This window comes from Heptranchias perlo, chromosome 30, assembly GCF_035084215.1.
Source record: "Heptranchias perlo isolate sHepPer1 chromosome 30, sHepPer1.hap1, whole genome shotgun sequence".
Lineage (NCBI taxonomy): Eukaryota > Metazoa > Chordata > Chondrichthyes > Hexanchiformes > Hexanchidae > Heptranchias > Heptranchias perlo.
Window position 1 is genome coordinate 8,191,405 of NC_090354.1, and position 65,219 is coordinate 8,256,623.

Genomic DNA, 65,219 nt, shown 5'->3' on the forward strand with positions numbered 1-65,219 from the left:
TCTAGTACGGTGCAAGCTGTTGTCCTGTCACCTGTTTTACCTGGCCACAGAGTAACATACAGCAGACAATAAACCTCAAACTGGTACAGTACCTGTATTATAATGGTGCACTGAAGGACCTTTCAAGATCTAACTTCTCTGGCCCACTATTACTGCTGCAATAAATTAATTGTTCTACAACATTGGCAGATGCAGTTTTACATGGTTAACCAATGACCAGAATCCACCTTTAGGTCATCTCTTTATAAATCCACATTTTAATTGCTATTGAATATAACAGCGCTGACCCATTAAAATGGAAATATTCAGCTTAGGAAAGACAGAACTGAATGCAGCAGCTGATGCTGTAGAGCGCTCAGTTAGGAAGACGTTCATGTCTCTACTTATTAATCAGATTAATCTATTATATTGGTAACAAGCAATAAAACAGCCTCAAAAGTAAATGTAGGAGATATTTTTATTTCACTAAGCAGCCCAACAGCTAGACAGGACAAAGCACCTCACCATTTGGTTGCAAAATTGTGATTTTTTAAAAAAAGTATCTACAAAAACTTTGCAGATTTCTCAACACATAGTATGCAATTATTACAATGGCCATGTCACCAACACACAACTCAATTTGGCAGCAGAGATGCCACAAAATTTGCCAGAAAGATATCTGATCTGTAGTTTTTGTTGTTTTTTTTTGTTGAAAAACGCAAGGGTACTGCATAGAAAACAAGGAGTATTCTGGCATTTCATATTTTCAGCCTCCAATTTTCTCCCTTTGTCCCTCCTGTCCAGAAGGTGGCAAGTCACACTGGGGTGTTCAATTCAGTCCTCAGCTGCTATTCTTACATGCCACTGGATAGAGTAGGAACAGTCACATTTTTCCCCCCCCTTTTCTTCATTTGGTGATACTGAAGCCAACTGCAATGTCAAAGACATAGAGGCAGAGCTGCCACCAAGGCCACATTACCTGGTCTGTGCTGACTTCGCTGATTTCAGTTAGAGAGAGGCCTGCACAATGGGGCTGTCTCATCTCAGATATTCTAAATATTAAAAATTTCAATTGAAAAATTCACGTGATAAAGGCAGGATATTCTTTAAATCTGGTTGAAAAAAATTACTGCAGCAGTACACAAAATGTTAAAAACTTTATATAAAATAGCGAGCGCAGGAAAATAAACCTTGAACATTCACAAAAATAAAAATAAACCTGGTATTCTTATGCCAGGGATAATAGCAAAATGTAGTTAACACACACTCAAGTGAAAAGCCCTGTGCCCGTGGTAATCTATTAGAGCTGTATCATTTCTAATAGGACAGCTGAAAAACTCTTCTTTGCGGTGTTCCTCCGATTGTACTGGCATTGAACTCTGTGCGTCAACCTTCAGCTTTTCGATGACATCTGCTTAGAGAACACTATTCAAGTTATGTTCCTATTCACCTAGCTTAAGTTGGGCTTCAAATTCCCGCTCAGGGTGGCCTTTCCTGGTTCTTGTATTGCAGCCGGTTCATACAGATTCTGCAGAAAAGCAGCAATCAACAGGATCGCTGGGATTCTCAATAACCAATTAAAACTCAACAAAAGTTCAACAAATTCAACATGTAAAGCGCTGAATCACTGCAAACCGAGGTTGATGAATATCTGCTGACAAACAGCATAGGTAATTTTTTCTTAACCTCTGGGTTAATCTCCACTGGGTAATCTGAATGCTCCTGACCAAACTGATGGCAACTACCACGCAGAGGCTTGCCACGACAAGAGAAACTCCAGCAGCTTTCAGATCTCTGGTTGCTTGTCTGAAGGTATGCAGACAACTCAAACAGAAGTGCAACCTACTTTGAAAGAAGGTGTGAATTTGTACTGTTTTCCCAAATGTTGCAAGTGCCAACTTATATATTAAACACATTGGCATGCTGAGTACGTGGGAGGAGAGGTGAATTTCTTGCCCCTTTAAGATATTTTTACCCTCTCTTTTATGTCCTATCACACCACACACTGACTAATGTCCAGGCCACTAACAACCCCACTTAAGTTGATCACTAGAAGACCTGCAAGATATCCTGTGAACACTGAGAAGTGACTGGGGAATCATGGGCATGGCTTAATATCCTATGCTTCACAAACAAAGGACATCATCAGATCTAAGAGACGGTCGATTTTCTAAGGACAAATGTAATGGCAAACTGCATTAACGATAAAATTCAATTAGCTTTTCACCCCAGATATAACATCCTTAAACTGAAATCAATTTGCTTTATTGTTGGTTCTGAAGTACAGCCGAACCAAATCCTTAGCAACAATGATCGCTGCATATAAATAACAGGTTACCCCAGCCATCCTAGGAAAAAATCAATCTCTTACTAGGATTTTAACGATTTGATGAACATGTTAAACATAAACATAAACCAACTAATGCAAACACAGTGTAAGTAAACATTTGAGAGACTCGACAGACATTGGTTAGCAAGACAGATTTGGATTCTGACTTTCTTCAGGATACCACTTGATTCACTTGACATTTTAACATTAGATGCAGATGAGAAGAAAAAAAAAGGGCCAGATTTTGCTGTAGCAGGGCATCTACCGGCATCTGCATCTTTCAGCTCAAAACATTTTTGCCCACAAAGTTGCTGAAAGTGCGAGCTGATAACGGCATAGCAAGGGAAACAGGGCATCTGGGACCTGAGTGAACAGGGCAAGCAACTGGGTATCTCCTTAACCAATGAGATTTAATGATTGGTAAATAAACAGCAGAAGGACTAAGGAGAGTGAATTAAAGGGGGTGAATGAAATGTGCAGAAAGAGAAATAAAGAGGGGGAAAGATTGGATTAAGAGAGAGAAAAAAAATAAAAATTTAACATTTTAAAAATCTCCCCAAAAAATTCAAAACCTGAAGGAATGAGACTCCACACTTGCAATAGTTAATTTTCGGTGCCAGAGAGGTTGATTGGCTGTCATTAACACTTATCACGTCATTAAAAAAATATTTACGCTTGTAATTACTAGCCCTAAATATCTGCAGCGGGTTTAGTTTGTATCCACCGCACAAATATACAAATTCATAACATTCAATATATGTCAACAGTGAGGCAGATGGCAAAATGCCGTTTTCGTGAAACTAACGGTGGAGCGGCGCAACTCGGACAGCAACTTTTGGATATTCACATTTAACTGTGCATCAGCTCCCTGCCTGAACTTGCTGTACCATTTATGCATAAATAACGGCAAGAACCACTAGCCTCACTGTTATACTGACAGCAAAATCTGGCCCAATCTGAAGAAACAAAATAAAATGAAGCATGCTACTCTAGCACACAAAGAATAGTATAGATAGGATAAATGGGACATGAAGGTAACTTGAAAAAACACATGGATAATGCATGTATACAGGAAAGGTACATCATTTGTACACCCAATGTTCCCATTGGAGATGTTAAAGAAGTGAGCCTGGCTGGTGGGCCTGTGTTAAAAGCAGAACATAAGAAAAGTGGATGACAAGAAAGGGCTATTCGACTCATCAAAGCTCATACCAGCTTTCCCATTACAGCATCCAACTGCATTCTGAACATTCCTAGTGTTTTTGTCTCCAGAACCCCACATAACATAACTCAGGTATGTACAACTCCAAGAAACTCAATGAATTAACGCGTATTGTCACAAATACCATGTAAACAAAAGGGGCAATCATGTGGGAAGCCGCACTTGGAGAGAGTGCAGGTTGGAGATCTGGCAGCGATACTGTAGTCACGATTCCATAATCTGCGTTCCCTGTCAGTGAAGCTCCCTGTTGGAAGTGTGGAATTATCCTCAAAACGTATAATGAATATCTGCAGCAATACACAGTCCAACAGAAAATTTAAGATTACATTTCTGGCACGGTTTATCCTGCTCCCAACCTACTTCTCTGATGTGGTGCTGTGCAAATTTCTTAGCCTACAGTAGGAGTACTGCACCATAAAGTACACAGACACATCTCAGGAACTGTCCCTCTAGATTGGAAAATTGCACATGTCACTCCGCTTTTTAAGAAAGGAGAGAGAGGGAAACCGGGGAATTATAGACCAGTTAGCCTAACATCTGTTGTGGGGAAATTGCTGGAGTCTATAATTAAGGATAGGGTGACTGAACACCTCGAGAATTTTCAGTTAATCAGGGAGAGCCAGCATGGATTTGTGAAAGTAGGTTGTGCCTGACAAACCTGATTGAATTTTTTGAAGAGGTGACTAAAGTAGTGGACAGGGGAATGTCAATGGATGTTATTTATATGGACTTCCAGAAGGCATTTGATAAGGTCCCACATAAGAGACCGTTAGCTAAGTTAGAAGCCCGTGCAATCGAGGGAAAAGTACGGACTTGGTTAGGAAATTGGCTGAGTGAAAGGCGGCAGAGAGTAGGGATAATGGGTAAGTATTCACATTGGCAGGATGTGACTTGTGGAGTCCCGCAGGGATCTGTCTTGGGGCCTCAATTATTCACAATATTTATTAACGACTTAGATGGAGGCATAGAAAGTCTCATATCTAAGTTTGCCAATGACACAAAGATTGGTGGCACTGTAAGCAGTGTAGATGAAAACATAAAATTACAAAAGGAATATTGATAGATTAGGTGAATGGGCAAAACTGTGGCAAATGGAATTCAATGTTGACAAATGTGAGGTCATCCACTTTGGATCAAAAAAGGATAGAACAGGGTACTTTCTAAATAATAAAAAGTTAAAAACTGTGGATGTCCAAAGGGACTTAGGGGTTCAGGTACATAGATCATTGAAGTGTCATGAACAGGTGCAGAAAATAATCAAGAATGCTAATGGAATGTTGGCCTTTATATCCAGAGGACTGGAGTACAAGGGGGCAGAAGTTATGCTGCAGCTATACAAAACCCTGGTTAGACCGCACCTGGAGTACTGTGAGCAGTTCTGGGCACCGCACCTTCGGAAGGACATATTGGCGTTGGAGGGAGTGCAGCGTAGGTTTACTAGAATGATACCCGGACTTCAAGGGTTAAGTTACGAGGCGAGATTACACAAATTGGGGTTGTATTCTCTAGAGTTTCGAAGGTTAAGGGGTGATCTGATCGAAGTTTATAAGATATTGAGGGGAACGGATAGGGTGGATAGAGAGAAACTATTTCCGCTGGTTGGGGATTCTAGGAGTAGGGGGCACAGTCTAAAAATTAGAGCCAGACCTTTCAGGAGTGAAATTAGAAAACATTTCTACACATAAAGGGTGGTAGAAGTTTGGAACTCTCTTCCGCAAACGGCTATTGATACTAGCTCAAGTACTAAATTTAAATCTGAGATAGATAGCTTTTTGGCAACCAAAGGTATTAAGGGATATGGGCCAAAGGCGGCTATATGGAGTTAGATCACAGATCAGCCATGATCTTATCAAATGGCGGAGCAGGCACGAGAGGCTGAATGGCCTACTCCTGTTCCTATGTTCAACTGTATCAGGTGTATGTGAACAGTTAGCGTTTATCAGTGTGTATTTATTTCTTTGTGCCTAGTTAGGCCTGAAGAGATGAACCGACCTTCTTCAAAGAGCAGCAATGGCCTTTGCTGCAACCCTGCGTCCCAGAGGGAGGCCCAGATCAGTTATCGCCAGCACTGTTTTTGGTTTAGACAGGGCAGGCAGTTTCACCAGTTCAGAAACCTGTTTCAGGGAAAAAAAAACATATACTGTTGTCAAATAGAAAACACATCCAAACTTCAAAAACAATACACTTGGTAGCAAGAGCTCATTCTGAAATCTGCAGATACATTTTACTCCGAAAAAACCTCAACTATACAAGGTTAATTTCTGGTCTTTGTATAGCATGTGCTTGCTTCAGTCTGAAAACAGAAGCTTCCAGTTTACCCACTGCAGCCCATCAGCTTTTGAAAATTTAAAGCTTAATCTGTAGCTGGAGGCTGTCTGGCACAGAATTGAAATATAAAGAATGGCATAAACTTTCATTACTTCATGCTGCATTATAATTAAAATACTGCATTGTACACAGCAAAAGAATGAAATTTTTAAAGTTCTCATTATAATAGATTGCCCAAGATTCCCACACAATAAATATTGGCTAACTTAAAGAAAGAAGAACAAACTTGCATGTATATAACACCTTTCATGAACTCAGGACATCCCAAAACGCTCTACAGCTAATTAAGTACTTTTGAAGTGTGGTCACTGTTGTACTGTAGGAAACGCAGCAGCCAATTTGTATAAAGCAAGCTCCCACAAAAAGCAATAAAATAAATAACCAGATCATCTGTTTTAGGTGTTGGTTGAGGAATAAATGTTGGACACCGAGAGAATTACCCTGCTCATCTTGTGCCGTGGGATCTTTTACGTCCACTTGAGAGGACAGGCGGGGCCTTGGTTTAACGTCTCATCCAAAAAATGGCACCTCCGACAGTACAGCACTCCCTCAATACTGCACTGAAATGTTAGCCCGGATAATGTGCTCAAGTCATTGGAGTGGGGCTTGATCCCACAACCCTCTGACTCGGAGGCTTGAGTGCTGCCACTGAGCCAAGGCTGAAACCTTACTAAAGATTATAATCAAAAAGACCGAAATATTCAGTTTGAAGCTCTAATTACAAAGTGATTAAACAGCACAATGCAGAAAATATACTATTTTAATATAAGAATGACGGCAAATTTTGGAAAACCGAACAGATATGAACAATTAAAAATCAACTGGTGTCAAATTGTATCATGGGTTAAATTTGAACGACCTTAACAACTTGTTAAAATTTGGCTGAATCAAATCAGTTTCCACTGACAATAATGGGCATTCCTGAATTTTGCAATACTGTCTACAGTTCAACACTCTCAGTGCATAGTTAGCAGACTATTTCCCATCCATTTAGTTGAGACACAGTCTATGATTTTGGAAGAGAGCCCAACAGGGCAATAGGTTAAAGACGGGAAATCCACTTAAAATGTACAGAGCTGAAACAAAACAAAATCCCCCAAACAGATCGGTATGAAGATTTGTGTCAGAGACTGTTGGGTTATGTTAAATTAACTCCATGACTTGGTCACATATCTACAGTGGAATGTCTGTTAATTGCCATTCCGGGAGGAAAGGTTGGGGGGTGCGGGGGGGTGGTGGAATAACACCTCCCCTGGTGGACAATAGGAATTGGCAGATAATCAGGAGCCCCCATATTTTAGTTACAGTGGGCACAGAAATGAAGATAAGTACAATCTATCGTGCAACCAAATGAATCTTCCAAATCTGAGTTTTCAAATGACTGAAAGGTCAGCCTTCAAAATCTGGTTTACAGCTAATAAAACCTCAGTTTTGCTAGGCTTGTATGTAACTCCAAAGTGGACGGTGGGAGCTAGTTTTCAGGTGGGTGTTCTATTCTGGTTGAAAGTCTTACTTGTATTTTTTAGAAGCTTTAATTTTTTTAATGACTTGTCAGCAGCCTCCTGTCACACTTGTAGTCTTTCGCTGCAAGTGATTGGTAACATATTAGGTCCCCTATATGTTCAGTTGTTTGTTGCAATTTTATGAATGGTATTTGAGCCAATTATGTGCAAGCATGACAAAGACTTTACACGTGTAGCACTTTTAAAAGTGACAAGCGCACTACAGGCAAAACATAGAATATGTACGTGTACCTGGATGGTGAGCTGGATCGCCAAAATGGAAACCAACATATTATGATCATTTCAGTTTCTCCTTTCAATCCCAATGATAAAGTTTGATTTGAGAGATGCTGGACATCAAGTTATGTCCAAGAAACTCCTGAAGGTTCATTAGGAAAACCAGTGTGTAACTGAGCCACGAAGGCATATTTTCTCCATTTGCTAATGACCGTATAAAGACATAAGTAAAATGCAGATCGCCTTACCTTATACTCAAGTCAATTTGTTTTGCTAAAATTGGCGAATGGAGAGTTGGCAAATGGAGGAAAATATTCTCTACACAGACTCAAGGAGGCCTCAGCTTTGATCCCCGTTCTGTACTCAGTTAGCTGATCTCAGCTGGGGCAGCACAATGCGTGCTAAAATTGTCCTCAGTACCCTGGACCTGTGTTCCCGGTTACTGATTTCTGTCCAGTGACCCCTGCTAGAAAGTGAGTGTGTGTGGATGTTGGACGAGGACAGGATCACGTCTGTGGTTCCATCCTTAGTCAAACTGCCTGGTGGCATTCAATATTTAGGCTCTTGCAGGAAGAATGGCCATGTGGTCTCTGGAACTGGAGATAGCCTGGCACCGATAGAACTGTACCCTATAGTGAGGCAGCATCGTCAGCAGAGGAGGGAAGAGGATAAAGTAACATTACAGGAAGCTCCTGCCACAAAATCACTCATCCTACCATGACACAAAGTCAAATGCCGGCAAGTTTAACTACTCACTGCTAGCCGAGGGCCAATGTGAAAAAAACATTCCCGATGATAAGAGAGGAAGCATTAAATGATCAAGAGAGGAAGCATTAAATGATCAAGAGAGGAAGCATTAAATGATCAAGAGAGGAAGCATTAAATGATCCCAACGAGTTGATTTTGCCCATTAGAGATCTAATGAAGCTCACAGCTCAAATTACACAGAAATACTTCACCAGCATCTTATTTTTTTGGAAATTTATCAGCAGGGTGAGCGGCATCTTGGTGTATATCTAGGCTATTTACTATGTGATGAACCCTTCATACAAAGTAAAAGGAAATGATCAAATACCATTATATTCCTAAAGATCTATATCCTTAACCTTTTCATGTGGCAGGGTAGAAAGAGAGGGATGGGGAGGGAATTACAGACTCAACTGCCTGGATCTGCTCTCCATTTTTGATTCTGGCCGTTATGAGCAATCTGTTTTAATTCATATATGTGCAGTGACCGTAGTTTATTACATTGAATCTTCTGGCCAATTCTGAAGGGGTACACTGACAATCCACTTGGACAGTCCAAGTGTACAATCCAGAATGAAGCTTTGCAAAATGGACTAGTTATGTACCCCTGCTTTATATTGTCAATGCTAAACATTGTACATAGATATTGACCTTTTAATTTGAAGAACATAATATTTTCATTTCCTATTTTGGTTATCAGCTGATCTCTAGTTTTGACTTACCATGGTAAAAGGCATGAACTGGAGAATGCTGCCACGACTCCCCTGGTCCAAACACTCAACACATTCTTCCATGAACCACTGAACAAATTGAGTGTGCGGACCAGCCACCTTTGAGCTCAGTATCGAAGAGATCAACAGAAACAAGTTTGCTGAAATGAAGATTGAGAAAATTCATGCGTTAAATGTCCTAACTCATCTTGACCAGGTTGTTCTGAAAATTCAGATGTACAACCCTTGCATTATTGGAAGAAAGCCTCTCACTTTTTCCCTTTCAAAAAAGATCGGTTAAAGCTGGGAGACCCTCCCCCAGACATTCACCAGATGAAATTTTAACAAGATATTGATTTCCATCCACTGAAACACAATAGGAGGGATCGTATGTCTGTCCCTCTGTCTTATGCTCCAGTTTTTAATAGGTGGATGATCACACAAACATAACTTTACAGCGCATTCCTGCAAAGAGTACAACTGATTAACCCTCGAGTTTTATACCCTTATTAGGGCAAGCATTATAAAAAGTCATCTAACAGTATCTAGTCCACCTTTTAAAAATAATAATGAGGAATAAATGCAATCAATATGTCTGATTTTAGTTTTTCAGAATTAAAATTACTGGAAAATAGGGTAAACACATTTCTTTCTGATCCTCCCTTTTATATTTTACTTTAACTGTAAAGGCAGTCATTTTTGTAAGTAAAGTTCTTGCCCTTATGTAGGTTACATAATAACTCAAATCATTTGAGACACACTACTTGAGTTTCGAAGAACATAGGATGTTAATCGCCAAGAAATCCCCGTCTGAAATGAATATTCAATTTGGCAACCTATCATGACATGAATTTGCTCAGCAATCAAACATCAGAATAGGATTAGTTATAGTTCCTCAGAAAATCTGGATGCAAAAACAGCTAAAATATCATAAAAATAAGGGTACAAGAAGCACTTTCCAAGGGAAAAAATAACTTTGCTTTTATAAAGTATCTTTTACATCTTCTGGACACCCTAAAGTACTTTACAACCAATGAAATATAACACTGTTGTTATGTGGCCAAATGCCTGTGTAACAACATGATCCCAAATAGATTTTAGTGGCTACCCATCACTTACCCAATACTCTGTTCAAGGGGTCTCTCATGTTTATGTTGTGAAGCTGAGAGGCAGACAGTGAGCTGCTCATTGAACGATCACCTAAAGATAATAAATTTAAATAATTACAAAGTAAACATAACAAAAATTTAGTTAAACTACAGCATTGCAGAAGTGGAAAAGGTATGACAAAATGTAAACGACTGCATTTCCAGTTAAAGTAGAATATAAAAGGGAGGATTAGAAAGAAAATTGAATTGCCACAACAGTACATAATGTTTGAACAAACTGGTACAAAACATGTTGCAAATGTTGTCCACAATTACGCCTGTGGGGAAATGCGATCTCTACTCATATCCATGTTAGACACTGTTAGCAATTCTGTACAAAAAGAGTGAAATTTGGTTTTGGGAATTTTTTACGGCTTTTAAAAGAGTGAAAAACAATTTTTGCTTCACTCTTGGATTGAACACAGTTGGCATGATTGGAGAAAATAAACAGTTTTCATCATTATCTGTTAACAGGCAACAGCAAAAGGTGAGAGAGAGAAACCAGAAAATTATAGACCTGTTGTCTGTTTTGGGGAAGTTATTGGAATCTAGAATTAAGGACAGAGTGACTGAGCACTTAGAGAAATTTGAGCTGATTAGAGAGAGCCAACATGGATTTGTAAAGGGTAGGTCATGTCTAACGACCCTAATTAAATTTTTTGAGTAAGTAACTAAAGTAGTAGAGAGGGGAATGTTTATGGATGTAGTTTCTATGGACTTCCAGAAGGCATTCAATAAGGTTCTACATAAGGGACTGTTAGCCAAAATTAAAGCTCATGGAATTGAAGGCAAATTATTGAGATTGGTTAGGTGGTGGAAGGCAGAGAGTAGCAATAATGGGTACATACCCGAATTGGAAGGAAGTGACTAGTGGTGTCCCACAAGGATCTGTGCTGGGGCCTTAACTATTCACTATATTTATTAATGACTTAGATAACACAATAGAGAGCCGTATATCCAAGTTTGCCGATGACACAAAGATTGGTGGCATAGTAAGGAGTGTAGACAGGAGCATAAAATTACAAAGAGACGTTAATAGATTAAGCGAGTGGGAAAAACTGTGGCAGATGGACTTCAAGGCAGGCAAGTCTGAGGTCATCCATTTTGTACCAAAAAAGGATAGATCCGAGTATTTTTTTAATGGTTGAAAGCTAGGAACAGTGGAGGTCCAAAGAAATTTAGGGGTCCATGTACACAGTTCACTAAAATGTAGTGGTCAGCTACAAAAAATAATCAAATAGGCAGATGGAATGTTAGCCTTTATATCTAGAGGGCTAGAACATAATGAGAAGCTTTGCTGCAGCTAAATAAAGCCCTGGTTAGACCTCATCTGGAGTACTGTGTACAGTTCAGTGCTGTATTCTTCCCAAGGATATATTGGCCTTGGGAAGAATACAGCACAGATTCACTAGAATGTTACCAGAGCTCCAAGGGTTAAATTATGAGGCGCAATTATATAAACTAGGCTTGTATTCCCTGGAATATAGAGGATTAAGGGGTGATTTGATTGAGGTTTTTAGGATTTTGAAAGGAATTGATAGGGTAGATAGAGAGTATCCTTTTCTGCTGGTGGGGAAATCTAGGACAAAGGGACATATTCTTAAAATCAGAGCCAGCCCATTCAGGAGAGAAGTTAGGAAACACTTCTTCACGCAAAGGGTGGCAGAAGTGTGGAACTTTCTCCCACAAAAAACAGTAGATGCTAGCTCAATTAATAATTTTAAATATGAGATTGATAGATTTTTGCTAGCCAAGGGTATTAAGGGATTTGGAGCCAAGGTGGGTGGATGGAGTTGGGATACAGATCAACCATGATTTCACTGAATGATGGAACAGGCTTGAGGGGCTGAATGGCCTACTCCTGTTCCTATGCATTATATATACAGGTGCACTATCTCTTCAGTTATAGCTTTGTGAAAGAAAACAACATGCCTACAAAATCACTGTTCCATCCTCAACTTGTGGAACTGCAGTCACCAGGCACGCATTATGCCTGGAGTTTCTTTTCGTGGTTACACTCTGATTTCTCATGGTATTACTGATAATATACACTGAGCTTTGAATTCTACACACATTAACATTTCTCTCTGGTTAGGCAGCAATACAATATGACAGCACACCCAGCCAATGTTTAATATAACCCATTGCTCTTTAGGCTGGGCAGTGATTTGAATCAGAGTACCTACCAGGACTGGACAGGATATTTGGATCCTCTTCATTTGAGCTCAACAGTCGTAACAATTTTGATGGCTGGCTGTCATCCAGTGGGAAAAGGTTGATGTAGTCCTGTTGAAACAGGAGCCCACCACATTTATTTGTGCCACCAGATTTAGATATCACATCTCATGTGTAAACTAGACACAATTAGTGCAAAGTACTACAGACAGAAATGCTATTTTATCACAAGCAAAGGCTGTCAACTGCTCATGTGTACATGAGAAAGATTTTGCCCTAGATCTTATGGTAGGCTGGTGAATTTTAAGACAGCCCTGAAGATATGCTAGTTCCTCCTCCTATCACATTTCGAAGATAGTTTCTAACCAACAAGCGCAGTGTAGTACCCCCACTGCATAAGTGACTCTTAAAGAGCAGATAATACAGTTTTTTTTTGTTTCACCAGTTTCCTTCCCGGACTCTTAAAGACATCGACCCATCCTGGGATACTGTTCGTTGAATGTCAGCTGCCCTCTAGTACGACACCTGACTAACGTGACCATTATACATCAAATGTGTAAGCTTAAATACAAGTGGGAGATTGGGTGGTACCTGCGGTTACAAATGCCATCCTTTCACTTCTGACCTACGTTTGAATGCAATGGAATGATTTGTCTGTTTCTTTCTCAGCCAAATTCTAGTGGAAGGGGCAACCTTACTCAGAGAGACCAAAAGGATGATGGACACAGGAAATGGAAACTTTACACCAGTTCAGTCTGGGACTGGCATTATCAGTAAAGCACATCTTTGGGGCAGAGTACAGTAATCACATGATGTAGTGGCAGGGTGCTCTTCAGAAGGTGGGGTGATGGAACAATGTTGGGGCACTGCGGATGAACTTTATTCCACATCCGCGCTTTGTTGCTTGAGTACAGAAATCCTTCATTTCAAATACAATAAAATTAATTCCTTCCCCTGTAATTAATTCACTGTAAAATAAAATTTTGAAAAATAAGATTTTTAAGAAGTTGGAGAGGGTGCAGAGGAGATTTACTCGAATGATACCATGGATAACGGACTTCAGTTCTGTGGAGAGACTAGAGAAACTGAGACTGTTCTCCTTAGAGCAGAGAAGGTTAAAGGGAGATTTAATAGAGGTGTTCAAAATTATAAAGGGTTTGGATAGAGTAAATAAGGAGAAACTGTTTCCACTGGCAGGAAGGTCAGTAACCAGAGGACACAGATTTAAGATAATTGACAAAAGAATTAGAGAGGAGATAAGGAGAGATCTTTTTGTGCAACGAGTTATGATGATCTGGAATGTACTGCCAGAAAGGGTGGTGGAAGCAGATTCAAAAGGGAATTGGATATATACTTGAACAGGAAAAATTTACAGGGCTATGGGGAAAGAGCGAAGGAGTGAGACTACCTTGATGGAGTCGGTGAGTGGCAGGAAAGAGCGAGACCAGAGCGGGGATAAAAACAGCGCGGAGAGAGCGGGAGTTCAGTCGGTGAGCGGCGGCAAAGAGTGAGACCAGAGCGGAGATATAAACAGCGCGGAGAGAGCGAGAGTTCAGTCAGTGAGCGGCGGCAAAGAGCGAGACCAGAGCGGGGATAAAAACAGCGCGGAGAGAGCGGGAGTTCAGTCGGTGAGCGGCGGCAAAGAGCGAGACCAGAGCGGGGATATAAACAGCGCGGAGAGAGCGAGAGTTCAGTCGGTGAGCGGCGGCAAAGAGCGAGACCAGAGCTTACTCTGAGAGCGAGACTCTGAGACCAGCGGCAGAGTTCGGGGTGACGTCACCAGTCAGAAAGTGACGCGGCACAGGGGAGGCAGCTGATTGAGTAGGTTCAGATGAGTATTTCTACCATTTTACTGTAAGTAAAGTAATAAGAAAGGGAAGGTCTGCAGGTTCTATAGCAGGTAGTGTTTTTTTTTAGTGAACCTAGGTCCCTAGTATAGTTAACATTTTCTAATTTCAACGTAATTTAAAAGGGGTAACTAAGCTAAGGCAAGTCATGGCAGCAGACCTCACACCCGTGATATGCCCCTCCTGCAAGATGTGGGAAGTCATGGACACTACCAGTGTCCCTGCCGACCATGTGTGCAGGAAGTGCGTCCACCTGCAGCTACTGACCGATCGTATCTCGGAGCTGGATCTGCGGGTGGATTCACTGTGGAGCATCCGCGATGCAGAGAAACTCGTGGATAGCACGTTTAGCGAGTTGGTCACACCGCAGGTAAAGGGTATACAGGCAGGAAGTGAATGGGTGACCACCAGGAAGAGTAAGAGGTGCAGGCAGGTAGTGCAGGGGTCCCCTGTGGCCATCCCCCTCTCAAACAGATATGCCACTTTGGATGCTGTTGGGGGGGATGACTTATCAGGGGAAGGCAGCAGCAGCCAACTTCTTGGCACCACGGGTGGCTCTGCTGCACAGGCTGGGAGGAAAAAGAGTGGAAGAGCTATAGTGATAGGGGACTCAGTTGTATGGGGAATAGACAGGTGTTTCTGCGGCCGCAATCGAGACTCCAGGATGGTGTGTTGCCTCCCTGGTGCAAGGATCAAGGACGTCTCGGAGCGGCTACAGAACATTTTGGAGGGTAGGGCGAACAGCCAGCTGTCGTGGTGCACATAGGCACCAACGATATAGGTAAAAAAGGGGATGAGGTCCTAAAAGCAGAATATAGGGAGTTAGGAGGTAAATTAAAAAATAGGACCTCAAAGGTAGTAATCTCAGGATTGCTGCCAGTGCCACGTGCTAGTCAGAGTAGAAATAGGAGGATATTTCAAATGAATACGTGGCTAGAGGAATGGTGCAAGGGGGAGGGATTCAAATTCCTGGGACACTGGAAACGGTTCTGGGGGAGGTGGGACCAGTACAAACCGGACGGTCTGCACCTGGGCAGGGCCGGGACCGCTGTCCTAGGAGGAGTGTTTGCTAGTGCTGTTGGGGAGGGTTTAAACTAAAGTGGCAGGGGGTTGGGAACCTGAGCAGGGAGAGAGAGGAAAGCGTAACAGGAAGGGACAGAAGGTATGGAGTTTTTTTTTTATTCGTTCACGGGATGTGGGCGTCGCTGGCAAGGCCGGCATTTATTGCCCATCCCTAATTGCCCTCGAGAAGGTGGTGGTGAGCCGCCTTCTTGAACCGCTGCAGTCCGTGTGGTGACGGTTCTCCCACAGTGCTGTTAGGAAGGGAGTTCCAGGATTTTGACCCAGCGACAATGAAGGAACGGCGATATATTTCCAAGTCGGGATGGTGTGTAACTTGGAGGGGAACGTGCAGGTGGTGTTGTTCCCATGCGCCTGCTGCCCTTGTCCTTCTAGGTGGTAGAGGTCGCGGGTTTGGGAGGTGCTGTCGAAGAAGCCTTGGCGAGTTGCTGCAGTGCATCCTGTGGATGGTGCACACTGCAGCCACAGTGCGCCGGTGGTGAAGGGAGTGAATGTTTAGGGTGGTGGATGGGGTGCCAATCAAGCGGGCTGCTTTATCTTGGATGGTGTCGAGATTCTTGAGTGTTGTTGGAGCTGCACTCATCCAGGCAAGTGGAGAGTATTCCATCACACTCCTGACTTGTGCCTTGTAGATGGTGGAAAGGCTTAGGGGAGTGAGGAGGTGAGTCACTTGCCGCAGAATACCCAGCCTCTGACCTGCTCTCGTAGCCACAGTATTTATATGGCTGGTCCAGTTAAGTTTCTGGTCAATGGTGACCCCCAGGATGTTGATGGTGGGGGATTCGGCGATGGTAATGCCGTTGAATGTCAAGGGGAGGTGGTTAGACTCTCTCTTGTTGGAGATGGTCATTGCCTGGCACTTATCTGGCGCGAATGTTACTTGCCACTTATCAGCCCAAGCCTGGATGTTGTCCAGGTCTTGCTGCATGCAGGCTCGGACTGCTTCATTATCTGAGGGGTTGCGAATGGAACTGAACACTGTGCAGTCATCAGCGAACATCCCCATTTCTGACCTTATGATGGAGGGAAGGTCATTGATGAAGCAGCTGAAGATGGTTGGGCCTAGGACACTGCCCTGAGGAACTCCTGCAGCAATGCCCTGGGGCTGAGATGCTTGGCCTCCAACAACCACTCCCATCTTCCTTTGTGCTAGGTATGACTCCAGCCACTGGAGAGTTTTCCCCCTGATTCCCATTGACTTCAATTTTACTAGGGCTCCTTGGTGCCACACTTGGTCAAATGCTGCCTTGATGTCAAGGGCAGTCACTCTCACCTCACCTCTGGAATTCAGCTCTTTTGTCCATGTTTGGACCAAGGCTGTAATGAGGTCTGGAGCCGAGTAATAGGTAAAGTGTTAAAAAAGGAAAAAGCAGGAACTAAGCGTCACAAAACAGATTTGAAAGTTCTTTATCTGAATGCACGTAGCATTCGTAACAAAATGGACGAGTTAACGGCACAAATAACTACGTATGGGTATGATCTTGTGGCCATTACAGAAACATGGCTGCAGGGTGACAACGACTGGGAATTAAATATGCCAGGGTATTTAACAATTAGGAAGGAAAGGCAGGAAGGAAGGGGAGGTGGGGTGGCTATGTTAATAAAGGAAGGAATCACTGTAATACAGATAAATGATATTGGGACAAAGCATCAAGATAATGAAACAGTTTGGGTGGAGATAAGGAATAATAAGGGGAAAAAAACACTAGTGGGCGTAGTATATAGGCCTCCTAATAGTTGCAACTCTGCTGGAAGAAGTATTAATCAGGAAATAGTCGGGGCATGTAATAAGGGAACAGCTATAATTATGGGGGATTTTAACTATCATATTAACTGGACAAATCAAATTGGGCAGAGCAGCCTTGAGGAAGAGTTCATTGAGTGCATCAGGGATGGATTTCTTGAGCAGTATGTAACTGATCCTACAAGGGGGAAGGCAACCTTGGACCTGGTCCTGTGTAATGAGTCAGGATTAATTAATAAAGTCCTAGTTAAGGATCCCCTTGGAACGAGCGACCACAACATGGTTGAATTCCATATCCAATTAGAGGGTGAGAAGGTTGATTCTCAAACAAGCATACTGAGCTTGAATAAAGGAGACTATGATGGTATGAGAGCGGAATTGATTAAAGTGGACTGGGAAAATAGATTAAAGGGTAAGACGGTACATGAGCAGTGGTGTTCATTTAGGGAGTTATTTTACAACTTTCAAAATAAATATATTCCACTGAGGAAAAAAGGGTGTAAAAGAAATGACAGCCATCCGTGGCTGAGTAAAGAAATCAAGGATAGTATCCGACTAAAAACAAGGACATATAAGGTAGCCAAACTTAGTGGGAGGATAGAAGATTGGGAAGTCTTCAAAAGACAGCAAAAAGTAACTAAAGGATTGATTAAGAAAGGGAAGTTAGATTATGAAAAGAAATTAGCAAAAAATATAAAAACAGATAGCAAGAGTTTCTATAGTTATATAAAAAGAAAAAGGGTGGCGAAGGCAAACGTAGGTCCCTTAGAGGATGAGACCGGGAAATTAATGGTGGGAAACATGGAGATGGCAAAAATGCTGAACAAATATTTTGTTTCAGTCTTTACGGTAGAGGACACTAAGAATATCCCAACACTGGACAAACAGGGGGCTCTAAGGGGGGAGGAGCGAAATACGATTAAAATCACTCAGGAGATGGTACTCAGTAAAATAATGGGACTCAAAGCGGATAAATCCCCTGGACCTGATGGCTTACATCCTAGGGTCTTGAGGGAAGTGGCAGCAGGGATTGTGGATGCTTTGGTGATAGTTTTCCAAAATTCCCTGGACTCAGGAGAGGTCCCGGCAGATTGGAAAACTGCTAATGTAACACCGTTATTTAAAAAGGGTAGTAGGCAGAAGGCTGGAAATTATAGACCAGTTAGCCTAACATCTGTGGTGGGTAAAATTTTGGAGTCTATTATTAAGGAGACATTAACGGAACATTTAGATAAGCATGATTTAATAGGACAAAGTCAGCATGGCTTTATGAAGGGGAAGTCATGTCTGACAAATTTGCTTGAGTTCTTTGAGGATATAACGTACAGGGTGGATAAAGGGGAACCAGTGGACGTAGTGTATTTAGACTTCCAGAAGGCATTCGACAAGGTGCCACATAAAAGATTATTACTTAAGATAAAAAATCACGGGATTGGGGGTAATATTCTGGCATGGGTGGAAGATTGGTTATCGAACAGGAGGCAGAGAGTTGGGATAAATGGTTCATTCTCAGACTGGCAACCAGTAACCAGTGGTGTTCCACAGGGGTCGGTGCTGGGTCCCCAACTCTTTACAATCTATATTAACGATTTGGAGGAGGGGACCGAGTGCAACATATCAAAATTTGCAGATGATACAAAGATGGGAGGGAAAGTAGAGAGTGAGGAGGACATAAAAAACCTGCAAGGGGATATAGACAGGCTGGGTGAGTGGGCGGAGATTTGGCAGATGCAATACAATATTGGAAAATGTGAGGTTATGCACTTTGGCAGGAAAAATCAGAGAGCAAGTTATTATCTTAATGGCGAGAAACTGGAAAGTACTGCAGTACAAAGGGATCTGGGGGTCCTAGTGCAAGAAAATCAAAAAGTTGGTATGCAGGTGCAGCAGGTGATCAAGAAAGCCAACGGAATGTTGGCTTTTATTGCTAGGGGGATAGAATATAAAAACAGGGAGGTATTGCTGCAGTTATATAAGGTATTGGTGAGACCGCACCTGGAATACTGCATATAGTTTTGGTGTCCACACTTAAGAAAAGACATACTTGCTCTCGAGGCAGTACAAAGAAGGTTCACTCGGCCAATCCCGGGGATGAGGGGGTGGACATATGAGGAGAGGTTGAGTAGATTGGGACTCTTCTCATTGGAGTTCAGAAGAATGAGAGGCGATCTTATTGAAACATATAAGATTGTGAAGGGGCTTGATCGGGTGGAGGCAGTCAGGATGTTCCCAAAGATGGGTGAAACTAGAACTAGGGGGCATAATCTTAGAATAAGGGGCTGCTCTTTCAAAACTGAGATAAGGAGAAACTTCTTCACTCAGAGGGTGGTAGGTCTGTGGAATTTGCTGCCCCAGGAAGCTGTGGAAGCTACATCACTAGATAAATTTAAAACAGAAATAGACAGTTTCCTAGAAGTAAAGGGAATTAGGGGTTATGGGGAGCGGGCAGGAAATTGGACATGAAGCTGAGTTTGGATCGGTCAATGCCCTGTGGGTGGCAGAGAGGGCCCAGGGGCTGAGTGGCCGGGTCCTGCTCCTACTTCTTGTGTTCTTTAGATTTGTGGTTGGGATCAGATCAGCCATGATCTTATTGAATGGCGGAGCAGGCTCGAGGGGCCGATTGGCCTACTCCTGCTCCTATTTCTTATAACTCTTTCAAAGATCCGGCTGAATGGTGGGCTGAATGGCCTCCTTCTGTGCTGTATGATTAACAGTTCAAGATCCATTGTAAAAATGTTCCTTGTTTATTGGTAAAGCCAAAGCCTGGACACAGATGCTCTTCCTGCCATAATTTTTCCTCCAACTGTTTTCCCCATGCCGCTCAATGACTCATGCTTAGCTACAGGTTCGTGGGCAGCAGCAATCTAGGTGGACATTTCTCACATGCCAGACTGGGCAATGAGTGTCCACTATTAAATTGTGAAGACCATCATAGCTCAAACCAAACCTGCTCTTATGTCCAAATATGTGCACTGTCAGGGATTACTAGATAGCTATCAGCGGTAGGAACTTTTCCAGAGTACACTGAGGACAACAGTAACATCCACACTGTCAATATGGCTAAGATTGATTAACTCAGCATATGCCAGTGATTAGGATATGAATGTCTGTGTGGCTCAATACCGTACCATATAGTGGAAAACTGTAGGTATGCTAAATGAATGCTGGATAACAAACTGGTGAGCAATGTCAGGCACTACATAACCCACAAGTTTGTTAGGCAAGTGATATCAGGGCTCTGTAATCCACAAGCCCTATAACAGGGTGAACTTGTCTTCTAGTAGTGCACTGTTCCCAAATGCTCCATCCATGCATTTTAATGGAATTGAGAAGTGCATGCTTGGACAATTGGAGCTTTCAAGACTGAGATAGTTAGAATTTTGTTAGGAAGGGTTATCTGGGGATATGGAGCAAAGGTGGGAAAATGGAGTTGAGGTACAGATCAGCTATGATCTAACTGAATGGTGGGGCAGGCCGGAGAGGTTGAATGACCTAATTCTGTCCCTAATGTTCCTAAGAAGTGGGCTCCAGTAGTGGTTTGACAGAAATACAAGGATTTACAAAGGAAAAATGATTTTTAACTGCAAATCTAAATGGAATTTGTTTCTGATATACAGGATTTCAAAAACTAATATTCGTAACTAATTTCACAGTTAGTGAAAAATATCACGACGAGCAGGCGGCATAATGAATTGTAACACTGCTCATTCACTCCCGATACCTGAACTGATGTCAGCTCGGATCAAAGAAGGACTATATACTTAATCAACTTTCTTCTCTCTGTTGCAAGTGTCTACATAAGTGGAGCTTGGACAATTTTAATCCAGTCCTTATTAGCAACAATCTAGTCAAAAATTGTCCTATAGTTTGGCACTAAAACTGACTCTCAGAGAGTTTATAAGGATGGCTGGTGTTGGAAATGGAGGAGTCAGGTTATATCGGTGTAGTAAGGGACCTGAAGTCAGGGATCAAGACACATTAATGGAGCAGGTTGGAGGGTACAGCGTACCCTACACTAACATTGGATCTGGGAGTAACTCAAACCGAGTGACATCTTTAATCGACTTGAACATAATAAAAAAAAAGCTGAAAGAAGTGCTGGAATGCTTGCTATTAACTTTCTTCGGAGGCTGAAACATGACGTTGTGGTACAGACTTTCCGTTTCTCTCCACTGTTTCTTTGGCAAATTTGAGGTATGTGGAAGTAGAAATCAATAAACAAACACTGGAGGCAGGACTCCCCTCTGTGTTCTAGTAAAATTGTAAATGGTTTCTTAATATAAATGTATTAACAATTTAGAACACTAAGCACTTTCTGCTAACTCTGAGAGCAGGATTGCAGCACTTAACAAAAAAGTTCATGAGTAAGAGAGAGGACCTTATTGAAGTATTCACAAGTAGAATCCCGAGAAACTGCTTACTGTGGCCATAAGAAAGATAATGCGTGGCATGGGATGAAGCTCAAAAGAGAGGTGAATGGACAGATCAGAAAGAATTAATTCAAAGAGGGTGAATGTTTAGAATGGACTGCCCAGGGAGGCGATCGAGACTGACATCGGTAATTGGCATTTGCTGAGAAAATCAACTGAGGGGTATAGGTATTGAACTGTGTCTTCTGCTTTTGAATCCTGGGGATAGCCAGATAGACTGATGGTCTTTTCTGCTCCTGTAAGTCGTTGTATGCCTCGTATCCCTGGTCTACATAATGTAGGCTGACATTCCAGTGTAGTACTGATCGTGTGCTGTGCTGTCAGAGGTGTCGTCTTTCAGATGAGATGTCAAACTGAGGTTCCACCTGCCCTCTGAAGTGGACATATAAGGTCTCATGGCACTACATAAAGATGAGGAGGTGTGTTCTGTGTCCAGGCCAACATTTATCCCTCAACCAACATAATTTAAAAAAAACATGTTTGGACTATTTATCTCACTGCTGTTTGAGAGACCTTGTTGTGTGCTAATTGGCTGGTGCGTTTACCTACATCACAACAGCAACAACTTGAATTTATATAGCACCTTTAACGTACTAAAACGGCCCAAGGCACTTCACAGGGCGTTATCAAACAAAATCAAAACGGTGATTGCACTTCAAATGTACTTACTTGGCTGTGAAGCGCTTTGGAACATCCCAGAGATGTGAAAGGTGCTACATAAATGCAAGTTCTTGTTCTCTTTCTCTCTCTATCCTTTGGCACAAATTCCATATCTATGAATCCTTTTTATAAATTACATCAAACTCATGTGGCCAGAGATCAACAAGTATTCTTACTAACGTATCCTTCTAACAGCATCAATAGAAAGATAATTTATACAATAGGAAATTAGTAACTTACTGTTGAAATGGCACTTTTCTTACCTCAATATCCTCTCGGTGTCTTTTCCTCTGTTTGGCTGTGGCCTGACTCTTGTTATGTGAGGAATGAGAGCTCAGGGCACACCAGACTGATAGCCTGCATTAAACACAGGAAATAGGTAAATCAATGGAACTCCTCTCCTGTCCAAACAACAATATAGCACCTTCAATGAAACCATTACCAAAAAAAAATGCGTGGCCTATACTCACTTGAAGGTAGAGACAAACTAACAGAAAAGAGAGTTAATGTCACAGCTCAACCACTAAAGTTTAAGGCTCTACTTACACTGCAGTTACAGGTCTAGGACAATTTGGGTTCCAGCCAGTCAGAACCTTGTTTACGTTGCTTGGCTCTTACGTGGGAGGAACTTTAACTGTCCTGCTGGAGAGAGTTTTGCTCATGCCTGGATACCTGCCTCTCAAAAGTTAGAAACTTAAATGTTTAAGAGAATGGGGAAGGTAGAATCTCTATTATTTAAACATTTAAATAAAGATCAGGCAGGTTTACAAATTGTCCAAGGGGAGTCCAATATAGCGAGACAAACCATCCAGGGACTCTCACCTCACTTCGCTCTGGAGCCAGGTCAGACCCTGATTCCAGATTTACACTGGCAGTTTAGCATCGGTGTGAAGGTAAAATTCCCGCTGACTGATGCTGCACTTGCAGTGAATACCAGTGCCTGCATACCCTTGTACTGACCATCTATATGCTTTTACAGAATAACTCTGTGTGGCAACAATCATTTATTTTTAAGTTGTTAATTTTCCCCTCTTAATTGAGGCTTATTTTCTTATTTTAATAAGCATTGCAGTTGCTGAGGTTTGGGAATTAACTCATCTGTTCTCAGATGGACAGCTCACTAGCCTCATCAGGTAACTTAATTGGATTTTTGGATAGGGTGCTGCATGTATAGAAACTTCTTATTCAGAACCAATCTTATAATTTGTTGTTGTGTGGTCTATGCACAGATATACAGCTTAAATAGGGGCTTACTCTTTGTTTGTTATCATAATATGCAATACAGAACAAACACATTCATACTGCAATTTGAAGTTAAATAAAACAATAGTAGCTCTCTTGATGGCTCGGTGGATAAATGGTGTGGTACAAAAGTACATGGAGGAGAAAAGTCTCTGGACAAGGGAGTGCAAGGGAAAAAAAAACATCTGGGCAGGATTGTCACTCTTGACTTCTATCCAGTAACTCCTGTTGGAAAGTACGCAAGTGTGGATGCCAGATGAAGACAGAATCAGGTTTGACTGTGATGCTCTTGACCACCGAATACATCATCAATATAGAATGTCTTGCCACATACATAAAGAATGGCTACCATGGTGAGGTACTGGAGGGTTACCAAATCCAATGGAACTGTACCTTAGACAAGAACCTGCACCTTCAAGAGGCGAGGAGAGAAAGGGAGATAAATGTGAAAAACAGGTGAATTTTTTTTTCTCTCTGGAAGAGCTGTTTTTGATTACTTTTCAACTAAGTTTCTTAAAACACATTTTCTCAATTATGATAAAACTGAGCTAGACAAAGATACATAAATTTTCCTTTTGTTAGCTCCTGGGAATGCTGCCATATATGTTTAAGGTTTTGTACTATGAGCCCGTGAGTTTTCTCATCAACCAGAACAAACTGCACTTACTGGCAGTGGTGTTCCACATGGATCGGTGCTGTGACCACTGTTGTTCACAATTTATATTAACGATTTGGACTCCGGAATCAGAAGTATAATTTCTCAATTTGTGGACGACACCAAATTGAGGGGTATAGTTAATACAAAGGAAGAATGCATAAAAATCCAAGATGACATTTAATAAGCTTGCAGAATGGGTGTGTAATTGGCAAATGAATGTCAATATAGATAAGTGTGAGGTGCTGCATTTTGGTAGGAAGAATAAGGAGGCCATATACTGCTTGTATACTAAGAGTCTAAATGGGAAAGAGGAGCATAGGGTACCAGATACACAAATCACTAAAAGTAGCGATGCAGGTTAATAAGGCCATAAAAATGGCAAACCAAGCACTGGAATTCATTTCTAGAGGGATAGAATTGAAAAGCAGACAAGTTATGTTAAACTTGTATAGAACATTGGTTGGACCACACTCGGAGTACTGTGCACAGTTCTGGTCTCCATATTATAAAAAGGATATAGAGGCACTGGAGAAGGTTCAAAGAAGACTCACAGGGATGAGTCCAGAACTGAAAGGATATACTTATCAGGGAAGGCTGAACAGGCTGGGGATCTTTTCTCTAGAAAGGAGAGGGCTGAGGGGCGACTTGATGGGAGTCTTTAGGATAATGAAAGGGTTTTATAGGGTAGACGTAGAGAAAATGTTTCCACTTATGGGGAAGTCCAAAACTAGTGGTCATAAATGTAAGATAGTCACTAATAAATCCCATAGGGAAGTTCAGGAGAAACTTCTTTACCCAAAGAGTGGTAGGAATGTGGAACACACTACCATAAGTAGTTGAGGCAAACAGCATTGATGCATTTAAGGAGAAGCTAGATAAGCACACAACGGAGAAAGGAATAGAAGGGTATGCTGATACGGTTAGATGAAGAGGGGTGGGAGGAGGCTCGTGTGGAGCATAAACATCAGCATAGACCAGTTGGGTCAAACGGCCTGTTTCTGTGCTGCAGACTCGACATACAGCATAAAATAGTTTCATTCCAGTAACATGAACGGTTAAGAAAAACAAATTAGATTTACTTGGCAAGAGCTCTTCCAGGTGGGTCCATGAGCATCTGCCACTTCAAGGAGTTGGTCAGGAGTCCCGGCAGGATATGGCCTAGCAGGCCTAAGGTGATCTGTTGCATATCCAAGCAAAATACACTATGGAGCAGCTCGACAGCTTTGTAACAGTGTTCCTTCCTAGTCTCCTTCAATAGTTCCTAAAGGACAACAAAATGCATAAATCAAGCAATCTGTTGGTGATGCGGACATAATTGCATCCAAAGGGAACAGAAGAGGCAGGTTAAGTGATAAAATTATGCGATACAGATGTTTGGGCCAGAAACTGTGATTAATGCTGGAGACTACCAGATGTAACTGAATAAATTGAAATTTATCCCATTAATCAGTTACGAGTTAATGCATGCACAGCTGCAGAGGCTGTAGGTGTTACAAAACACTATGTCATGGAGTGGTACAGTATGAACCTGCAATCCCCATCACAGCAAAATTCTGATTTCAGTCATGCTACTGGAGAAAACTTTAAAAGAAATCACAATTGGGGGAGAGCAGTTGATACATTTACAGTTTCAGCGAGAACATTGTGGGCCAGGTAAATTTGCTGTTCGGACTACTGAACATATGAAAAGGAAGGGCATGAAAAGACCGTTAGGTCCATCAAGCCTGCCCCATCCAGTGGGGAACTTCACATATCATCCACCTACCATCTAGTAACTGTGTCCCCTGGGAGAGGCAAAAAACAGAAAGACAAAAGGCAGCCATTTCAGGGTATATCTTCAGAATCAGTTGCTCACTTTTAATCAACATCATGTTCACAGTAAATCATAACTCTTACTTTTCAAATCATTAAAAAATGACTTTATTGCTAAAGGAAATGCATTTGATTGAGGTAGATTCCTAAACTTTTTTTGCTGAGCCCCTGTTCGGAGATTCACGTCCCATTCACGCCTCCCCCAACTTTTCTAAGAAACAGTATTTTGTAGTCCCCAAGAAGAAGGCAGAGTTCAATCTTATTGGTTTCAAAAATGGGGAGAAAAATTTAAAGAAATTCAAAATGCTCACCCTACCTTCAGTTATGTAGCGATTGTCTGCCAACTGCTTCAAGCAGCTCTACTTTCGTGCAGCGACCAGGAGATGCCACAAAAATGTCTTTCACTTTAACTGATGCAGCCTCGCACAGTACCATAATGTACCTCCTCAAACTATGTTCTTGGCCACCCAGCCCTCTTCGCGTCCCACGATAATCTTGGTGCATCCCCCATTTGGGAACCTCTGCCCTAAGGCAATCAAGCAATCTCCAGGAGGCTGCAACTGTCCATGATGCATCACAATTTCAACTACCAATTTACCCATGTAACTGGAAAAGCGCTGCTATAAAACTCACAACATGGAGGATCTCCACATGAATCTTGAAAATTACACTTCAGTCAGCACTATAAATTGCAATGAAAATGATTTCCGGCACAGGCACGATGAGCCGAATGGCCTCCTCCTGTGCTATACCTACTATGATATCAAACAAAATTTCAAAAGTACTGCAGCACTTTATTCTTTTTTTGCCCTGCACTACCCCTGGCTTCTACTACTTCAACTCGAATTCACCACTAAAGGACCTGCAGAATGTTTGTTGTGACTCTTCCCCTCTTAGCTTCTGCTTACTACTTCCCCCAAGACAGCTCAGCTGAAGTCTGAATAAATAATGTAAGATTGCACACCTATGCTCTGCCACTCTATGGCACAGCCACATGTGAAACTGTGCCATGCTGATCAGTTGTCTCTGACCATTGGGTTGTAAGTACCATTGGTTAACAGACTCCCTGCTAAGGGAAGGATTTAAGCAGAAGGCTCCGTCAGCTCTGACCGCCCATTACAAAATTAAAATAGAATCAAAATGGGGATAAAAAAGGATGTTGAAGTCAAATATATATTTAAAACAAAAACTGTTTCAACAGTGGAAAATTGGAAAACTGCTTGGAAAAGTTATGAGGGGTTATCAATTTGAAACTGTCACCGAGAGTGAGAGGAGAGAGATTAGCAGGAATTTCTCCACACAAAGGGACGAGTTATTGTGAGGGGTAGTGTGAGGTAAGTGAAGCAACATGCTCTGTTAAAATGACAATCACCTTAGGCAAATTACTTAGCTATGCACAATTCAGGTTACTCACACTACTACAACGACAGCAACTTGCATTTATATAGCACCTTTAATGGAGCAAAACGTCCCTAGCCTCAGTAACTCTTCCAAGCCAGTTGTTCAATCGTTTGTTTTAATCAACAGGATGTTACATTGAATTATGACTCTTTTCAATCATAACTTTTTAAAGGCCAACAGCATTTTGGATTTTATAAATAGAGGCATAGAGTACAAGCGCAAAGTAATGATAAATTGGTACAAAACATTGGTTAGGTCACAGTTAGAATACTGGGTGGAGTTTTGGGCACCCCATTATAGAAAGGACATTAAAGCCATAGGGAATATACAGCCTAGATTTACCAGGATGATACTAGGAATGAAAAATTATAGTTATAAGGAAAGACTTGAGATACTGCGACTATTTCCACTGAAGCAGAGAATGCTATAAGCAGACTTAACAGAGGTTTTAAAATTATTATTAGAGTGAATGTGGAAATACTAATCGCTCTAGTTGGGGAGTCAGTGATGGGGGGTTATCAATTTAAAACTGTCACTGAGAACGTGAAAGGAGAGATTAGGAGATATTTCTTTACGTAAAGGGCTGTTGGAGCATGGAATACTTTGCCACAGGCAGAAACCATTGCGACTTTTAAGGGAAAATTGGATAAATATTTGAAGCATATGATGATACTTGGCTGTGGGAAGAGAGCAGTGCAGTGGGATTAAATTTTGATTGCTCTAGCAAACAGCCAGTACAGAAAGTGCTGTAAACTTCTATGGTTCTTTTAAAAAATAAACTGTGTGAATTGAAAAGTATTTGATTAAAAAAAGTTATACTCGGTTCTAAAGGAAAAAAATGTTGCTTTAAAAGGAATAGTGGGTAGGTTTTGCAGACAGGATCTTCAGTCAATGAAGCATTAAGCACGAGTTAATGGAAGTGTTTTAAATTGCTAGAATATCTATTATTGCTAAACATTTTCAGACCAGTTCTATTAATGTAAAAGATTTTGTCTTGCTCTTTTTGTATATAAATATTATGTAGCTTTGTCTGGCTAAAGTTGTGGCAGGAGTGAGGGGTTGCAATAGCGAAAGTTCCAGGACTTGGGGTTACAACACAAACTGTAGAACTATTGAAGGAGGGTCCACCCAATAGCAAGGCCTCAATCCAATCACTTCACTTTATGGTATGTCAGTAGTAATCAAAAATAAAGGCAGCCTGTTGAAATAATTTTAGTAATACCAATGATAGGGATGTCTACTGTGGTATATTTGTACATTAGGTCATCAAATGTAAGGAGCTTTTCTTTTCTTTTTCTAAAAGAGCAACCAGCAAGCTACCATAGGCATCAAAATCATGTTCCTGCTTCATCTAATTGTAGCCAGGCACAGGTGAGAGGAAGCTGCTACATTACTTCAGAATAGATTCATCTCAAAAGAATGCCTTGCTAACATTATTGCCCAAGAATTGGATTCACAGCAATGCCTTGAACACAAAGGCAAGAGATAAATTACAATTATATTAGCACAATTTCCAGTCACAAAAACAATCTGAACTTGGCACACCTACCTTGACCAGGTTGTTGCAGAACCAGTACACTCCTCCCATATGTAGCAGTGCCTCAAACACATGGATGGAGCGGCTGTCCACCCAGCCTTTATTCAGTATATCATTGAAGTTGGAAATGAGCACCTCTTTAATTGGCTTCTTCACTGGCAGCAGGTTCCGGTATGGGATGGGGTCCAGGTTTGCTGAAGGAAACTTGATGGAGGTTGCAGTCTGCTGCAGGACATCAGCACACATCTGCTGTAAGATCAGGCTCATGATAACCACTCTGGAAAAGAACAAAGAAAGATAGTATCACTAATAATGGGCTCTCCTGATGGATTAGTGGCTTTGTACTAAGCCTCACAAACCCTGAAACCTCAGGTTCAATCATCGGGCTATGCTGACCTGACCTCAGATAGATGGCAGTTACAAGAGGCCACAGCACGTCTGGACCAGGGAAGCAAAAAAAAATCAGCCAGCTCCCAATTTATTTTCCAATGACTTCTGCTGGAATAGTACACATGGATGAAGATTGGCCTCGGCTATGATATTGAGTAGCCTGTCTGGACTCTCACATGAAGAATGGCCATTTGGTCTGCTTGCACCCATGGAACAACACCCCAGCATGAACAGAGGGGAGAAAACCAGGGAAAAATGACTGATGTAAATCAGCCTAAGATCAAGGCACAGCTTCATTATCTTCAGCCACTACTGCCAAAGTGGCATTCAAAGGGCCCGATTTAACCACAGCAGTACCAGCCAGTCACAAAACTAATGTCAAGGATTGAGACAAATGATGGCCACTTGGGGATAAAAAAAATATAAAACAGGACATTTATATAACCAGAAGTTGCAAATCATCCTTTATTATGGAGAAACACAGTGAGTTGAATTAAGTACATTACTACTAAGTTGAGTGCTGATGCTAAAATATAATTTATTGACTTGTATCAATACAGGATTTGGGATTAGGACCTGTTGAAAATGCATTGTTACAATATTCATACTAATATTTAGAAGAGCTGTAAAAAGGTAACAGATTCATTCTCTATGTGCAAAGGATTTCTGGGAACTGCAACTTGCAACTGTAATTTGTAGGTGGAATAAACAGGCATTTGATTATTTGTGAGCCAGTTCAAAGGGTTATATTGAGGAGGGGACGAGAGGAGGATGGGGGAAAATGAGAAGCAATCATCTTCATGTCCACCAATTCATTCAACATTAAGGTCATTCTAACTTGCGTGGAAAGGTAAAGGATGGTGTGGAGCTGAACGGTGATGTAATATGTTGAACCACAACACCATGAATCATGGAGACAAGATCAGTTCCCAATCTCAACCACACTGAGCACAAAGCAGACTCCAAAAGTTTTCCCGCCAGGAAATGAACAAAATAAATGGATCACCCCCTCCCTGGTTAGCTTGTGCACACCTACTTGGGGCCTGCTTCAGACCAGAATTGGTAGAGACCTTGAAGCAAATCAAAACCCGGGAAGGCTTAAGAAAGGGGAAATAAAATGAGAAAATTAATTTGCAGCAGTCTTCAGAATCAAACAGTGCAGATTTGCTGGGTGTACCTCTCAAAATACAATGAAATTACCTTTCATTGTAGAACTGAAGGGTGTTCTCCGCATACAGCGGTGTTACAAGCTGGCAGATCATCTGCAACGGTTTCTCACGCTCTTCCAGGCCCAACATCCTGACATGTGCCACTAACCATGCGACCGCACAGATTGCCATGCTGCAAATCTTCCCCTTGATGTTATCGGTGATTTTCTGGCTCAGATTAAAAATAGAAGAAAATAAGCAATGATTCTTGTAAATTTGTTTTTACTAGTAACAGATCGCACACTAATTGGAGGGAATTGACTTTTTATACCTTGTTTAATATAGACACGCGCACCTGATCCATTATAATAGGATCATGAACTGGCCCCATTAACCCTAATGCCCCTGCCCTGCTATGCCAGTGTTTTGCCCACTGAATGACAGCTATTACAACTAATAATTTATAGGAGAGTTGGAGCTGTCATGGAAATTGTTTTGTAATTCTGTTGATCAACCTTCACGTCCATTTCCTCAATTCCAATTCATGGTGGTCTTATGCCACATAGAATGCCAGGTTTGGAGATTGTGCCTTTTATTTTAGTTTATACAATATTGGAACTGTCTGAGTTTGAATATATTTACACCCGACTTCCATCTTAAACTAAGATACAAGGACAGTGTAACAATTCTTGACACAAAAACCTCTAAACTCTTCAAAGGTGAATGGCACTTGAAATGGGACAGAGGGCATCAGGAGCTCAACAACATCGGCTCAAAATAAACAATTTACAGAATCATAGCATGATGCAGCTCAGGAGGCCATTCAGTCCATTGTGCCTATGCTGACTCTTTGGAAGAGCTATCCAATTAGTCCCACACTCCTGTTCTTTCCCCATAGCCCTACAAATTTTTCCCTTCAAGTATTTATCCAATTACCTTTTGAAAGTTGCTACTGAACCTGCTTCCACCACCCTTTCAGGCAGTGCATTCCAGATCATAACAACTCGCTATGTAAATTTTTTTCTTCCTCATTTCACCTCTGGTTCTTTTGCCAATTACCTTAAATCCATGACCTCTGGTTACCGGCTCTTCTGCCACTGGAAACTGTTTCTTCTTATTTATTCTATCAAAACCTTCATTATTTTAACCACCTCTATCAAATCTTCCCTTCTCTGCTCTAAGGAGAACAATCCCAGCTTCCCCAGTTTCTCCATGTAACTGAAGTCTCCCATCTCTGGTACCATTCTAGTTAATCTCTTCTGGACCCTCTCTAAGACCTTGCCATCCTTCCTAAAGTGTGGTGCCCAGAATTGGACACAATATTCCAGCTGGGGCCTAACCAGTGTTTTATAAAGGTTCAGCATAACTTCCTTGCTTTTGTACTCTTCGCTTCTATTCATAAAGCCAAGGCTCCCGTATGCTTTTTTTAACAGCCTTCTCAACTTGTCCTGCCACCTTCAAAGATTTGTGTATATACACCCCCAGGTCCTTCTGTTCCTGCACCCCCTTTAAAATTGTACCATTTAGTTTATGTTGCTTCTCCTCATTCTGCCTACCAAAATGTATTGCTTCACACTTCTTTGCGATAAATTTCATCTGTCACATGTCTATTCACCAATCCGTCTATGTCTTCCTGAAGTCTGTTACTATCCTCCTCATTATTACTACATTTCAGAGTTTTGTGTCATCTGCAAACTTTGAAATTATGTACTGTATACCCAAGTCCAGGTCATTAATATATATCAAAAAGAGCAGTGGTCCTAATACCACCCGCTGAAGAACACCACTGTATACTTCCCTCCAGTCTGAAAAAGAACCATTCACCACTACTCTCTGCTTTCTGTCCCTTAGCCAATTTCTTATCCATGCTGCCACTGTCCCTTTAATCCCATGGGCTTCAATTTTTGCTGACAAGTCTATTATGTGGTACTTTATCAAACGCCTTTGGAAAGTCCATATACACATCAACTGCACTACCCTCCACAACCCTCTTTGTTACTTCATCAAAGAAGTCAATCAAGTTAGTCAAACAGGATTTGCCTTTAACAATTGAGAAAAGAAAGTCAATGGAATTTAGATCTTCAAAGTAATGGTTTCAGAGCCTTTGAATCAGGAACAGAGATTGTGAGTTCAACATCAGAAAAATATAAGATCAGTTGTGGTTCAGAAGGAACTTCTTGCTGACACAGTCGTGGGTACTGCCGCCCAGTGCAGATAATTCTGCATTAGTGGTTTCCTTAAAAGAGTGCAGGTACTTTCTGATACATTTAAAAAAAAGGTGTTCTACTCTCACACTTTTCCAGAACACTTATTTTACTTATTTTGCAATTATCTTTCTTTTTCTCATAATGTTGACTCCTGCGGGGGTAAAGTTCCACTGGCACCCGCCACCCTCTGATACCTCACTCAATTCACTATTCTTCATGTTGGCAAACTATTCTGCAATCTGGGGATCACATGTCCGATCTTTTCCTTGCCTGAAACCGACATACATGTACTTCCAGCAGGAATTACTGAATAGCGATCAGGAGTGGGAACCCTGGCTAATCTTCCTTTCCCTGGTCCAGGGACGGGGAGGTCAAATTAGCAACCCTACTGCCATCCTAGTGAGATCAGCTAACTTAGCACAGGCTAGGAATGGAACCTCCTGGTTTGTATGGCTTAATTGAGCAGTGCTACTGCCAATTAGACATTGGGCCCAGCATACTTTCTGGTCATAATGCAGTCCAAAGGTAGTAATCTGGAGCCTAGGTCCGTACTGAAGATATGCACAGCAACGTTATATCTGGTGAGTACACACCACTCACATCAAAGACCTGCACAGCATAGCAAAACCACTGCAGTACCTGCACAGCTTCAAACGTCAACAGTCCGTGCTCCCAGGCATTGAGGACCTCCAGGATAGCCGCTGGTGTACAGGAACATACTTCGTGCCATTTCACCTGGCTTGAAAAGAGTGTGGTTACACCTTGGATATGGTACACTTTTTGTTATTCCAAATGGTAATATGGTAAGAGATTGAAAAAATAATAAATGCAGATAGGGGGAAAAACAATGGTATTGTAGAAAGCACTAGAAGATAGACACACTGACGGAATTGAAAGCAGAGAGACATAAAATACAAAACACGAATAATTTCACAACTTCGCCACTCATAAACTAGCCAATCTATAAATTTAAAGCAGTGCTTTGTGATACTGTGTGAAGTTGAATAATGTGGATCTGAAGTACTGGTTCCTGAAACAGTAAATCCTACCCGTTCTTTTTTTAGATACTGACCGACTTGCTATTTATTTCAAGAATTTTCTATTTTTATATTTGGAATTGGTGGTCAGAGCATCTGTAATAGGATACCATTCAATAAGCACAATATTTGCATATGACCAGACTGTGCAACCTACAATTAGCAAAACCTGTGAATGTGTTTGTCACGTCACAAATTCAACAGTTTGAACAATGCAACTGCTCAACACATAACCTGATCCACATCTTGAAATACAGGTAAAAAGAAAAAAAAATCAGCAAATATTGGAAATCAAAAATAAAAACAGAAAAAAAAGCTAGAAATACACAGCATCTGAAAAAAGACAGGTTAATCTGTTATGCTAAGTCTTGTATACTTCATGCTCCAACCTATGCATGAGATATGAGAGATGAGAGATGATTTGAGAACAGACAAACTATCCTAGCCTCTGCACAGGTGCATGGGGGTCTCACTGCACTATATCGATGTAAATGCATAGCAGCTCCTGCAACATCTGGAAAGAGAAAAGGCAGGTTAATCTTCCAGGTTTTAGATCAAATCAGAACTGAAGTAGACTCTTCATCAGAATTGAATTCTGATGGAATATTTATACCTGAAACATTAACTTGTCTTTTATTTTTTCAGTTGTTGAAGGACTCACTATGTATTTCCAGCATTTTCTGTTTTTATGTCATACTAGAAATGCTGGATAATACCGGGAGTTTCAATGCCTTCCTCCTGCCTTTTAAAAAAAATTAAAATTTCATACTTGACTTCACACGTGTAACTTATGTTGATACTCACTTCCACGATGGTTAGACCTGACCATGTTAAGTATTAATTACCTTTGTCAATAAACTAACATGCCCCATGAACACAGAATAGTGTAGTGCCAAGTCCTGCACTATGCTCCAACCTATGCATGAGATTTCTAACAATCCGAAAGGACGACTGAAGTCAGACAGACCATCCCAGCCAATAGGTGTACGGGACGCTCACTGCGCTACATTTCGAAAATAAACATCAAACAGAATTACAGAAAATGAGAATGAGGCAGCAACATACACGAGCTTCATTTCAGTAGAGGAGTTGAGATGAGCCACCAGTGACTCCACTTTTGTGGGATCGGCTCGGAATCCCTGCTCTGGGTTTAAGATCTTCCCTTCTTCGGGCATGCAGGTCTGCATCCAGGTCTCGAAGAACACCACCTCCCCTGACGCACTGGGCTCTGACAGAATTACCTACAACAAAGGCATAGTCACAATCATCAGTTCTCCCTGCAAAATGAGATTTAAATGACTGCAGCAACAAAAAGAACAAACCTACATTTACATAGCATCTTTCAGGTCCTCAGGTTGCCCATAAGGTCATAAAAAAAGGTTGGAGGATATAATTTCACAACAGCTATTCACAAATCTTGTAAAGAAAGAAAGGTGCTATATCACGGTGTGAGGTAAAATCTATCATACAATTTTATAACACTATGATTGGACCCATACTGTCTCAGACTTTTGCTGCATTCAAACAGTAGTTTGGTACTAAACTTATAGTTAGTGTGAGGAGCTAAAATAAAAAAAGGAATGTTTCTTTCCAGCTAGCAATCAAGTAATTGGGCACATTAATGTTTTACCTATTCTGAGCCACAGAACCAAATACTCTCAGTAGTTCAATAAATCAAGTTGCTACAATAGTACTGTTTGGGCTCAGTGTCATTACAAACTTAACTGTCGTTTCTAATGGATGTTGGGAAAGTCTGGTTTAAAATTAGTATATGCAAGAGTTAACCTTAAAACCGTACTACTGCAAAACCCGCTATATAAGAATGAATAAATGGGGATTTAGGATTTATTCACCAATGCGCAATAGCACTAACAACAGCCCCTTTCTGAACCTCGAGACCAACAAAACTCAAAGAGGACAAACCAGCAAATAATATAAGTGCAAATAGGACTGAGTTGCTTGGGCTCCAAGGGCTGGGTTGCCAACGCTCAGGGGCTGCAGTTTGGACAGCCCTGATATATAAAGTGGAATTATGCTACCTAGTGACAGAAAACTACATTTTAAAGAGTCCCATCAGGATTACATTTGAGGTGAAAAAAAAGTCTTTAGTGCATTGCCTTTCATGTTAACACTTAACTGCTCTAAATACACATCTGGATACCTGTCAAAATCTCATAAGATGAGCTTTATGAAATTAATTTTCAATAAATTGCTAAGTCCATCACGAGCAACATTTGAGCGTATTCAAGGCTGAGGTCGATAGATTTTTGGACTCTAGGGGAATCAAGGCATATGGGGATCGGGCAGGAAAGTGAAGTTGAGATTGAAGATCAGCCATGATCTCATTGAATGGCAGAGCAGGATCAAAGGGCCGTATGGCCGACTCCTGCTCCCATTTCTTATATTCTTATGTAACATGGTCAATAGTATTTTTGCAAAAAATTATGGCACTTTAGCACCATCTGGTGAAAGTTCAGCAATCATAAAAAAAAAAGCATGTAGAACACAAAGGTAAGTACAGATGAGGGAGATGATTCAGCCCATCCAGTTCATGCTTCCAAAGAAACCCCATCAAAGCATCCAAGGTAAGAATGAGAGCTACTGTTTGCATTCAGTACAGACACATAGGTAAGTACAGACAGGAGCTACTCGGACCAAAAAAAATTCCCTCGGTGCAATTGTGATGATGCAAGTATAGCTATGGTTATCAGCAGCATCTGAAGCTCCATTTAGTGGTAGCAATTTGCAGCTACAGGAATGACTGTGTTACCACGATGGTGATGTCCAAAATAGTGTGCTTGCCATACATAGCAAATTTCATTTATAATAGATTTACAAGCCAAGGTTGCACTTACATCGGATCCATACGTCTGAGCAACATGGCACAGCATGAGGAAGGAAATGTCAAACAGCAGTGCTCGGACAGATGCTGCTTTTGCTGAAACACAAGGAAAGACAGAACATATCAGTCAATGGGTTTTATTCAGACAACCATTGATCTGGACTGTACAAATCTTCTGCTGGGTTGATGTAAAGCCTAACAAGAACTTTTTTAAAAGCAAGTCAGTGAGCTGGATTCAGAGATTTATTTTTCTCCAAATGCTCACTTTACCAGGAGTGCACAAAACTTTGGTGATTGACTGACTACTGAAACCATATTCCAATATAATACACTGTTTCCCATTTTCATACTCTATTATAATTTAGGGTTATTGCACAAGATTTATAGAATTATAGAAATTTACAACATGGAAACAGGCCCTTCGGCCCAACATGTCCATGTCGCCCAGTTTATACCACTAAGCTAGTCCCAATTGCCTGCACTTGGCCCACATCCCTCTATACCCATCTTACCCATGTAACTGTCCAAATGCTTTTTAAAAGACAAAATTGTATCCGCCTCTACTACTGCCTCTGGCAGCTCGTTCCAGACACTCACCACCCTTTGAGTGAAAAAATTGCCCCTCTGGACCCTTTTGTATCTCTCCCCTCTCACCTTAAATCTGTGCCCCCTCGTTATAGACTCCCCTACCTTTGGGAAAAGATTTTGACTATCTACCTTATCTATGCCCCTCATTATTTTATAGACTTCTATAAGATCACCCCTAAACCTCCTACTCTCCAGGGAAAAAAGTCTCAGTCTATCCAACCTCTCCCTGTAAGTCGAACCATCAAGTCCCGGTAGCATCCTAGTAAATCTTTTCTGCACTCTTTCTAGTTTAATAATATCCTTTCTATAATAGGGTGACCAGAACTGTACACAGTATTCCAAGTGTGGCCTTACTAATGTCTTGTACAACTTCAACAAGACATCCCAACTCCTGTATTCAATGTTCTGACCAATGAAACCAAGCATGCTGAATGCCTTCTTCACCACCCGATCCACCTGTGACTCCACTTTCAAGGAGCTATGAACCTGTACTCCTAGATCTCTTTGTTCTATAACTCTCCCCAACACCCTACCATTAACGGAGTAGGTCCTGGCCCGATTCGATCTACCAAAATGCATCACCTCACATTTATCTAAATTAAACTCCATCTGCCATTCATCGGCCCACTGGCCCAATTTATCAAGATCCCGTTGCATTCCTAGATAACCTTCTTCACTGTCCACAATGCCACCAATCTTGGTGTCATCTGCAAACTTACTAACCATGCCTCCTAAATTCTCATCCAAATCATTAATATAAATAACAAATCACAGCGGACCCAGCACCGATCCCTGAGGCACACCGCTGGTCACAGGCCTCCAGTTTGAAAAACAACCATCTACAACCTCCCTCTGTCTTCTGTCGTCAATCCAATTTTGTATCCAATTGGCTACCTCACCTTGGATCCCGTGAGATTTAACCTTATGTAACAACCTACCATGCGGTACCTTGTCAAAGGCTTTGCTAAAGTCCATGTAGACCACGTCTACTGCACAGCCCTCGTCTATCTTCTTGGTTACCCCTTCAAAAAACTCAATCAAATTCGTGAGACATGATTTTCCTCTCACAAAACCATGCTGACTGTTCCTAATCAGTCCCTGCCTCTCCAAATGCCTGTAGATCCTGTCTCTCAGAATACCCTCCAACAACTTACCCACTACAGATGTCAGGCTCACCGGTCTGTAGTTCCCAGGCTTTGCCCTGCCTCCCTTCTTAAACAAAGGCACAACATTTGCTACCCTCCAATCTTCAGGCACCTCACCTGTAGCTGTCGATGATTCAAATATCTCTGCTAGGGGACCCGCAATTTCCTCCCTAACCTCCCATAACGTCCTGGGAAACATTTCATCAGGTCCCGGAGATTTATCTACCTTGATGCGCGTTAAGACTTCCAGCGCCTCCCTCTCTGTAATATGTACACTCCTCAAGACATCACTATTTATTTCCCCAAGTTCCCTAACATCGATGCCTTTCTCAACCGTAAATACCGATGTGAAATATTCATTTAGGATCTCACCCATCTCTTGTGGTTCTGCACATAGATGACCTTGTTGATCCTTTATACTTAAAAAAGACCAGGGTTAGAGGAGCCATCTAGTGTTAGATCTGTAATGTCCAAGATGTGAAATGCTAGGATAAGTCCAGGAGGTATATGATGCATATTATCCAAGGCATCTGACAAGCTGTATGCACTGAGTAAAAAGACTCACTTCCAATGAATGCATATTTCTGCCTGTCCAGATCTGCATATTTATACCCAATTATCATGGGAAACCTAAGTAGGCTACAGTATACAGCCTCTTTGCCAATCAATGTGATGGAATGCAACCACATCACTCTCTGAGTATTAAAGGAAGGTCAGCGATAGATAAAGTCCAATCATAGCAAAGCAGATTTATTCAGAATCCTTTTCTTGGGATTTGTGTAACACATCATTCCTTCCTCCCACTACAGAAAGTATACTGGTCTATCCAGGCAGCTCACTGGGTAAGTGCACCATATTGTGAGATAGTTAGCCATACAAACGCACTCTTTGCTGTTAGCTGATCTCCACCAGTGAAGACAGTAACTGTTCCCAGGGACCCTGGGCTTAGGAGAGACAAATACAGCCAGGATTCCAACTCCCAATTGCCATCCAATCACCCCTGCTGGAAAGGGCAAATATGTGGACACCGTAGTGTCCAGTTATGATGACCCCCACGATAGAATGGCCAGCACTTACTGTCTAGGCTGACACAGGAAGAATGGGCAGCTGGGTGAGGTATCAGAACAAGGTCAAGAATCATTGAACCACATCTTAACCCAACATGATCCAATAATTTTTTTTTTAGGAAAAGGGAGGTGTAAGCAAGCTGTAAAAAAAGTTTCTTTCAGTAGGTTATTCTAGACCCTTAGCGCATATACTTTTAAGATCATTAGAATAAACCATGTTTATACTTACATCCCTCCCCACTGATGTGCTTGGCAAATTCATTTAATCTGGGAAAAAAGCACAATAAAATTGGAGAAGATGTGATTTGGAGGTTACAGGTTGCTACCCTGATAACCACAATTCAAACTGATCAATGACAGGAGAACTCCCGACAGTCACTTGCTCTCTGAAAGTATTTGGAGGTCATACGGTTCCCACAGACCAAACAGTTTTGCGAAGTCAGACAGTAGGCATTATATGCTTAGTAATATTAATAATATGCTGCTGCTGATAATAAAGCAGATAATACATTGTTTTATAATGTAATGTACACAGGAATATTATAACATGTAATGCACAATATATTATTATAATGCTACGAAGATGGCATGTCCCTTTAAGATCACAAAGTCTAATTACTATATGTAAAAACCTCAGCCCATCTGCTGCTGAAATTCTCATCCATGCCTTTGTCACCTCCTGACTCGAGGATTCCTATGCTCTCCTGGCCGGCTTCCCATCCACCACACTCTGTAAACTTCAGCTCATCCAAAACGTTGCTGCTTTATCCTATCTCAGAACAAGTCCTACACATCTATCACCCTTGTGTTTGCTGGCCTCCATTGGCTCTCAATTCCCCAATTTAAATTTCTCATCCAGTGTTGAAAGCCCTTCATGGCTTTGCCCCTCCCAATCTCTGTAGCCTCCTCCAGCTCTACAAACTCTGTCCACCTCCCCCCCAAACCCCTTACCTGAATTTTTCCTCGAGCTATACTTCAAATAATTTTGAAAAGTAACCAAGCAGATACTGCTGGAAGCTGAAGGGAACCATTCTGGCAGTTGGATTTAATAAATGTGACCTTTGCATCCTGCACATCCTTGCCCGCTGCACATGTTCAGGCTCAGGATGTGTCTTCAGCTAAGAGGAGTCACAACTCTGAACAAAGTATCAAGTCCAAGCCAAGACTTTTCAGAAAGGCTGAGGGCTTGAAGTAAAACTTTAATGAAGATATTAAAATACAAAAAAGATGATTCAATTGGTAAATGTATTTGTTACAGTACAGGCTAATAGGTACAGCTGCATTGTAAAATCACTACACTTCTGATCTAGATCTATCAATTCCACTTCTGAAAATGGTTTCCTGGAAGGCTGGACCTCATTCAGGAATCCCAGCCTCAGCTGGGAATCAAAATACATTTTTTCTTACACACAATAGAGATAAAGAAAAAAAAACTCGTACCATAGGAAATCTAAAATAAAAACAGAAAATGCTGGAAGTATACAACATGTCAATCAGCATGGGAACCGAAAGGTCAGTGTTTCAGATATATACCATTCATCAGATACTAACCAACCCTGCTGTTTATTCCCAGAATTTTCTGTCTCCCCTTATGATAGCCAATTACAACAGTACTCAGCTGAGAAATTAATCAATAGAAGCTTGCTTTCTTGGCCAAGACTAAATTGATCTGGTAGGTCAATTACATAAGATAAGCAATTATTACCATCGATAGCCATTGCTATATTTTCACTGGGAAACAGGTCCTCAGTGAATCCAGTGTTACTTTACACTTACTTGACAAATTTCCTAGCAAAGGATTTCAGTTTCCCAGTAGCAGCGGCAGCTGCCAATAGCAAATCCAAGCTCTTCCCAGAAAGCATATGACCTAGAACTCCCAGCAGCCCCTCAGGCGATTTGGAATGGTCTGCATCCATGGTCTGAAGGAGTATAGGGAAAGAAATTTAAGGAATTCATCATATCTCATCTACATAAGTGGTGTTTAACATGTGCCAGTAGTGGCTATAATGACTCTGTGCAGGCAGCAGCTATATGGGATTTAGTGTGTGTAGGTAGAGTATACCATGTCAAACAGTATAACGCACACTGACATTAATATATATGAGTGCATACACGCACAGAGGCATAACAGGAATGTAACGTTTCAATTCTTAACTATCAAGTATCATTTGAATAGAACATAGGAACAGAAGTAGGCCATTCAGCTCCTCAAAGCTATTCTGCCATTCAATTAAATCATGGCTGATCTATATCTTAATTCCATCTACCCGCCGTGGTTCTGTAACCCTTAATACCCTTGCCTAATATATGTCATTTAACATTTTGATAATTGAACAAAACAGTCACGACACAACTCTGAGTCAGAATACTGGATCATTTAATTTCAATTAATTATGCATCAACAGCGCGTGGGTAGACTCATGTCCAACAATAATTACATTGGGGAAGTTAAATAAGTTAAAACTTTATTTCCTGGAACCTTCAACAGATAGAGGAGACTTTCATCTCTTAAATTTAGACTGGATTTTAATTCAAGGACTGGAAGTAACACCACAGGTTTGTTCACACTTTGCTGTGCCACTTAGTGATGCAGCAAGGAAGAGAGATCAGACTACAGTCAGTCTGGAGCTCACATTTGATGCCTTTCTCTTTCTTCTGTTTCCCCCTCCCAACAACAAAAAAAAATTACATACTGAAAACAATTCTAAGAAGAACAAACTTGCATTTAAATAGCGTCTTTCATGACCACAGGATGTGCCAAAGTGCTTCACAGCCAAGAAGTACTTTTGAAATGTAGTCACTGCTATAATGTAGGTAAACGCAGCAGCCAATTTGCACACACGGAGGTCCCACAAACAGCAATGAGGTAAATGATCAGATAATCTGTTTTAGTGATGTTGGTAGTTGGCGAGGACACCGGAAGAACGCCCCTTCTCTTTGAATAATGTCACAGGAGTTTTTACGTTCACCCGAGAGGATAGACGGGGCCTTGGTGTAAAGGCTCATCCAAAAGACGACACCTCTGACTGTGCAATACTCTTTCAATACTGCACTGAAGTGCCACCCTAGATTATGTGCTCAAGCCTCTGTAGTGGGGCTTCAACCCATGACCCTCCGACACAAAGGCAGAAATGCTACCACTGAACCAAGGCTGACAAAATTCTGCTCAAAATTAAATGGCGTTAGGTTAATGAAAACAAAATGCAGAAAAACTCACCTTTAAAATATTGGTGACTGTGGGCTCTGCACGCAGAATAAGGCCTGGGTTGGGCTGAATACTGGCATTTTCAGCAGATTTTAGTCGTGGAGCCAACTCCCTATCTGCTGTTCTGCAACATGAAAAAGAAAATAGGCTTTAAGAAACAGTTCCAGATATCAGAAGTTAACTTAAATGTGTTGTATAACTTAAGTCCCATCTCTTCAAACTCAGTCACTATTTGAGACGACTGCAGAATTGCCAGTACTCGTGATTTGCTCAAGTCCGATGATTCGCATAAGTTTTTAAAAAAATGGTTGCACTCCAAATGGGAAACTTAAACACCTAGAAAAATGTGCTTACATTTTTGACATGAAGCCCAAGCATTTAAAGTTGCTGGACTCGTCAGTAAATTGCAAGTGTTAACAACACTATGATTTTGAGAATTTAAACAAACCAAATCTTCAAAAAAAAATCAAGGCTATTCACCAGCTCACCTATTTTACAGGTTCCATTTCATGAGGTATTTTTGTGAAGAGAAAGGGCGTATAAGACTATGTGCAAACATCACCTGGGTAAAATGCATTTTTCTTGCACTCCCATTAGCCAACAGTCTTATTCCCAATGTTCAGCCACAACCTGTAAGACTGTGTATTGCTGGTGTGACATCAAAATACTAATTTTTCAAATTAGAATTTAAAAAAAAAGAAATCCATTTAAACTCCCATCATGAATTTAACACAATGGGCTCCACCTACAATGAAAGTGGCCTGCCTGGACAATCAGGCAAACCAGACAATCCACATATGCCCTGATCAACTGCATAAAAAGGGTTTGGTCCTGATTCTTGGCTCCCCAAACTGTTTGCCTGGTGTCATCTAGTGGTACTGCCTAATTTTTGCCAATTAACAAATACACAAACACTACAAAATCAAATTCAACTTTTTGTTGGTGGGAAGCAGTTTTTCATTTCATATTAGGAATGAAATCACATTCAAAATACTAAACTGGAGCATTTTTTTACAATTTGAATATCCCGAGCAATTTGATCTGGTCAGTTGATCTTAAGTGGAGCCCGCTATACTGCAACATCTAGTGGCAAAAATAAGATCACATCTTTGAAACAGTTCTGAACATCAGCCTGAAACAATAGCAGGTGGCTCTGCTAATGTCATCGTTCATTCTCCTCCCTTCCCCAGATCAGCTTTTTTTTTTGCATGCTCTAAATTCTGTATCTTCTTACCAATTCAAGATCACAGTGTACCTGCAAAATTAGCCATTTAGTGTATCTTGGGATCATAATTCTCTTTCAGCTGCCCAGGAGATAAAGGTTTGAAAATCTAGGCTACTGCCCCTCCAAATGCCATTCAGGTTTACACAACTACATATTTAGTGATTGAAGTTTATGTATATTATTCAATGCAATCATGTTATACTTTTATCATCTTTGCTTACACTGTACCAGAATAGAATTTGCAAAAAATTGTAAAAGCTTTTCATTTGTAAAGTAAGCAGTGCTTTTTCAGGCACTGAACTCCACAAGCAATACACACTGTACAGTGACACTTGGAGGGACAAAAGGATGTCCTTCACCTTCCCTCAACTGCACTACAGGCAGCATCAGTCCTACCTTTTGTTGACCAGGTTTTTCATGTTACCCTCCGAAAGAAGCCCTAGTTTACCACATTCCTGAAGCAGGAGACTGACGCAGTCACAGCTATGGTGAGAAGGACAAGAATACATTAATCTAATGCAATGGAAGACAGTTTAAACAAATCGAAACTCTGTGCCACTGCAGTTCTCGTTTTCTCCCCCCCCCTCTCCAATCCCTATATTTATCACCCCAACCCCAGGTTCTTCATTGCATCATGCAACATTCTCTGGAACAGATGGGCAGATCTCCTACCCTTGCAGAGATACACCTGGCCTCTGTTTAGACGTTGTCCATCTGACGTCACAACATAGATCGGAAAATTGTGCATGCTAATGTCACCCTGTTCAAGGTAAAATTCACCACGCTCTGCGTAGTTTAATCTAAATTGTCTGTGCACTCTTCGAAGTATGAGCTCATGTCCCCGGTTCTCGAGTTTGTGGCCATCTCTACACATTACCTGGGTTCAACTTACCTATTCCCTTTAGAATCTTGAATATTTGAATAATATCTCCCATGAGCCTTCTTGACTCCAGAAAGAACCATCCCAGGCTAGTGTCTTTTGGATTTTATAAAACTTTTTATAAATTAACTTTTTTTTAAAATCGTTTATTTTCTGCACCTCCAAATGCTGCATTTTCAAAAATCCCACCTCCCTCCTGCACAGTAAGGTGCAGCAAATGAGTACAATTTGGGGGAACATCATGATCAAATCCATTAGAAAGATTTATGAGTTCGCTTTCCACATTTAGTCAGTCCTGAACGCACTAAATCAGCACTGGTTACTGGTATTGTGAAGCACCTTCAGCCAATAAATCCTCGCCTTCATTCCTACTTGTCAACCAATACCTGCAAAGCAGTAATATTCATATTTTTTTGCACTACGATTGCCATTTCAAATTTAATACACAATAAGGATACAATTCACAACTCGGTCTGCAATACTCACTATGCTGCACTTCGACCACTAGATGGCAATAAGTACTGGAGAATTAAGTAAATCACTGACAAGCACAAGTTCAGCCAGGATGCCTAACAGTGATGGCAGCTATTCCAACAGATGACCAGAGACGCCCATGAGGCCAAGTGGTTAAGCGGTTGCAATTACTTTGACAGCTTGTTCAAACTGCGTGAATGCAGGGTTGCATAAATTGCATATCTGGATCAAAATCAGACAACCAGGATTAGTTGGCCCCTCTCCTCCCAGCCTGTTGGTTTGTTACATACAAACCTTTTGATCAAATTAATTGCTTAATTCTGTTTACCATAAGTAGTCTCGTGTCAGAAATGTTCATGACATTCTCCAGATAATGTATTGCCATCCATCTACCCCTCCTACTCCCCAGTGCAAGAGATTAACTTCAGCAGTTCAAAATGCCACTTTTTTTGCATAAATCCTCCTCTAACTGAAAACTGTGCACTCTACCCATTGATCTAGCATCACAGGATACAGCATTGCTAAGAATAGGTTCAGGTCATAATATTAATTACCACAATAACCTGTTTTAGGGTGGAACAGTGGAGCGCCTTTCAATAGCTGAGAGTTTAACTTCAGATAGAGAGAAAATATTTAAAAGAGATACAACCACCATCCAATCTACAAACACACCCATCACACAATAAGGGACCAAAGGGAGCAGCAACAGCACAGATCATGGAGACGCCCGAGGTCCCACCTGCATCTCAGAGATCTGACACATCACTTACTTGCATCGCTGATCTGCCTTGTCCAGAAGTGGAGTAAGTTTGAGCAAAAACTCAAAAGCTGTGTTCACATCTTCAGTAAAGTCCTGCACCCAAAATTAGCACAAAAATCGTCAAGGCACCTAGAGGTTCAAATTAACACCAAGTAATGCACTTGTTTAGTTCAGATTGCAGTTTTTTGGGGTCTATGATTCTGCCACCTGGACAAGAGAACAGGTTTTAGTAAACACATGGAACCAGCTGCAGATGCCCGCTCTCCTGCAATCTGAACTATACAAGCACCAGCTTAAGAGTGACTTTTATCTGCCCGCAAGGAACCTGATGTGGATTTGATTCCCACCTATCAATAGTGCAAGAGCATAATCAGGCACATGAAAAATAATTCAGTTAAATTACACAAGAACTATATAAAACCATGGGTAGAGCAAGCGATTTGCTTTCACTCAGAAACCAGCATTTTCACTGCTTTTGTGCAAAAATGATACTTGGGCAGCAAATCATAAGTGTAGAAATTCATGGGCTTTGTCACAGCGTATCATGTTGCGCTAAAGCACTTGCCCTAAACATGGATACAGCAGAAGCAGATGTTGTGTGTCACGAGCCTGAATCAGTTTCTTGTATTGCACCTCATATTAAGCGATTATTGTCAGGCTTGCTAGTTATACGCTGGGCTTGGGTGTATTAGTACTTAAAAAAAAAAATTCTGGTATATTTGCATCCCAGTGACGCAAAACAACTAGCTCAGAGTAACAAAATAATTTCCATCGAACTGAGAGTGTGGTACAGCTTATAAGGAATTAAACTGCAAGCTTAATTTTCTTTGATATTTTCAGTTGGATCATATCCAAAGTTAAGAAATTTTTATGTAGAAGATGCATGAAGGCCTGCTAAAGTTCCTCTATTTTGTCTTCAGAATTTGAGGATTGCTTATTAGAAATTTGCAGGGCTATGGGGAAAAAGCTGGAGAGTGGGACTAAACCGGACAGCTCTTTCAAAGATCCGGCACAGGCACGAAGAGTCAAATGGCCTCCTTCTGTGCTGTAAAATTCTATGATACAGATGGGGTACATATACTCAGACTGATAGGTAATTTAGTTGTTTACAGGCCTCAATAAAGATACCAACTTTTACAATCAAATCTCAAAATTCAATGCAAATATTTACCGAATTACATTCAAAAGAGCCAGAGAGAAAGAGCAGCACAATGGTGCAACATGTTGGAGTACCGGGCAGATACACATGGGTCTACTTTCCAATTGCCGAACATGTTTGTACTGAATTCCTTTGTGTGCTATATTTAAGTAGGCATTAAGCTGTTTATTTTGAATGGGCCAACACCTACATACAAATATCATAAAAAGAAATGCAGTGTAGGTGCATTAAACATTCATAGGTGCACTTCAATGATCAGAAAATATACCCTACAGTGCCGTAACAGTACAGGGTGCAGGTTCAACCCATACAAGTGATCTTTCTCTCACCATCACCACCTTTCTTCTTTCTCCCCCCTCACTGCTCCTCTCAATTTTCCTCTAGTTAGTCCTAAATTCCAAATATACCACTGCACACACTTCCTCCTTTCACTGTTGAAATTAAGACTCATCATGTCTCCTACTAATTCTTTCCCAGAATATCAAAACAGTGGAATTCTTTACCTCCGTCAGTCTTTCTTCCTACAATCTATAGGTGTTTCTAACCCAAGTATGAGCTCACCCAACCATTGCTTCTTGACTTATCTCATATCTTTACTCTTTTCAAGCTTGGCAGCATCCTACACTATGGGCCTTGGCCCTTCCTCCAGGTTTTGCAATATAAAAAATAAACTCACCTGGCTACTGATATCAGCTAAATTACTGTGGAGGTGCAGGGGATTGGGAGAAAATGTTGACAAATATAAACCCCAAAACAAAAAGTAACTTACTTTATCTCCAAGAGGATATTTCTTAAGCTTCAGTAATGCCTGTGGAATCTGCAAAGATTAGGCACAAGGTAAGTATGTTGCCATTACACCTTTTAAATGAATCCATAAGGAAAATCCAGACAAATAATGTCTCCCAATCAAAAATATTATTTAAATAATCTTCATGGTCTCGAATGAAGCTTGACGAAATCACAAGTTGATTTGATTTCTCAACTATTTTTACCACAACATAACAGTTCGTCTGGCAGATGTCAGGAAGCATTTATTTCCATGTAAGGGAGGGGGGTGATCACTGGGTTGGCTGGAAGGGTGGGTGAAGGCAGACACTGGACGCATTTCTGAAAGAGCTAGGTGTTATCATGGCAAAAGAGTGGGGCTTGGTATTCTGGAAGGATGAGATGAAATAGGCCAAAAGGATCAACAGTGCTCTATTAGATCATAGGTTTTCCTAGCTGATTTATCGGACTTCCAAGTATGCTATTTAGGATCAACTTGGTTCCAGCCTCCTTTTGCCATACATGTCGAACCGAAGAGTCCCTGCCTACCTCCACTCTCCCACTGAGGTCAGTCACAGGTGCAGGTTTGAGGACTTGCTGGACAGATAGCAGGTAACTCATCCCCATCGAAAGAATAAGCAGTTCAACTCGACAAAAAATGACAATGCATTTCCTCTAACCTGCACACCCGCCAGTAGGGAAGTGCCCAGCTCTCAAACAAAAATGTATATGTTTACATTTAGAGTGCCAATGAGTGATAGAAGGTTAGACTAACGCTTTGATCAATTTAAATATTCTGCTGTTGGAGCATTAACCGAGGACAGAGAATAGGACGTTCAGCCCAATTTCTGCATTTGAATAAAAATAATTCAAATGTGAAACATAACGGATCTACTCAAATAACTCAACTCTACATATAGCTATTTATTACCGTGCACTAGTGTATGGTAAATCTGTGTATTCAAGGAAGTAATATTGGCTGAAGCTTGTAAAAGCACAAATGTATTTTCCAGGCATCAGACAGTGTATCCTAATCTTTTTTACTATAAGCAGACCGTAGCCTGTTCAGATTATTTTTTGACCAATAAAGACAACACAGCAGTTTTTGAGCAGGATATGAATAATCAGATACATTTACTGTACTTTAAAACGCCCAAATTGAGCTGTTTAACAAGATTCCACATACAGCATTTGTGAACTAACATGCTATAGCTTGTACACATTCTGTTCATTTGCAACACAAGCATCAGGATCAGGAATTGCAGCAGAAATCGCACCATGTAGCGTCTTTAAAATTTGTCACGGTCTTTTTAAAAAAAAAATCAATTAAAATTAACTGAATGGTGAATTGGAAAGTGATATCTTTACCTTGAGGAACGTGAATGCAGTCCACTTTAACTCCTCAGTTCCTTCTGGTGATTCAATAAGGCCAACAAAACAGGCCTTCCAGATCTCCAATAAAAAGAGAGGAGAGGGCATTCGCTAAGAAAGAGAAAAGGTACAAACAGTTAATGCCTCCTAAGTGCACATTGTATATTTAGGATAAAACTCCCTCTAACCAAAATCACTGTATTTGAACCAGAGTCTGATTCTCCAACATCTTGTAGCTCAACACAGATGATGTTGCAATGACATCAGCACCTGGCTCAAGCCTAATACACAAGTGCATCAATTCCACAGCAAGGGTAAGTACAGGCATAGATGAACAATCAATGTAACACTATGGTTCCAGTCCCGTTGGGAAAATGTTTTGCTTTTACAATGGCACTTGGTTAGTTCGGATTGTGGGAGAGTGTATCTGCACACCAACTTTTACGGTAGTGGCAGAATCATAGTTCACGGGATAAAGAAGTCAGCTTTACCAATGTAGTCGCAGCTTTACCAATTTAGTGGCAGCTTACACACTGTGCCACTCTCCTATAATGGAGTGACAGCTTCAGGAAATCAATCTAGCATAATAACGAGCTACTTGCTCAATGTTGACTGGTTGCATTCATACACGCTTTCATATTGCTTCTATTCTATTACCTTCAGACCCCAGAAGTCATTTCATAGTGTTACAACTTCTTGAATGTTTTGTCTTTTGTTGGTCAACTGGCTCAGGAGATTACGTTGGGAAGAACTCTTGACCATGAAATCTGTACACAGTCTGTTTGAAGGAATGGGCTCGTTGGCCAAATAGCCATCTCTTTTTCCATACATTATGTTCTTATATGGACATCAAAATTATCATCCAAACCATTTTTTCCAGGAATCCACATACATAGACTTATACACTTTTAAAAAAAAAATGTGCATTGGGATGAGAGGGAAAATATTGCAATGTCCTTAATTGCTCCAGTAATGCTGTTCCACCTATAATATGATTTTTAGCAGCAAGCAGTTAATGACATAAAAGTATTTGTAAATCATTATATGTTTGACCCCATTTTAACCTGTGACAATTTTGGAAACTTGTATCACACATGACAACAAGTCAGCAACGATATCCATTATTCAGATATTTGTGAGTAATTTTAAAGTTCCACTGGATCCCAGTTACCTGCATTCTTTTCACCATGATCAGCTGTTCCACGAGTGACTGAGTGTCAGATGTGAGGTTCAGCGTCCCCTCCAACATGATCAGAGCATGAACGGTGGGGAATTCCATCTTAGTGTTCTGCTCAGACTGAGTTGTTATGACTGGAATACTGGAAACAAATTATGCAGTTTAATATGGGGTCAAAAACAGTGGACTAGTGATGCATGGCATTTTATAAAACTTTTGTGACTGGGCCATCAAAGACACAGTCCAAGGTTTTAAAAATAAATCAATCATTCATATAGAATTATTGTTACTACTTATCAGTACTGTGTTCAATAAAGATTAAAATGGTCCTGTATGGGTCCTGAACAAATGCCCAAACAACTGGTCAAGTAACTTTTCCACATTCCTCTGTTCTTGAGTTTGCATTTATATATGACACCATTAAGATAGTGAAAGCATCCCAAATTGCATCACAGAGATGAACAATGCCAAGCAGTGGTGGGCGAAGAATTAGAGAAGGTAACTTAAAGCATAGTCGACGAGGTAGAGATGGAAACAGATGAGCTTGGTGATGGATAGGATGTAGACTAAGCACGACACAGGATCAAACAGACCAGAGGTTATGTACTGTTGGGTTCAACCTGCATAAGCAGCGAGGGTGGGGGGAATGGAATTAGAAACAATGGTGGGAGCTGAACAGGATGGCTTTGACGACCTCAGGGCATCCCAAAGTGGTTTATAGCCAATGAAGTACTTTTGAAGTGTAGTCACTGTTGTAACGTAGGAAACGTGGCAGCCAATTTGCACACAGCAAGGTCCTACAAACAACAATGAAATAAATAACAAGATAATCTGTTTGAGTGATGTTGGCTGAAGGATAAATATGGACCAGGACACCAGGGAGAACTCTGCTGCTCTTCGAAATAGTGATGTGGGATCTTTTACGTCCACCTGGGAGGGCAGACAGAGCCTCAGTTTAACGTCTCATCCGAAAGACGGCACCTCCGACAGTGAAGCACTCCCTCAGTACTGCACTGGAGTGTCAGCCTAGATTTTGTACTCAAGTCCTTGGAGTGGCTCTTGATCTTATAACCTTCTAACTCAAGAGAAGAGAGCTACTCACTGGGCCACAGCTGAAAAGTATTATAGCCTGCCACACTTAAAGGGGAAGTGTATTCTACCGAGCTGCCCCATAATCTTTTTGTGTCGCACTCCTGTAATGTTCGAGATCATGAAATTTCAGTGATTCATGACTTGGAGCAGTGTTCTCAGCCCACCTCTCCTCTTCAATCTCATTAGTTATAGGTTAACTTGTCATTCGGGATTCAAATCCGGTTGAAGACAGGATGACTTGGAAATGGTACTAGCAGGTTGTCATAGTCGTAGAAGGGGCCAGCCTTACCTCTTAACCAATCCAATGCACTCTTCCAGCCTCAGTCTGAGCTGCTGATTGCTTATCTTGCTATGGTTTTCTGTAAGCTTGATGAGTGCCTGTTCCACATTAGTCCACGTAACTGAAGTGCAGAATACACAGTGAACAGATTATAATTTCCTTGCACAGCTTTTGTCTGTGAGAGACATCTTAATGTTCACTGACTAGCTGTGTACCAATCACAACTTCCAGTCACTGAAGCTGATAACATTGTGATTGTACTAACATGTACATCTCCAAAGGTCATGTCACATATTGATTGTATGACAGAAGAGACACATTAACTTAAATTGCAAAACTGGCATTAAAATGTAGAAAAAGATGACTGCTCCCTCAAGTGACAATTCTTCAAAGTACAGAAATATAAAGAAGGGGATGGCAATGGAGGGACAAACACACTGATGCTATTTGCAAGCTGGAAAGATACTTTATCAGTTCAGTGAAAGGCAGGAAGTAAATCCGCCACTAGCTATTTGGCAAGCGAGTGGAATGTTCCAGCTTTATGCCCAAGTAGGTTTTTATACTGTAGCACAGAAATGAATGACAATTTTCCAAATGCCTTTCCTCTTATCCTAAGGCATAGTTCCATGGGTGGAAGCTACTCTGGTCATTTGTCTGCAGCCATTCTTTGTGCATGAGCCTGGATAGTGAATGCCTGCAGGCTCTTCAACTATAGATGCCATCACAGCCAAACCTGATCCTATTCACATCAACATACACACCGTTTCCAACAAGCATCAGTGGACAGCATTCAGGAGGGGGAACAAATGGATTTCTACCAGTCAAGCCCAGGGCCATTAAGGCTCACTGCAGGACCCCAACTGCTACCTCTGCTGAGATCAGCTAATTCAGCAGACTGGGGATTGAAACTTGCTGCCTTCTGGGCTGTATAGCTTAGTACCACACCACATGCTCCATTTATTCATTAAACCATCACGGGAGCAGACTTTTTTTTCCAAAGGCGTATGAAATGAAGTAAAGCAGTTAACTTATCTGTGCCAGCAATTTAGCCTGGCACATGTACCTTGCTCTTCCAGCCTTGCAATATGAAGAAGGGCCCTATTCTTCCTCCTGTTCACAGTCTTCTCAATCCGATTAATGCAGAGCTGGAGCAGTTCTTCCCCAGAAGCTACATCTGGCACCTCCTTCAGCCTTTCAGTAAAATAAGCAGCACACCTCAGCAACCAAGTCAGCGTGCTCAGCAATGCTCGACAGAGACTTATGCATTCTTCCGCCTTCCCATGGCAGCTGGGGGGGGGGGGGGTTAGAAAGCAACATTAGGCTCTGACATATCTATGCAGAAATCTCTTAAAAGAATTGAATTATATAGAAACTGGGAGAATTATAGGAATTTCCATGTCTGTTAAAATCATTGGATTAATACTTGGTCATTTGAAAAAATAAAAATGTAAAAACTGCAAATGTTGGAAATTTGAAACAAAAGCAGAAAATGCTGGAAATACACAGTGAGTTGGCCAGTATCTGTGAAGAGAAAAGATATGTTATGATGTTTTGTGTGTGTATCTTTCATCAGTGGCTGCTCGTGGGTACACACCTGAAACATCATAACTTGTCTTTTGTCTTCACAGATGCTGACTGACCTGCTGTGTATTTCCAGCATTTTCTGTTTTTAAATTTCTGGGTAAAATGATTTGTGTGGAGAATTATATTAACACTGGAACCAGGAATAAGACCATGTGAAACAGCATACATTGCAATGTTTACACAGACCCTAGACCACCATATTTAGGACTGCAAAACAGAGTCTTGCCTCACCAATAAAAGGGTTTGAACAACAGCTATTTGAGGTGAAAAATGATCAAGCCGCTGCAATCTCAAAGTTCAAAAAAATACCATAATGCTCTTTTACATCACTCAACCCAATCAAACTTTCCCAAGTTTGCAAACGACATGAATCTAGGATGTGTAGTGAGTTGTGAAAGAGAGAGTAGGAAATTGCAAAGGGCATAGAAAAATGGCAGATACTTTACTGTAATGAAGTGTGAGTAGTACAGGGTGGATGTAAGATAATACACTTTGGATGCAAGAGTGGCAGATGGCAAGACAGTACATAGGTCATTAAAAGCTAACTACCAGGTGCAAAAAGCGATCAAACAGGCAAATGTGATCTGGGCTTCATCATAAGAGGTATAAAATATAAAAGCAAGTACTACTAAAATTACACAGCACTGGACAAACCTCATTTGGAATATTATGTTCAGTTTTGTGTGTCCCCATTTTAGGAAATATATGTCAGATTTAGAGATGGTCTGGTGAATCGTTGTTGGACTATGAGATGAAGTGACTTAGCTGTGATAAGTGACTGGATAAATTTGAAATATATTCCCTAGAGATGAGGAGCTTAAAGAGTGATTTAAATGAGGCGTTTAAAATAATGAAGTAAACCGACAGGGTTAATGGGACAATTCCTCCCTTTAGTAGGGGAATCCAGAATAAGAGGGCAAAATCTTAGAAATAAGCTGGTTAAAAGTGAAACCAAAAACAAACTCTTTACACAAGGGCTGGTGAGAATGTGCAATGCACTGCCCCAGAAGGCCCTCAATGCAGAATCAATTGTGATATTTAAAAGTAAGACCGGTACCTACTTAGAAGTAAAGGTATTAAGTGATATGGAGAAGGAATTGGGATTAAAAAGACAGCTACCAAGGCTAATAAAATGGTGAAGGAGGGTCAATGGACCAAACTGCCTACTCCTACTTCTATATTATTGCTTCTTTTACTAAATTTTCCAGTACTACCTTGTGTGTGAAGTAGTTAAATCCATCTATCTGTTCACATTCCCTCTTCTGAGCTTGATCTGTGCCTCCTACTTACAGCATTTGCCATTATGTCAAGTATGTTATTCTCTACCCCTTAGAATCTTGAACACTCTGATCAGACATCCTCTGCGCCTCCTTTCCTCCAGCATAAACATTTACAGGTTCCCTGGTCTCGCCTCATAGCTCAGATACTTAATCCCATGTGTCAGTTTAGTTGCCCTCCTGTCTATCTTCTCCAAAGCAGTATTTTTCACAATGCACTCAAAAGGCAGACAGATTTTGGAGTTGAGGAGAACAAGTTAAAAGCATGAACCACTACTGACCTGAGTCGATCACAGAACATGTCCATTAGTTCCAGCAGAGCTTTAACACACAGTTCTCTGGAGTAATCTTCGAACTGAAATTAGTACAAAATTCTTAAAACGTGAAAGATTATTCCCTATAAATATAGTAATCTTCAACAACATATACTGCTCATGGCTCTTGGATTAAAAGATGTATATTTTGAAGGCCCTTCACCATTTTACTTGCAAACAGAAAAACAAACAAAACTATGAAATAAAGGCTGCACTGTTTGGTTTCAGCTTTTCAAATTAATTTACACTCATATGTTTGCCCACTGCAAGCACTGATAGAGGAAGAGAGAAGAAAAATAATTCTCTTTTCAGAAATTAAAGATAGAAAATGCTGGTTCATCAGTATCTGAAGAGACAGGTTAATTTTTCAGGTGTAAAGCCTTCATCAGAAATGGAAACTGGATGATAAAATAGTCCCATTAATAGAAGTAAATAAAACAAAATGTGGGGGGGGGGGGGGGGGGGGGAAGGAGAGAGGGAGAATAACACGTTCTAGTCAAGAGTCAGATATGGTGACTTGCACATAGAGTGGCAGTTAATAGGTTTACTAGCCTGCAAATAGGTTCCTTTTTTAAAAAAAAGGCTGGAAAGAGTTATATATAAACTTAGGCAGCGAAAAGGCAGAAGTGTGTGTGTATGCATACATGTACATGCCTGCTTCAAAGTAGGGAGCAATGATGTAGAAGAGTAAAACAGGCAAGAAAATGAGGAAATTTCCTACAGTCTAGAGAGGAGGAGGAGAGAAATATGAAGAAAGAACAGTACTGACTCTCATCTTCTACATCATTCTCTGCAATTGTGTACCAGATAATGCAGCAGATTTCAGCATTCTAAAATCGTTCCACAAATTCAACTACATACCTTTGCAATAGTAGACATTACGCTTGCGTAAGAAACCATCTGCAAAAGCAAGTGGAAGAAAATTAGAGACTAAAGTAATGAACACACTGAGGTTATGATACTTGCAGGAAGGTGGAGAAAGGTGGGACAATATGCGTTAGGATTATAATTCTGCAACCATTATTTAAATTTAAAATCAAATCAAATGCTTAAGAAAGACATAGCTTGGGCACCACTAATTTATGGAGTTTTGAATCACTTTACCTGTGAACTAATGGCATACTTCAAATAGGACATAATCAGAGGATTGGGGGATGGGCCAACCAGGGCCTGTTCCAGGAGATGATCTAGAACAAATTCAAACAAGATTAGAGCAATTTTATTTACAGTGAACAACAGCACTCTGGAAAACCATAAGCAAATTGTGTACCCTGTAATACCTTAACCTGGCAGTGGATTCCTTTTCTATTTCAAATAAGTGGATAAGAGAATTGTAATTCCACCCAAAAAAAAAACAAGAACACCGAAACATTAAATAGCAAACTGAAGACAGATTCCCTTACAGTTACTCCTGTAATGGTTCTGTTAAGTGCACTGTATGCTGTGTACCGACCTACACGTCAGAAAAGTCCCAGGTTTGATTTCATTGGACTGTGCTACGTTAGCCGTTCTTAGCTGAAATGGTTGAAAGGACACTATGAATTAGCCTAAGCATCCCTCCGCTGGGGGAGGAGGGAGGAAATCAGTCTGGGTTCCCGCTCCCGATTCCTAACTAATGACAACTGCATGAAAGTGAGTGCATGCGGACGTCAGTTGAGGTTAGGATCGGGCTGGGGCAACAGTGGGACTCAGTGAATTAGCCTGCTGAAACTCATGGTCTAGGCTCACCCATGAACAATGAACACTTGGATAAAATAATGGAAGACAGCTGGTGCCCACAAGGCAGTCCCCAGCATGCCAGTGCCTGCTGGAGACTGGTAAGAAAACTCAAGGGAGGGGATAAAAACTCCATTCCAGTAGAAACTCAAATCCAACTTTCATTATTGAGTACAAAGCAATTTTCAACAGTTTATAATTGAAAAATCAGCTAGAAAGGTGTTTTGAAGAAGGATCTACACTGGAAATGTTAATATGTTCTCTCCACAGATGCTGCCTGACTGGCTGAGTGCTTCTAGCATATTCTGTTTTTTGCTAGAAAGGCATCTGGGTTTTTGCTTCTGACCATTTGCCTTGACAGTTTAGCTATGAATATCCAATCAGATTTTTACACATCAGCTGCCAGGTTAAATTGTTAATGGGTTAAAAAACAGAAGAATGAGCTATTTTCTAATTCTATTTTAAAAAAGATACAAAATCTCAACCATTAAAAAGTTTTTTGCTTTTCTGCTTCAAACAGCTGAGCGATCACATCTCAAAAGCTCAGAAATAGACTTCCTGCAGTAGAGAGCATCACCTGAGAGTCCAAGGAGATCCCATGTTGGACCCTTTGGGAAAAGTTTTTTCATGTTTATGGCCCATTGATAGTCTGTCCATCGCTCCTTCCAGGCCTGAAGAATAGCCTGCCTCAGGTTCACCACCTTCATCTGTCAGCCCTATAATCGACAAAGGGATGGAAAAAATAAAAAAAAAGCACTTTCACTGTGCCAACCACACTGATTTCATTACCCTATGACAATGCAAAGAGAACAGTCGAAATGTCTCAGGGGCACAAAAGAATCATCAGCAGGGCTCCTGGCAATACTATGGCTTTGTGTATTGCAGCTATGCTATGTTTGAAAAGGATTATTGTAAACAATTTTACAACACCAAGTTATAGTCCAGCAATTTTATTTTAAATTCACAAGCTTTCGGAGGCTACCTCCTTCCTCAGGTGAACGATGTGGAAAATCATTTTCCACATCGTTCACCTGAGGAAGGAGGTAGCCTCCGAAAGCTTGTGAATTTAAAATAAAATTGCTGGACTATAACTTGGTGTTGTAAAATTGTTTACAATTGTCAACCCCAGTCCATCACCGGCATCTCCACATCATGAAAAGGATTAAACATTCCCGAATCTCGAATAGCCTAATTAATGCAGAATTGGGATTCACCAAAGCTAAATTGTGGATGGCTGAAATTTTTATATTATGTCCAATTGAATGGGGAAAAACACCCTACAGTACACTTAGAAATATTGTCCTTTCAAACTTGGGTTATGTCTGGAGTGCACATTTTGAGCTGTACCACATTTGGGTGGTGGTATTAACCATATTAACCAACTGGAGGTGGCATCAGAGAAAGGAGGTGGCCATTTGGCCCATTGTGCCAGCAATTTTCTCAAACAATCCAAAACTAATCTCACTGCTCAGTTCCCTCCCCATGGCCCTTCATCTTCCTCTGCTGCAAATGTTTATCTACTCTTCTCTTAAAATTGTCTGTCTCATCCACTCCCTGTGGCAACGCATTCCATACTCTATCAGCTCTCCTTAAAGCCCACCTCTTTGATCAAGCCTTTGATCACTCCTTCTAAACCCTGCTTCTTTGGCTCATCATCCATTTGTCCACCATGTTTCCGTAAAGTGCCTTGGAATATTTTAAATGTTAACAGCAATATATACAGATACGTTGTTGTTATGGTTAGGTACTGGGAAATTTGGAGTATGTCAATCTATAGTTAACCATAGCAAAATTAATTTGGCATACCAATCTATTGTTTGGTTGGAGTGCTTGCTTATGCATAGTTGAATGGAGAGAAGCGGGAGTCTGTAGTTGGCTATATTAAGGTTACATTTAGATACCAGTCTATGGTGGTAGTGCATGGTCAGCTATGGTTCACCTGGTTTGTCAGTCTATGGCAAGCTGTGGTTTCAGGTGCCAGGTTTTTTTTTTGAGTGATGTTTGGTTTAGGGTTCAAGGTTATGGTTAGTTATACTTGGGCTTGGGTGCCGGTTTATAATTAGTTATGTTCGAGTTGGAGTGCCTGATTAGTTATGCTTGGGCTGGGGTGTCACTGCATCATTAGCTATACCTCGGGTGCCAGTTTCTGATTAATCATGCTTTGGGCCGAGGTGCGAGTTGATGATTAACTATTTTGAGGTGCCAAGCTACAGCAACCTTCTTTCAAAAAAAAAGTGACGTGGATAAGACAGCACCTAAGGGCGCTTTACCTGAATATTTCTGACCAAATCCAAACCCCGCGCCGCACCAACAACTTGCGCCTCAAGCGAAAAAAAAAACAGTCCGCCACGTAACCGAACGACCACCGACCAACAACGTCGGCAGCAATTGGCCGAACCCACGTCGCAGCGAACCAATCAAATCAATGAGGTGGCGGCGGGCGCGGTGCCGTCTGGGAGTTGTAGTCCGCGCCGGCCGTGAGTCTGCGGGAATCGCGGGAGGGGAGAACTACAATTCCCGGAGTGCACCGCGAGCAGCTCCTTGTCACCTGCGTTGGAAGCGCAGAAATGGTAAGTCAGACTGCTTTTTGCTTTGAAAATACATAAGATCTGGTTTCAGTATATTATGGGAGCATCTATCTGCAGACTCGTGTGTATATGTGGATGTGTTTGGTGCATATTTATGCCATGTGTTTTATGTATTTAAATGATTTGGGGTGTTTGTCCATCTATTAATGTTGGGATTCAAATATTGTGCCTCACTCCCCCCTTTTTTAACACTTGCATCCCCTCCTGTGCCTTTCCTAATCATTTGATTTGATTTGATTTGATTTTAAATAGTTTGTAGGATTGTAATCCTAACGCAGATTGTCCCGCCTTCCTCCACCCTGCCTGCAGGTTGGGTGCAGTGACAGATGTGCTATTGATTCTGTTGCGCTGTGTGCTTCCCGAGAAATGGGGTCAGCTTTGCTTTTTGGATGTGAGCGTACATGATATTTCATGTAAAGTCAGCGAGTCGCGATTCTACGCCCATAAATGTGGTTGCCCACAATTGTTCTGACTCCATACGTGATAAAGTCCATCTAGGAGGCTTTCATCAGCCTCATAAAACAGAAATAAATGTCATGTTTTTTTTTTCCTGCTCCATTAAACCTGGAGTGACAGAGATATTTGTAGTGGTTTCTTGATCAATATTTTGAAATTTTCCAATGCATGAGTTAAAGCGTGTTTACATTAATGTTTTTCCATATTCCCAGAGTTACAGACATTCCCCTATTTGTTTTTCAATTTGCTGCCCTTCCCCTCTCTCCCAGTCTGATGCTTGCTGAGGTACAGCCCCTCAGGCACCACTAGCCAGTACCTCACCAAAGGGCCGTTCTTCATGTATGAGGACAGACATAAGGTTATTTGCCTGTTAGGGGCATCACAGCCAAGCCCAATTTAGTTCTCACCCAATGTCTACATAGGCGCACTTTCAGCTGGGGTTACTGAATAGTAATCAGGGGCAAGAAACCTGACTGATTTTTTTCCTCTGCCCGACCAAGGCACACTGAAGCCATTTGGTGCCTCTACCAGCACTTCAGGTGACTTTAGCCAACTCAGCACAGACCAGAAGTTGGGCCTCTGATTTTCTGATCTTTATGGTATAGTTCCACACCAGGAGTTGCTTTTACCCAGATTTGACCATCAGGGAAGGCAATAGTCCCTGGCACAGAGATGGCATATCCCACTTTTGTGTGGTGTTTTGTGCTGCCCTTTGTCCTGTGTATTTTCAAAACAGCTGTGACAGTGTCTTAGAATCTCAGCATCAGCTTTGAAAAGATTATTACTGTTTCTGAGGGGAGAACAACAGTAAAAGAGAAAGATAGCCAATAAAGTTACAGGAAAAAAAGCTGGGAAGAACATGAGCAAGTCAGATAAAATGAAAGTTGGAAATAAAAACAGAACATTTAGGAAATATGCAGCAGGTCATTCGGTATCTGAAAAAGAGGTTGACATTTTGGGTGTGACCCTTCACCAGAATGTGTACTACATGAAATCGGTTAGGTTAGTTTCAACACGGCTCTTAGTGGGACAGACTCTCACAGCAGAAAACTGTTCCTAATTTGGCAATCACCTGCAGCTAGTTGGCTTGGTATGGGAACTGGAAATGTCACACTGGTGCAGTAGGTGGTGCTTGGAGATGAGGCTGTACCTGACCTGGGAATGCTTGACACTATGGTATCTGAAGTAGGAATATGATCCATTTCCCTGCACTAACATCCCTTACCTTGATCAGCACAAAAAAACCTCCAAATTTGATACAATAGGACACATTCCATAATCCCATGCTTCCAGGAAGTCGCACTCACAGGGATTGTATGTCGGAGAAGCTGAGCTACAAAGTTGAAAGCCCACCTCTGGCCCATGCCCCCTGCAATCATGGCACTCCTCCCCCTCCCGGGAGCGTGAGTTCGTCGAACCACCGATATTATGCCTTAATTTATAACAACAGTTTACTTGTCAGAGGTCCTCAATATTCTGAGTTACAAGAAATGTTCATGTGGTGGTCACCACCAATTACTTCACTCTCCATATGGTTTAGCTCCAAAAAAGGACCTGATTTGGCTGCTGAAACTTTAATTGTAGTCGAATGCTGTCAAGCAAAATTTACTCAGTTTGAGGCTGACGCATGTATTATTAAGGATTTGGATGGAAGCTGCCAGAGTTTGAAGAATAATAAAACATTAATATCCCCCAGCTATACCACGTCGGAACACATTTTGCTCTGAGATTTGCAAGATTCTTTACTGCTGTTCTGAACTGACAAGAAGATTGTATAACCTTTATCTAATCTGTTCATCTGTCAAAATGACAAGAACTCCTGCATTTTTCTGTTTTGTATTAGGACATGTTGTCACTTGCTCTAATTGCACCGTTGCAAATCAAAGGGCAATGCTGTAGTAAATAACAAAACAGTGAGGGAGGAGGAAGAGATCTCCCTAAAGAGCACTATTTTAAACTGACCTTTCCTGAAATTGATTAATATGAAATGTAGTATGTGGCTTTGAGTAAATAGCTTCCTTCCTCGCACCTTCATCTCTCTCTCCCTAATCTCCTTAGACTAAGAGGTGAGAAAGACTAAAAGTTCAGGTATGCGAGTTTGGAATATAGGATATGATACACGAATGCAATTAGGGTGAGACTGTCCTCTTCCGGGAAGGGACAAGATCTGCAGCCAAGGTTTCGATGGAAAGTGACACAACATCCTTGCAACTTGCAAACGGTGTCATTGTTTTGAGGGTTTTACAATACAAAAATCAGGTTTGCCAGCACGTGCTGAAGAAGATTACGTTTCTTTTAAGAAAAATATGTGGGGTTGGGGGTTTTCTCATTAATGCTGAATTGTGCTGACTGCTGACAAGCCTTCACTGATACACCGCATTTGGAAGAGTGTCCAGGAGGTTAGCCTGTCCGGAGAGATTGAGGAGGTGCAACCAAGAGCCAACTTTAGGAAAATTTTTTTTTGAAAGTTTAGAGCAAAACAGACAAGAAAAATAGATTCCTTTCCCTTCAACTGAAACACCTCTCTGTTGCATTTATGATCTTTTAGCTAAGTATTTTTCAGTTCCTTTGATTAAAAAGTGAAGATCAAACCTAAATGACATTTTACATTTTAATTCACAAATGGCTTTCTTGTGGACTAAACTGCTTCTGTGCTAATTTTGAGCTCCTTTAAAATAATGTGAGGTGCATTGAATGCTCAGTCCACACTCACCAACTTCAGCACCCAACAGGGCATATACCTTGTTACAAATTCAGGTATGCTGGAGCTACCTCCTTGAGCTCATCCAAAGCTCTAATGCCCGTATCCTAACTCACACCGAGTCCCCTTCACCCATCACCCCTGTGCTCGCTGACCTACATTGGCTCCCGATCCGGCAATGCTTCGATTTTAAAATTCTCATCCTTGTTTTCAAATCCCTCCATGACCTTGTGCCTCCCTATCTCCATAACCTCCTCCAGCCCTACAACCCTCCGAGAACTCTGCACTACTCCAATTCTGGCCTCTTGTGCATCCCCGATTTCCTTCGGCCCTCCATTGTCGGCCGTGCCTTCAGCTGTCCAGGCCCTAAGCTCTCCGCCTCGCTCTCCTTCTTCAAGGCTCTCCTTAAATCCTATCTCGTTGACCAAGCTTTCGATCGCCTGTCCTAATATCTCTTTATGTGGCTCAGCATCAAATTTTGTCTGATAACACTCATCTGAAGCGCTTTGGAACATTTCACTACGTTAAAGGCGCTATGTAAAAGTGTCTCACTTTTATGGGAGTTGACTCACACGACCCTATATCTACCACTACGATTGTGGGACGCAGGAGTGTAACTTTGAAACTCCCTTATGATCTGGACCGGATCTCCATGTCTTTTGCACATGTATTTCTTCAATCTCTCCGAAAGTGGATTAATTCAACACTGGATGGTTTGAATCATTAAGCTACTTTATTCCAACATAAGGCAAACATACAGAGAAATAGTTATAGTCAAATTCACTCAGTCCAATCGATGCAACTTATCTCCTCATGATCACATGAAAATACTGAACATGCTATGCTACCCCACTTCACTAGGCCATCTTATTTAACTTAAACAGAATAACCAATCCCCATTCTGACCTACAGTTCAGGGGAGTACCTTCTCTCCCTGCAGACTACTGTCTTTCACAGACTTCTGCTACTTGACTGCCTGTGTAATGTCCATTTTCCAAAAGCCAGACTGCCTTTTAGGTGTCTGACTTTCGGTTTTATTTCCTGACAGTTCACAGTCAGGATGAGATCAGAAACCTTCCATCACAATGGGTGTGAGGTGTTCATTGATTGCAGAGACAAGCCAATGATTGCTTATTATTTTACACTCTGAGGAAACAGCATAAAGCCTATCTCATTAGCATCTTAACGACCTACTGACTCAAACCCTCTTTTTTTTTCTACTTGCGGTAATGCTTTTAAGCTTTACTTTAAAAGGAACTCTTTTTCCAAATTCTTTCTGTGGAACGACGGTCAAAAAAAATCGAGACATGTGACATACCCGAATTAATACTTTATTATATAGAAATATATTGCCCCAGCAGCCAGCCATCTTACATTCCTAGCTTTTATTTGGCTTGATGGAAAAGAACTGTGACACTGCCACTCTCTTTTCCATTTTTGTTCTCTCGCAAACCAGGCTGTGGTTTCTGATGGGACAATTAATAGAAAAATAATTAACCGGAAAATATAATTCCATTGTGACATCAACTTTGTATGACGGACACCGTCAACTTTCTGCTCTTTTTTTTTAAAAGACCTCCTGCGTCCTCCTGAGCAGAAAGACCAGGCCTTGCTTTAACATCTCAACCAAAAAAATGGTAGCTCCAACATTGCAGCACTCCTTCAGAATTTCACTGAACTGCCAATTTAGATTATGTGCTCATGTCCCAGGATGAGGCTTGAACCCATGACCGTCTGCCTCAGAGTAACACCAGCTGAGCTAAACTGACAAATAGGAATCAAAATTCAATAATTTCTGTTAAATAATAAAACACCACATCAGTCGTAGCAACACTGGTGGTGTGCTCAGTGATTTTGTTTTTCCCAGTGCAACCAGAACGAAAATACACTCGCATTGCACAAGGCACAGTGCGGCACAGCAATCAATGCGACCTTTGACATGCTTTGCTTCCTACTCTTTCCTTGAAATCTGGTTTCCACTCAGCTGTGCGTGAACATAATAACTCTGAAATGTGAGTGTCAGTCAGAACAGATCTGCACTTGAATTTTACATGTTGACAGGTAGAAGATAAAAAAAGATCACTGGGATGGAGCCAGAAATAGAAATCAGACGAAGGCCAGTGCACCTGATTTCTAGATGTTTCTCACATTGCACAGCACTCTTAACATTCAGCTCAGCAGCAAGATTTGTAAAATGCTTTGTGGCACACCTTGGACCTCGGACTCCATAAAGGAGCAAATTCATATCAAGGACCAGCAATTTAAACACTTGTATGGCTGGCACACCCTGTATGATTTCATCCCAATTTCTCACTGCCGTCCCTTATCTCTAGTCGAAAGAGAACTCACTTACTGGGACAGGAGGATATTAGTTCATATCCTGATTTTTAAACAAAAATTTATTCTTAAAAATATATATTATTCTTTCATTTCACACTTCCATTCCTCCCAAAAATCTAATTATATAGCACTTGACATATCAGACAGTTGCAGCATTATTAAACCTGAAACCCCACAAGCCATTATCATTAACAGATCAGATTTCTGAAGTTAAAATCATCCTAACCCTGATCTGTAGCAAGGTCACCTGGTTTCACTCACTATTTTGTTTGCTGCTCCTCTCTAAATGCCAACTAACGGGATTACATTCAATTCGCACTTTTTCACTGGAGTGTGTCCCAGTTCCAGAGTTGGGCTGTATTTTAGTTGACATGATGGCATATATGCCATTTGCGTGTACAGAGGTACCGAATACTTGGTGCTGCTGTGCCATTGGCTCAGCTGTTCCCCGCTCTGCATAAAAATGCCAGTCCCCCTTTTAATCGGTGAACAGACTACAGCCAACCATGTTGTAAAGTCAAAGAGCCCTCTTTGAGCAACAGAAGAGCCGCATGCAGCCTGTGAGCTACCTCTGATATAGCAGATATCACCTGACGAAGGAGGAAGCCTCCGAAAGCTTGTGATTTCAAATAAAGCTGTTGGA

At 41.2% G+C, this 65,219-nt stretch overlaps 1 protein-coding gene and 1 non-coding gene across 4 annotated transcripts; both read right to left on the bottom strand.

The window, feature by feature from the left end:
- Positions 1-439: 439 nt before the first annotated feature.
- med24 (mediator complex subunit 24) lies at positions 440-58,846 on the bottom strand. Of its 3 annotated transcripts, none has more exons than XM_067968833.1 (27): positions 58,762-58,846; positions 57,069-57,207; positions 55,880-55,962; positions 55,637-55,675; positions 54,743-54,816; positions 52,664-52,887; positions 51,610-51,721; positions 50,223-50,370; positions 49,049-49,162; positions 47,685-47,732; positions 45,767-45,849; positions 44,039-44,125; positions 42,430-42,541; positions 40,989-41,131; positions 39,442-39,479; positions 36,426-36,508; positions 34,636-34,811; positions 33,173-33,272; positions 30,379-30,554; positions 28,801-29,065; positions 25,118-25,299; positions 22,402-22,495; positions 12,389-12,488; positions 10,174-10,254; positions 9,067-9,215; positions 5,523-5,644; positions 440-3,774 (listed from the first exon to the last, which is right to left on the bottom strand). In XM_067968833.1, the coding sequence occupies exons 2-26, from the start codon at positions 57,196-57,198 to the stop codon at positions 5,528-5,530; spliced, it is 2,958 nt and encodes a 985-aa protein (XP_067824934.1). In that variant the 5' UTR covers positions 57,199-57,207; positions 58,762-58,846; the 3' UTR covers positions 440-3,774; positions 5,523-5,527. The 3 variants fall into 3 exon arrangements, with proteins under 3 accessions (XP_067824934.1, XP_067824933.1, XP_067824932.1); XM_067968832.1 differs by having other exon boundaries at positions 440-3,817; XM_067968831.1 differs by having other exon boundaries at positions 440-5,644.
- Positions 38,843-38,952, bottom strand: LOC137300276 (small nucleolar RNA SNORD124). Its single transcript, XR_010958057.1, has one exon. It is a non-coding gene; the product is annotated as a small nucleolar RNA SNORD124 (small nucleolar RNA).
- Positions 58,847-65,219: the final 6,373 nt, after the last annotated feature.

Bases quoted from the DNA above. Each gene is read 5' to 3' on its own strand.
- med24 (XM_067968833.1), bottom strand. From the start codon at position 57,198: ATGAAGGTGGTGAACCTGAGGCAGGCTATTCTTCAGGCCTGGAAGGAG. The intron at 25,300-28,800 runs GTAGGTGTGCCA...GTTGTCCTTTAG, and splicing joins TCTGCAACAACCTGGTCAAG to GAACTATTGAAGGAGACTAG. The intron at 22,496-25,117 runs GTAAATCTAATT...TGTTTAATGCAG, and splicing joins CCTGGAAGAGCTCTTGCCAA to GCTATCAGTCTGGTGTGCCC.